Below are 63,947 nucleotides of genomic sequence, written 5' to 3'. Positions count from 1 at the left end.
GCCACCAAGGAGCAATCAGGAGTATGCGACATGCACTCACTCTGATTTTCTCCAATATTTGGGGAATCAGAATGGGTGGGGGATAGGCGTAGGCGTCCAGTTGGTCCCAATCGAACTAAAGCGCGTCTACTGCCCACGCTGCTGGGTCGTACACTGGACTCACATACAGTGGAAGCCTGTGATTGTGTCTGGTCGCAAATAGGTCGACCAGAGGATAATCGAAAACGAGAAAGATCTGATTGGTCACTTCTTGATGAAGTGTCCACTCTGATGGTAGTAACTGATGTTTGCGAGACAACCCATCCGCCAGGGCGTTGAGGCGACCTGGGATATATTTGGCCAGAAGCGATATTTTGAGTCTTGCACAGAACAAGTAATTCCTTGGTTTCCAGATACAGGGAGTGAGAATGTGTTCCCCCCTGTGCCTGGATGTAAGTCACAACTGACGTATTGTCCGTTGACACCATCACACAAGAGTCTCGAAGACGTGACTGGAAATGAGATACTGCTAGATAAACTGCTCGCATTTCCAGATTGTTGATGTGTAGTTGAGCCTCCTGATGAGACCACGACCCTGAAACTATCAGACTGAGTGGTTCCAGATGAGCACCCCACCCTTCCTTGCTCGCATCCGTAATTAGGAATAAAGAAGGTTGCGGAGGAACAAGGGGTACTCCTGCTAACAGATTGTCCTCGTCTAGCCACCACTGAAGATAAGGTACTAATTCTGGACAAATTGGAATCTTTGTAAACAGATTGTCCGGAGACCATTTCCAACAAGCTGAGAGGTAATGTTGAAGAGGACGCAGAAACAGACGTCCCAAGTGTACAAAGTCTGCTACTGAGCTCAGGATACCGTTGAGAGAGAGGAATTCTTGAGCTGTTATTTGAGATTGGGACAAAACCCATTTTACTTTCAGCAGAAGGTCTGATATACGTTGACGTGATACTCTGACCCGATTGACGCGAGTCAAAAAATTCATTCCCACGAATGTGAAATCTTGAGAAGGAATGAGATCTGACTTGTCCGCATTTAGAAGGAGTCCTAAGGATAGGAGTTCTTTCCAAGCGAATTGTAGGTGATGTAAAAGCAATTGACGATTGAGCTGGTGTAACAACCAATCGTCGAAATATTGAAGTAGAAGGATACCCTGCACTCGGAGGTGTGCTCCGACCGCAGCCATCAGCTTGGTAAAGACTAGTGGAGCCGTTGCCAATCCGAATGGCATCGCTCGGAACTGGTAGACCTGGCCTTGAAAGGCGAATCGCAAGTACTTCCGGAAATTGGGATGTATAGGAACATGGAAGTATGCATCTTCAAAGTCCAAGGACACCCCCCAATGCAGGGGTTTTATGGAGTTCCGTATGAAGGACGGAGTCTTCATTTTGAAAGTTGGTTTGAGTAGATACATGTTGAAGGCTTTTAAATCTATCACTGGTCTCCAGGAACCATTTTTCTTTTGAACAAGAAAAAGACGACTGTAAAATCCTGGAGAATATGGATCTTGTACCCTTTCTACCGCCTGTTTTGCCAGAAGAACACGAATGGACTCTGGAATATGAGGATGCGGAGATACCAGTTGTATGGGAACTCGTGACAGAGGAGGTCTGTCCTCGAATTGAAACGTCAGACCTTGTGTAACAAGATAATGAACCCATTTGTCCGATGTGATATGAAGCCAACGATTTGAAAAATGAAGAAGTCTGGCCCCAACTGGTATTTCCGGCATCGGCGGAGATGGTGGTAGAAAGGGTTGATTCCTAGGGCTGATAAGGAGGAGGCCCGCTCTTGCCAACAGGAGGTTTGGAATTCCTCTTATCAACCTGAGGTTTATTCTTTTTAGTAGATTTCCTAAAAGAAGACCTCTGAGATGAAGATGTTCGGTTATTTAGGTTTGATCTATTAGACCCTGACCGAGAATTCCAGGAAGGTTTCTGAGAGAAAAGATTTGTCATCTTATCTTTCTTAACTATTGGACCTGGCGGAGGTCTAGAAGCCGGTCGCTTAAAGGTCACTTGTTGTTGTCTAGAGTTATTCCTTGCAAGAGAAGCATGAAGTTGATCATCCTTATCAGCTGAAAGTGCTTCTTGTATCTTCCCACCAAAAAGAAAGCCTGATGAGAGAGGTGCTGTCCTGAGCGAATTCAGACCTGGTTCTAAAAGAAAATTTTTGGGTATAGACGAAAGGATAAGATCTCTACGAATCCTTAACATCTCCGACATTGAAGAAGCCGCATTATGTGAAAGATTCAATGTCGTTCGAGATAAATGTATCAACAAGTCTCGAAGTTCATCCGGAACTGAATCTGACCATTCACAAACAAGACGCAAAATAGTTGCTAGCATCAATTTGGTTAGATAGACCTAATACTCTTCTCTCTCTATTTTCCCATATTTCCAAGATGGAATAAGGAACCGAAACCGACTTAGAAGAACTGGGTATGTTAAGCAACAGTTTATTAACGTCAGGATCCTGAATAGGTATTTAAGAGAAATCTAAACCAGAATTCGGATCAGGTACTGGATGTCTATAGCTTCCAGTACGTTCCTGAGTTTTTGGTACGGTGAAATCTTTGGGTACTCTCCATATTTCGCCGTTTTTAGGAATCGTATTGAATGATTCCAGTGATTGAAACACAGATAGAACTGAAGCACCAATCGGCAGTCGTGTATCAACATGGGAACTCGCCTTGGTAACACTGTTAGGATCCAAAGTACGCACTAACTGCTCAGTGACCGACATGGTCGATTTAGCAGAAACCTGCACAGGCCGAGAACAATACTCTTCGCCAAGAGTATGGAACATGAGATCATATATTTGATGAATGGGAGCTAAATATTGATCAGTATCATTATCAGCATCCGAATCATGTTCACTGTCAATAACGTCCTTAGTGTGCAAAGAATCCTCAGCAATAGTGGTAGGAATATCAGCAACGTCTGTACTGTGATAATTCAAGCCGGAATTAGTAGGCGCATTATCAGAAGTGACGGGTATAGAATTAATAAAAGAATTTTGAACCCATGAGTCACGCATAGACGGTGAAGCAGACGGGGGTTTCTGACTATGAATAGTAGTAGATACCCTCGGCGCAGATAAAACAGCCGTTGTGGTGAGATGAACACCAGAATTGAAGGGTTGTGAAATTGGATTCTTCACTGTATCATGTATAAACATCGTTCTAGAAACTGGTGCATAGGGTCCGGTAATATTACAATTATATTTAGGATCATAATATATCCGGTCATCAAAGTCAGAACGACAATGCTTCTGTGAAGCTTGTCTACGACTTTCATTCATATGATGCCGTGATTTAGAATATCTACTACGCCGAGAGCTAGAACGGTTACGATAGCGAGAGGAAGAACGGCTACGACGGGAATAACGTCTCCTAGAGTATCCTTTCCTTGAACTATGATGATCATATCGATGACGTGAATGAGGACTGCTCGAAGAAAACGATCGTGAACGACGTCTACGTCTACTTCTATTATCCGAACTAGTCGACGATGAAGAAGTTGAATATTCAGATGATGAAGATCTTCTGTTTCTGCTTTTGTTTGATTTGACAGATGAACGATGATCACCGTTATTATGAACAGCATTATCACCGGATAATGAACGCATGGCAGATGCCATTTGGTCTGGTATTGGTCGAAGTTCGTGACCAATACCATCAGGCCAAGGATTGGATCGACCTTCCATAGGAACAGTCCGATCGCAATCATCAGGCAAAGACCGGTTGATGGTTGTCGCTACAAGGTCTGGATTGGATCGACCTTCCATAGGAACAGTCCGATCGCAATCGTGCCTCATACCTGGTGCTGGAGACTGATTGGATCGACCTTCCATAGGAACAGTCCGATCGCAATCATGCCTAATACCTGTTGCTGGAGACAGATTGGATCGACCTTCCATAGGAACAGTCCGATCGCAATCATGCCTAATACCTGTTGCTGGTGACTGAAGTGGTACTATATCATCTGAAGTCTGTAAAGTCACCGGGCAATATCCTGGTATCACCAAACGTTTCCTGCTCAGAAATTTACTGCGACGAATTGCTTGTTCCCAAACGTCGTTTTCCCATAAACTGCAAATAGAGCATTTATGTTCCTTTGTGCACATAGTGCACATTAAACAAGTATTGTGGGTGTCCCACGACGATTTTAAGTGACCGCAATCGCCCCGTAATTGAAAATTCATTCTAGTTCTTGAGTAGAAAATAGAATGAATTAAAGCCAGAAACAATATTTGATGATAATTATTATGAATAACCACAGTTAAACATAAAACAGAAAGGTACAAAATAAAGTCAAAACTGTCTGACCAGCTCACGAAAAGCTCGTGCACAAGTGCACTCGCCCGTAAACAACACCGGCAAATTATGATAAATAACAATATTAACATTGAAATTTAACGATAAAAGATTTCTGACAGTAGTAGAAATGATAATTTTATAAATATATCACTCAAAACCCCAAAACACCACACAGAAATGAATAAAAAACACCAATTTCCACAGCAGTAGAACAATGGCGGTCTGTATCGGTGTTCTCCAGAAAAGTACCTACTTTGCTTGTCAATAAAATCGTTTTTGCTTTCAAATAGTTAGTTATATAATGTTGTTGTTACTGATTTAGTTGAGGATTGTTTTCGTTATTGTTACATTGTGAAATTCAATGAAAACAATTCTCTTTTTCTTCCAATGGACCCATTATGCCCGTCAAACATCTCATACAAATTCAACAAATACAATTAACACTATATTTTGATTTTATTTAAAATGCAATATAATCGCATACAATGATAACATGAGCAATTAAACAAATGGCATTACATACATTATTGTAATAAAAACTGATACTCTAGAACACGATTAAATGACATTCAAAAACAGTATGTCTTCCTAAACCTTGATTTTTTTGTTTAAAAATAAATCATAATATACATAAAACATAATACTACAGCTTTGGGTTCCTAAAGTCGCAGAAGATCAATACATAAAGATACATACTTATAATTTGTATTCTAAGCTAACCATTATGGTAAAAATCAGATATAGATCATCAGGATCGGTCAATGCAAACTATAATAATGAAACTTTTTTGGCCATGTTTTAGTAACAGTGGCTATGTTTTAGTAACAGTGGCTATGTTTTAGTAACAGTGGCTATGTTTTAGTAACAGTTACCTTTGCCTGACTGGACCCAAATGCCATTTCAAGCTAGGTCTTCTTGTAAGCTACATGAACACAAAATTTCGAGTCAATTTCTCAAGTTATTGATCGCAAACTGTTTTATCTATTTTAGAAAACAGTGACCTTGACCCTAAATGGACCTTTAAGATGGTTCTTCATGCAAGCTTGCAATATCCTTAGTTTTATCAAGATTGGTCCATGCGAACTAATGATATTCTCCGGAATACATCTGTTTCCTTTGTTTTCTCTATTTAGAAACAGTGATCTTAACCTTGAGCCACTGGTCCCAAATGCCATCCCAGGCTAAGTCATCATTAAGTCATCATTAAAGCTACCTGCACACAAAATGCCAGTGCAATATCTCCATTTAACTCAAATTATTGAGAGCAAACTGTTTTCTATATTTATTTGATCAGTCTTGTCTGAAATACTATCAAGAACTAGTATTGTAAGGAAAGTTACACTGTTCAAACTTTCCCTAAATGGGTCAATGTAAACTTCAGTTATCGACCTAAAATCACCTGTTTGAGGACACTCTCCCGCCATACCCCTATCTAGTAATGAGGACTTTCAACTTTGTTGGAAACCTAGGCCGATATTTACAAATATTATTATGTAAATCTAAAGTTAAGTTGTTGAGAACATTCATATCAAGTTCCTCTAAGAAATCTGGTGTATTTCTGCTTACAAAAGGTTAAAATATTAATGAATGTAGCAATATTTACTTGTTTATAAACCTTATAAAATACATCAGCCAAAGATTTAAGGACTTAATGAATTTAACGAATTTCCTAAGGTTTTCCCAAGGATCTTTGTGAAAACTGGCCTTGGTTAAGAAAGCAATCCTATTCAAAGAAAACACTTCTGTGGTTACCAAATATGCCTGGTACTTATCTAGTTTACATCAATTATGCTGTTATAAATGTGGATGAATATCAACCAACATTGTCCGAGTTTTACCTATCATTTAAAACATGTATAGGATAGTCTTGAGTGAGTCTCATAATTTCTTTTTTAACAATCTAAAAATTATTTTCTTACATTTGAAAACCTCGAGAAATAAATACTTTTTTTCAAATGAAATAAACTGAAAAACGGTACCCAGTTCAAGACAACTGCATGACATTTATTAATATCAGGAGCGATATGACAATGATGCAACATGAGATATGGTTACACTTTAACATGATCAAAACATAGAATAATCAAGTTAAATAATTCAAAGTTAAACAACAACTTATTCTACAATTCAATATCACAAAAACTGACAAGACATAGCCGCTTAATCTGTAACAATACTAAACAGAAAAAAACACAATAAGCTCTTTTCCTAATTAGCACAAGACAAAGCGCTGACTATCATTTCCACAGAAGCTCTTGAAGTGAATGCAGATATTTATAACTTCAAATATCTTAACAATTCTGATACACATAACAGACTTTAAAAACAAATCATTTTTCATGAAACATTTAAAATACATATTTACACCTGAAAATATGTAATTATTTATAAACACATTGCACCTATGGATTAATTATAAACATGTTATACAGTTTAATAGATTTACAAAAATATACATAAGCAAACATTGCATTTGACATCAAACAAATACCCTTTGATATAATAATTTTACAGACATTTTACACCATTTAATTATCATTACTTAAATTTAACCCAAAATATATTAGGCTAGTTGACAACATGACCTCTAATATCCGTCAGTCGCTCTGTTTTACTGTGAAATGACGTCATTTTTTTAAACGAAATGACGTCATTATTCCAGCGAAACTCTCCAGTTATTAAACTCTTTTACAGTGTAAATAAACGGTGAAAACAAGATGTGTTTGTGAAACACAATGTCCCCCTATATGATGTTTGACCTTGAAGGATGACCTTGACCTTGTGAAGGATGACCTTGACCTTTCACCACTCAAAATGTGCAGCTCCATGAGATACACATGCATGCCAAATATCAAGTTGCTATCTTCAATATTGCAAAAGTATTCATAAAATAAGCGATTTGGACCACATATATTTGACCTCTGACCTTGAAAGATGACCTTGACCTTGACCTTTCACCACTCAAAATGTGCAGCTCCATGAGATGCACATGCATGCCAAATATCAAGTTGCTATCTTCAATATTGCAAAAGTATTTATAAAATAAGCGATTTGGGCCACATATATTTGACCTCTGACCTTGAAGGATGACCTTGACCTTGACCTTTCACCACTTAAAATGTGCAGCTCCATGAGATACACATGCATGCCTAATATCAAGTTGCTATCTTCAATATTGCAAAAGTATTCATAAAATGAGCGATTTTGGCCACATATATTTGACCTCTGACCTTGAAGGATGACCTTGACCTTGACCTTTCACCACTCAAAATGTGCAGCTTCATGAGATACACATGCATGCCAAATATGAAGTTGCTATCTTCAATATAGCAAAAGTTATTGCAAAATGTTAAAGTTGGCGCAAACAGACCAACGTACAGACCAACGTACAGACCAACAGACAGGGCAAAAACAATATGTCCCCCACTACTATAGTGGGGGACATAAAAAGCATAAAATAAAAAGAAATAAATGTGACATGATAAATAGAATAATAGGTTGGTGACGTGGATGGAGAATGGTTATCTGGCTCGTCAGAGGATCTTATCTGGTTCGCTTTCGGCCCAACGATAAATTCCTCCGACTTGCCAGATAACCATTCTCCATCCACGTCACCAACCTATTATTCTCTATTAAGTTGTATGGAGGTATTAAGATAAAGTTATTTGAACAATATTACAATATCTTACACAACAAGCACTTAGCAAAAATCATGGAAGATTTAGTTGTTTAATGCAAAATATATAATTGTTGTATACAGCAAAGCATTTTACGTTAGGCATAAGTAGTTGCCATCTTATTGTGTACACATATTTACATTTACCCAAACTTAGCAGACAGCGAACAAATACAGAGAACAGATTAAACATGACAGTATTTGAAAATACAACTGTACAAATAGACCTTTACACAGCAAGTTATTTTCTCTTAATACTAGTTTCCCAAACTTTTTAATATGCAAGAAAGAGAAATTCATGCAATGAAGCACCATTAACTTCAATCTGCCTCCGTTGACTTGGTTATTCTCTACTTCGCAATGTAAAGACTAAACAATAATATGACACAGTGGTTTTTGACATATCTTTGGGCTGTAAAGAGAGTAACTGATGATAAATCAGCAACAATCTCTGTCATACATCATGCACAAGCTATGTTCTGTGTAACATCACACAATGACACGCCTATTTGTCATAGAGCCTGTATTCATTATGCTTCTAAGAGACAACCTATGTCCAAGTCTAGAAATCATAAAAGTATGTTGTACATATTAGCTTTTTTGTACATAGTTGTCTTCAACCCAAATTATACTATAATATCTGGCAAATTTTCGACCATTTGTTAAAAGAAATAACAGCATTTCACGCAGAATGGTTAATCTGGAATATTATCTTAGAATTATTTAAGGTAGATTTTTCCTAAGGTAATTTTTGAAGCTCTGAACATGTGACATGTGTTATTATGGATATCTGTTAACAGCGGATGAAAGCCCTTGCTGACCCCAGGGGTTGACCCCTAGCCCTGTTGTAGGGTGTGATCATAACACCTCCTCCTCTGAGACGGCCATCAGGGGCTGTACATCTTCCTTGTCACTACGGAGACCTGAGAGATATCGTGAGAACAATTAATGACAAAGTAACAGTGTTATACTAAATATTCAATGGTAATAATAAATGTTAAATTTCTTAAATAAAATGGCCATGCTAAATTTCACTGTAACTCATAGTAATATTTATAGCACATAAGAGTTCATTAGACAAAATATGTAGGACGCAAATTCAAAATAGGAAGCACTAGTAACTAATCCAATCATTTTTTCCTCAAATATCAGTTCCAAATACTCCATATTAAAAATAACATATCTCATAATATAAGTACAAAAATCTTATAATTCTGAAACCTTTGACAATAAGACAGCGATTAAATTAAAAACAAGATGTGTTTGAGATACACTATGTTACCCTTCTATTTGAACTTTGACCTTGAAGGATGACCTTGACCTTTCACCACTCAAAATGTGCAGCTCCATGAGATACACATGCATGCCAAATATGAAGTTGCTATCTTAAATATTGCAAAAGTGATGGCAAATGTTAAAGTTTTATGCAAATAAACCAACAAACAGACAGGGCAAAAACAATATATAGACTGGGGGACATCAAAAGTGACCATGTCCCTACCCTTATGTTGCTGAAATTGTGTTGAGGCTGCATACCTTGTTCAATTGACTGGTGCAGCTGAAGGGCTGCCTTGGAGACTCCAGTCTTCTTGGGGTGGGGACTGTCCGGGATATTGATAGCAACCAACATCGCTATGATCACTAGCACCGTGCCGAACGCAAATGGTGGGCCAGGGATAATAGACTGAAGAAAAGTCGAGCGTTAAAATTCTTAAACTTTCTAAATAATGGGCATTGAAAACAATATATAAATAGGAAATTTGTTGTATTTGGTGGAATAGCAATTTGAATTCACGAGTGATCATAGAAATTTTTCACACAGCCACAAGCGACAAAAATAATTAATCTACGATCACGAGTGAATGAAAATCGATATTCCACCAAATCCAACAAATTTTCTTTTTATTTTATGATTACAAATGATTTTTTTAGTATTTTTGCTGAAATAATGACGTCGAAACATCATGAAAAACGACGTCATTTACAGTAAAACAGTTAAAATTATCTATAATTTTCACTGTTATTTTTCACTGTTTGCAACAGGGAATTATCAGTATTTATTCATTGATAATTCTCTATAAACCACCCCATAGCATAAAAAGAAGTGATTAAATATGATGAATACGCTAATCACAGACACATGGAGTTAAGAGCATGAAGCCATTGAAATGTGTATCTTCTGACTATTGACCACATATTTCTGGTCTTATCATTTCAATCGACACTTATCAGAATGACTACTATTATTTTTCTAAAATTTTAAATTTGAAGGTCACAATAGTGTATAGGATCTTTTTTCAACTTTGCACTCAGGATGTCTCAGGTTCAATTTCAACTCACTGCGTTTCCAAAAACATCAAGTACTGATTCTTCCCTGTTAACTGACACAAATGTGACTTAAGAAGCCAAAGGCTTGAAATTCAATCAAGGGAAAATAATAACAAGAGCACTGCTTCAACAGGTGCCAACGCTCGGCCGCGGGTGCAGTTTTGAATAAATGAAAGCTTGTCAGAATTTTTTTTTTTTAAGGGGTCATAGTGACCTTGACCTTTGACCTAGTGACCCAAAAATGGGTGTGGCAGTAGAACTCATCAAGGTGCATCTACATATGAAGTTTCAAAGTTGTAGGTGGAAGCACTTTGATTTTAGAGCCAATGTTAAGGTTTTAGCACGTCGGACGGCGGACGACGAGCTGGCTATGACAATATCTCGGGTTTTCTCCAAAAACAGCCAAGCTAAAATCTCAACAAATAATAAAGGTCATAAACAAGACTATACAATCTACTCACGTCCTTGTGTGTGTGGCTAGCAGATGCATTGAGTGTTTTCACTTTGGATGTGTCAACGTTTGTAGTCTCGTTAAGATCCACATGGAAGAGGTAGAAGATGAACCCAAACAGGGCTGGTCCCAGCCCGTTACAGAGCCCTCGGATACCTGTCACCACGCCCTGGGCGACACCTTGCAAATACAGCAAATAGCAAGTGTTTATATATACCTGGTCTATGTCTGGACAATACAACTCATAGGCTTACAAGCAAGTTATTAGCTTGAAAAAAGATACTGTACTTGATTATAAGGATGATTAACCCTTTGCATGCTGTGAAATTTGTCTTCTGCTAAAATGTCGTCTGCAGAATTTCTAAAATTAGCATTTTCTTCGATTTTTTTCAAAGAATACTATCAGAATAGCAAACAGTTTGGATCCTGATGAGACGCCACGTTCTGTGGCGTCTCATCTGGATCCAAACTGTTTGCAAAGGCCTTTAAAATTCGGCTCCAGCGCTTTAAGGGTTAACTGATTGAAGACAGGGTTCACAACTTAAGCGTCAATTTCTTTGTCTTTGGCATTGACCTCATTATTAGACAAGGTTAATATCCACAAAGAAAGCTTTTTTTTTCAGCAAAACCAAATATGCCTTCAAATTATTTAATCCAAGCATTCCACTGAACTTTGAAAATGTATCAGTCTAAATTATAAACAGTCTCAATTGTAGACAGACATTGCCTTGAACCAGTTTAAAATTATTCTGGACTTGACTTGTGTTAAGAGCTACAGACTAAACCCGATGGCTCGAACTCGTCGGGACCGGCAACAAAAGTTCGAGCCATCCGGAATTCGAGACATCCGATTTTTTTTAACTTTTATAAACTTTTGTTTACAAACAAGTCTGCAATACATTTCACCTCCAGTTGATGCGTACACATATTGCTTAAACTCCGTACTACTTCGTACTACTTTCTGATTTTGAATTAATAAGGACCAAATATATACTTTTATTTACCAATATTTTAAACTAGGGATGGCATCGAATACCAATATCGGTATTCGAATGTTCGCAAATTCATTCAATCGAATATTCGAATATTCGCATAAAACGGCTGGATTTATTTTACCTTGTTATGTGTTAATTAACATTGGTTTGTAATTTATATCCGTTTGCTAAATACGAGGCTGTTTATTAACGTTGCTATCGAATAATTGTATTGCTGTCGACTAATACTATGACCGATACTGTGGTCGGGCACAAATAGAATGAAAAACATCGTGTCATAGAATTCAATTTTTTAATGATTCCACAGATTTGTAGCAGACCGCGCATATGTACAACTAAGTTTACACACATTACACGTTGCGGTCTGCTTATCCACAGACCATGTAAAGTATTCCATACTGCAGAAGGGGCTGGTGGCATTTTCAGATTTCAATTATGATTCCTTGATGATTGTTTAATTTATATCATCTGTTACTTTTAAGTAATTCACATATTTAAATGTCTGTTCAAACTGTGATCACAAAAACTAAATTATTATTCGAAAGTAAATTGAAGCCCTTAATTGGTACCTTATTGACAAACAACAGTTCGGACCCTTACTTATAGTTAGTATATTGCATTGCGTGATTTGAGTAATTCACACATTTTAATGGCTGTACATACTGTGATCACAAAACTTAATTATTATTCGCCAGTCAATTGAAATCGTTAATTGGCACCCCATTGGCAAACAACAGTCGGTGCCTTTCTTAGAGCGTGTATATTGCATTGCGCAATCAACACTGATACGGGCCGCGTTATCAGTTTGACACGAATAACGGCACGTCAAACATGTTACTCCCAGGTGATTTTGGTTGCTTTTTAGTAAGCGGTTCGCAGGTCATTAAATATTGGTGAAATTACGTTTGGAAAAAATGCGAATATCATTTTTATTATTCGAATGCTGACCATTCAATCGAATATTCGAATAATTTTGCCATCCCTATTTTAAACAGTTACAAATAGAATCAAACATAAAGTAAATTACAGCCGGTTGAGATTGAACATGCTATGAGTGTTCGTACTCAACGAGATAATTTCTGATTACATTAATACAAAATGTTATCTTTTACTCAAAACAATTAAAGATTAAGTCGCTGACATGTTTGCAATCGATGTTAAATCAATAAATGCGTGTCTTTTATCAAGCGGTCCTAATGGATTAACAGTTTATAAAAATGCGACCCGAAGCGAGTTCGAGCCATCCAAACAAAAGAACGTGTGAAAATTGTGACCGGGACTGTGAAAACAGTTAAGCCATCCGATAATTCGAGCCTGGTAATTCGAGCCATCTGACACAATTTTATATGAATATATAGCAATAACAAGAGGGCCTGAAAGGCCCAAAGTCACTCACCTGAGATTCAATGGAACTGACCTGTTCTGTGCAGCCCAAAATGTCATTAGAACAAAATGTTCTTACCAACTTTCATGACTCGTCAACACCCTGGCATCCACGTTTTTCAACAGACCAGAACCATTTTCATACACATCTAAGATATCATTTAAACAAATATACTGACAAAGTTTCATGAAGATTCATAAGTCCATATAAGGAAAAATGCCCGACCCACTGGTTGCCATGTTTTTCAAGCAACTGGAACCATTTTCGAACTTGTTCAAAATATACTTGGGACAAATCTTCTGACAAAGTTTCATGATGATTGTTCAATAAATACGGCTTCTAGAGTGTTAACAAGGTTTAACTATAGCTATATAAGGAAAAAAGCCACGCCCCCTTGGCGGCCATGTTTTTCCACCAACCGGAACCATTGTCGAACTCATCCAAGATATGATTGGGACAAATCATCTGACCAAGTTTCATGATGATCGGCCAATAAATGTGGCCTCTAGAGTGTTAACAAGGTGTTACAAAAGCATGATATATAGCCATATTTGGAAAAATGCCCCGCCCCTGGTGGCCATGTTCTTTAAGCAACCGAAACCATTTTCGAACTCATCCAAGATATCATTAGGACAAATCTTCTGACCAAGTTTCATTACGATCGGAAAATAAATGTGGCCTCTAGAGTGTTAACAAGGTTTTACTATAGCCATATAAGGAAAAATGCCCCGCCCCCAAGCGGCCAGGTTTTTCAACCAACCGGCATCATTTTTTAACTTGTCCAAGATATTATTGGGATGAATCTTCTGACTAAGTTTCATGAAGATCAGACAATAAATGTGGCCTCTAGAGTGTTAACAAGATTTTACTATAGCCATATATAGCCATATTAGGAAAAATGCCCCACCCCCTGGCAGCCATGTTTTTAAAGCAAACGTAACCATTTTCGAACTCATCCAAGATATCATTGAGACCAATCTTCTGACCATATTTCATGAAGATTGGACAATAAATGTGGCCTCTATAGAGTGTTCACAAGGTTTTACAATAGCCATATATATAGCCATATAAGGAAAAATGCCCAGCCCCTAGGCAGCCATGTTTTTCAAGCAAACGTAACCATTTTGGAACTCATCCAAGATATCATACAGACCAATCTTCTGACCAAATTTCATGAAGATTAGACAATAAATGTGGCCTCTAGAGTGATAACAAGGTTTTACTATAGCCATATAAGGAAAACTGCCCCGCCCCCTGGCAGCCATGTTTTTTCACCGATCTCGACCATTTTCGATCTCATCCGAGATATCAATGAAACCAATGTTTTGACCAAGTTTCATGATGATTGGGCAAAAATTGTGACTTCTAGAGTGTTCACACGGTTTCTCTTAAGCCATATAACGAATACTGCCCCGTCCCTGGCGGCCATGTTTTTTAACGGACCGCAACCATTTTTTTAACTCAACCAACATATCATTAAGACAAACATTTTGACAGAGTTACATGAAGATTGGGCATCAAATGTGACTTCTACAGTGTTCACAAGGTTTTTCTTTTTTTTGACCAAGTGACCTAGTTTTTGACCCAGCATGACCCAGATTTAAACTCAGTAGAGGTATCAATGGGACAAATGTTCTGACCAAATTTCATGAAGATAAGATAATAAATGTGGCCTCTAGAGTGTTCACAAGGCAAAATGTTGATGACGCACGACAGACAAAAGGCGATCACAAAAGCTCACCATGAGCACGTTGTGCTCAGGTGAGCTAAAAAATCGGTGCTTTGATGAGAATTCAAGCAAATTGGAATTCATGCCAAGCAAGTTCGAGCCACTGTATTTTCTGCTGATCCCTGACCTTGCTGAAACCATTTACTCCTACACACATGAGATTTGGCATTTGAGATAACCATCCACCCTTTTTTATCATTACAGATGAAATAGTGTTGTATTTATAGGAAATTAGGTTAGCATTGGGTGTTTTAAAAATTTAGACCACTCCTGTTAACAGTACATTCACTGATAAACAGATGATGTAATTTGAAACAGGTATTATAACTATTATAAATACATATTAAATGATTTTTAACATCTTGCAAGACATGAATTGGTGTGTGTTTATTTATCACACTTGAACAATCGATCCTATAGATAGTAAAAGAGCAACTAGTTTTACCATCTTGGAAAGAAATTTCATTTTATTTTTTCAATCACTAAAATTTATTAACACCATCATGGCCAATAAATGTGTACAAATTGGCAACAGTTCTCAATCATTTTGGTTTGAGTAAAGGGAAATGACTCTTAGAGACATTTCTAACTATATTTAAATTGTCTCCATTTTGTCTGTAAGTTTTCAATGAACAAAAAGGCTGTTTTTTGCATATTATATCGCAAAATTCATATTTAAATTATATATTCGAATAGAAATATATAAAGGCAAACTTAACATAAATAAACAATTTATTAAAAATACTGCATATGCTGTCATGCTTAGCTGTCTTAATGAAAAATGTTGATATACATTTAAGAACTCTCTTATAAAAAGGTCCCCAACTTCTTAATGATATTGTTAAGTAAACTTTCCTGTCTCATACTCAAGAAAATACAGTATTAGGTTATAAACTTAATTTTAAAATGACGCAAAACAACAAAGAGTATCTTTTTTTGCTTAGGGATGGGCAGATTATTCTCTTGCAAGTATTGTAACTACAAGTTACCAAAGTTTTTACCCATAACCATATTCAACATCTAGATGAGGGCATAATATGCATAATATGGCCGTCACATTGCCATGGTTACCTTGCTGATCAGCCTCGGCATGGGCAGAGACAAATGCGCTGATTGCAGGGTAAGTAATACTGGACATGGCTGCCACGGCCCCCCCAGTCCACATGATCCTGTAACAGACATAGGACATGGCTGAAAACCTAAACTGTGAGGCTTAGGAAAACATAACCTTGGCAAATCAACTTTTGTTAAATCAACAATTACTAGGCATGGTATTTATCACAACCTTTGTTTTTCTTTATTTTGATTAAAAATGCAAGAAAAAAACTAAAACTATAATGATGCCATGAAAATGAACAAGATGATGTTATTAAAAACAACATATGTTGGTGTTATCTTTACCAAATAAACAGTTGTTTAGTCAACAATTACTGAGCATTATATCCTATAACATTTTATTTTTTACTTTGATTAAAATGCGAGAAACATACAAGAAAAATCAAATATGCTATTTAACAACATATGTTGATTTTACTGAATAAGATGTGAACAAACCTTGTTAACCCAGGGTGTGTTTGGCATGGCCCATGTGATAGTACAATAAAATTGCTATATTTACCAGTCCTGGGATCCAAAACCAAAGCATGCGAGCTGTACCGTCTCAAAGAGCAGCCCAAACACAATGGACTTCTTGTGACCCAGGTACTTCATGAGTAATGCCAATATGACAGTCTGGAATAGGAAGACTTCGGTAAGTATTAGGCATTGAAGATCCTTTGTAAACATGGCTGAACATGTGGGACTATGGTCATTTGGAAAGAGATAAGGTATTTTAAGTTTGGGTAAAATTTACATCAGGTCAAACTTGAACAACAGGGTCAGGATATCCCTGAATCGCTCACCTGACTTTGAGGTAAACCAATAATCAAACCAGGACATATAGTGTCTGACTTTGAGGTAAACCAATAATCAAACCAGGACATATAGTGTCTGACTTTGAGGTAAACCAATAATCAAACCAGGACATATAGTGTCTGACTTTGAGGTAAACCAATAATCAAACCAGAACATATAGTGTCTGACTTTGAGGTAATCCAATAATCAAACCAGGACATATAGTGTCTGACTTTGAGGTAAACCAATAATCAAACCAGGACATATATAGTGTCTGACTTTGATGTGAACCAATAATCAAACCAGGACATATAGTGTCTGACTTTGAGGTAAACCAATAATCAAACCAGGACATATAGTGTCTGACTTTGAGGTAAACCAATAATCAAACCAGGACATATAGTGTCTGACTTTGAGGTAAACCATAATCAAGCCAGGACATATAGTGTCTGACTTTATGGTAAACCAATAATCAAACCAGGACATATAATGTCTGACTTTGAGGTAAGCCAATAATCAAACCAGGACATATAGTGTCTGACTTTGAGGTAAACCAATAATCAAACCAGGACATATAGTGTCTAACTGAGGTAAACCAATAATCAAACCAGGACATATAGTGTCTGACTTTGAGGTTAACCAATAATCAAACCAGGACATATAGTGTCTGACTTTGAGGTAATCCAATAATCAAACCAGGACATATAGTGTCCAAGTTTTTTTTACACACATGGCTCTTCCGAAGTTTGTTAAAAAAATAACATACATCAAGGTTGTCTAAAAGGTTTTTACCTCACCTGGCCCTGTCTCAAACTCAGTCAAAGTATCATAAGAACAAATGTCTAAATCAATTTTCATGAAGATTGGGACATCTACAGTGTAACCAATGTTTCACTTTGGCCTAATAAGTGCCACGCTCTCTGGCAACCATATTTTTCAACTGACCTGGAACCATTTTTGAACTCAGCTGAGATATCAAAAGTACAATAGTTTGGTGTAATTATTGTGATTGGGCAAAAATGTGACTTCTTAAGTTTGTGCAGGCTTTTTCTCAAATTTGACATACAGAGTCCACTTGAACTTGTATCACACGTAACTGAAATTTCTCGACCAATGCTGACAAGGTGTGCTGTAGAAATTTCACAAGCATTTTCTTTAATTCGACTCACATGACTGAGGTTTTGTACCATGTGACACAATTTTTAACATTGACCAGATATCAATATTACAAATCTTATGGCCAAGTTTCATGACCTTGGGCTATACATGAGGCTTCTAATGTTCACAAGCCTTCTCTTTTATTTTACCTTGCATTGTAGTTTGAGACCCCACATGTCCAATCTCAAACTCCGCTTAGAAATAATTGGCACAAACAACCTGACCAAGATTCATAAAGTTTAAAAAATAAAAGTGGCTCACAAGCTTTTTCTATATTTGATATAGTGACCTAGTTTTACACCATACGAAGACATTTCAAACTGCCAAGATATTATTTAAATGTATGTTATGACAAAGTTTCATAAAGATTAGACATTCAAAGTGGCCTCTACAGCTTTCAAATGACAAATGATGATGACATTGTGCTCAGGCGAGCTAAAAAAGCTGGTTTACATCAGAAACAACTAATTTGAATCTTTGATTCAAGAAGATGTTCCTTGAATTATTTTGCCTATACGGACCCAGCCATTACTTCAGTGCCTCCTGCCTCACCTGTGCTATGACGGACAGAACACCAACCACAGCTATGAAGACAGCAACCTCCTCCTCAGTAAATAACATGATCTGAAATCAGACACATATATTAAGCCTATTTTAAACATCAAAACCAAAGTATTGCAGGGTTTTTCCTTCCAGAGCAGGGTAAGTATTATGCTGTTATTTTATGATGTTTTTTAAAGCCTGCAATTTTACCCTAAACAAATTTCAAAATGGCTAATTATACCTTCCACAGACTATTAAAGCTATTAAAATCAATAATTAAATTACAAAGCAGCTGACAGACCAAACTACTAAACCGAAGTCCCATATGCAACAATATGTCAATAATAGTTGTTCCCATTATATGTTTTTCAAATTATAAAAACAAAATTACAGGCCTGTTGGAAGAATTCAGACTAATGTCAATTTAATCATAACATTGAAATTATGTACACTAAAATACACAACTGCATACCAGTGGTCAATTACTCATAAAAGTGTGTCTTCTTCTTTAAACATTTTTGAGATGTGTAAAAAAAATCAAAGCAATACTTTTTAAAATACTCAGAAATAATTTTAAAATAGCTGGAAATAAATATATAAACATTAAGATAATCATAAAACATAGAAAAATAATGAAACAGAGGAATAAAGAAGTTTTCAACAAAAAAATGTCAAAATTCAACTAAATACCACAAGATATGTTGTGCTTTCAAATTGATATGTAAACAAGAGATGTTTGTAAAACATATTTGTCCCAAAGTTTCAGCAATGTAGTTCCTCTGACTGTGAACTTGATCTCTTGATTTAAAACTCAATAGGCATCAGCGTTTGTCAAGACTTTTCAGCATATCAATTAATATGATATAGTGCAGAAACCAATTAACTGTTACACGCCCAAGTGACCTTGATCTTTGACCTGGTGACATCAAAATCAATAGGCATCTTTTCTTTCTCAGAAGTATCCCCTATACCAATTTTTATAATCTAAATTTGTTAAAGTAACTATATGTTGTTGTTTTTTCACTCATTTTAAGTGACACACTGACAGACAAATGAAAAGCAACTAAATCCTACTTCTTGTAAGGAGGAGGGGGTAAAATAACCAAAACATGCAAAGTTATTATACTACTTAGAACAAATGAGTTACTTACTAAACGCAGATAAACAAAGAAGCACGAGTATTCACCCGCCTCAGGCAGGTACGACAAAAACACAGTGATACACAGCAACAAGATCAGGTAATCATGGCTCATCTTGCGTAAAGACTGAAATCAGAACATAGTCATACACAGCAACAAGATCAGGTAATCATGGCTCATCTTGGGTAAAGACTGAAATCAGAACATAGTGATACATAGCAACAAGATCAGGTAATCATGGCTCATCTTGCGTAAAGACTGAAATCAGAACATAGTGATACATAGAAACAGGATCAGGTTATCATGGCTCATCTTGCGTAAAGACTGAAATCAGAACATAGTGATACACAGCAACAAGATCAGGTAATCATGGCTCATCTTGCGTAAAGACTGAAATAAGAACATAGTGATACACAGCAACAAGATCAGGTAATCATGGCTCATCTTGCGTAAAGACTGAAATCAGAACATAGTGATACATAGCAACAAGATCAGGTAATCATGGCTCATCTTGCGTAAAGACTGAAATCAGAACATAGTGATACACAGCAACAAGATCAGGTAATCATGGCTCATCTTGGGTAAAGACTGAAATAAGAACACAGTGATACACAGCAACAAGATCAGGTAATCATGGCTCATCTTGGGTAAAGACTGAAATCAGAACATAGTGATACATAGCAACAAGATCAGGTAATCATGGCTCATCTTGCGTAAAGACTGAAATCAGAACATAGTGATACATAGAAACAGGATCAGGTTATCATGGCTCATCTTGCGTAAAGACTGAAATCAGAACATAGTGATACACAGCAACAAGATCAGGTAATCATGGCTCATCTTGCGTAAAGACTGAAATCAGAACACAATGATACACAGCAACAAGATCAGGTTATCATGGCTCATCTTGCGTAAAGACTGAAATCAGAACATAGTGATACACAGCAACAAGATCAGGTAATCATGGCTCATCTTGTGTAAAGACTGAAATTAGAATATAGTGATACACAGCAACAAGATCAGATAATCATGGCCAATCTTGGGTAAAGACTGAAATCAGAACATAGTCATACACAGCAACAAGATCAGGTAATCATGGCTCATCTTGCGTAAAGACTGAAATCAGAACATAGTGATACACAGCAACAAGATCAGATAATCATGGCTCATCTTGCGTAAAGACTGAAATCAGAACACAGTGATACATAGAAACAGGATCAGGTTATCATGGCCAATCTTGGGTAAAGACTGGAATCAGAACATAGTGATACATAGCAACAAGATCAGGTAATCATGGCTCATCTTGCGTAAAGACTGAAATCAGAACATAGTGATACACAGCAACAAGATCAGGTAATCATGGCTCATCTTGCGTAAAGACTGGAATCAGAACACAGTAATACACAGCAACAAGATCAGGTAATCATGGCTCATCTTGCGTAAAGACTGAAATCAGAACATAGTGATACATAGCAACAAGATCAGGTAATCATGGCTCATCTTGCGTAAAGACTGAAATCAGAACATAGTGATACATAGAAACAGGATCAGGTTATCATGGCTCATCTTGCGTAAAGACTGAAATCAGAACATAGTGATACATAGCAACAAGATCAGATAATCATGGCTCATCTTGCGTAAAGACTGAAATCAGAACACAATGATACACAGCAACAAGATCAGGTAATCATGGCTCATCTTGCGTAAAGACTGAAATCAGAACATAGTGATACATAGAAACAGGATCAGGTTATCATGGCTCATCTTGCGTAAAGACTGAAATCAGAACATAGTGATACATAGCAACAAGATCAGATAATCATGGCTCATCTTGCGTAAAGACTGAAATCAGAACATAGTGATACACAGCAACAAGATCAGGTAATCATGGCTCATCTTGTGTAAAGACTGAAATTAGAATATAGTGATACACAGCAACAAGATCAGATAATCATGGCCAATCTTGGGTAAAGACTGAAATCAGAACATAGTCATACACAGCAACAAGATCAGGTAATCATGGCTCATCTTGCGTAAAGACTGAAATCAGAACATAGTGATACACAGCAACAAGATCAGATAATCATGGCTCATCTTGCGTAAAGACTGAAATCAGAACACAGTGATACATAGAAACAGGATCAGGTTATCATGGCCAATCTTGGGTAAAGACTGGAATCAGAACATAGTGATACATAGCAACAAGATCAGGTAATCATGGCTCATCTTGCGTAAAGACTGAAATCAGAACATAGTGATACACAGCAACAAGATTAGGTAATCATGGCTCATCTTGCGTAAAGACTGAAATCAGAACATAGTGATACACAGCAACAAGATCATGTTATCATTGCCAATCTTGCATAAAGACTGAAATCAGAACATAGTGATACACAGCAACAAGATCAGGTAATCATGGCTCATCTTGCGTAAAGACTGAAATCAGAACACAGTAATACAAAGCAACAAGATCAGGTTATCATGGCCAAACTTGTGTAAAGACTGAAATCAGAACATAGTGATACACAGCAACAAGATCAGGTAATCATGGCCAATCTTGCTTAGACTGAAATCAGAACATAGTGATACACAGCAACAAGATCAGGTTATCATGGCCAATCTTGGGTAAAGACTGGAATCAGAACATAGTGATACATAGCAACAAGATCAGGTAATCATGGCTCATCTTGCGTAAAGACTGAAATCAGAACATAGTGATACACAGCAACAAGATCAGGTAATCATGGCTCATCTTGCGTAAAGACTGAAATCAGAACATAGTGATACACAGCAACAAGATCAGGTAATCATGGCTCATCTTGCGTAAAGACTGAAATCAGAACATAGTGATACACAGCAACAAGATCATGTTATCATTGCCAATCTTGCATAAAGACTGAAATCAGAACATAGTGATACACAGCAACAAGATCAGGTAATCATGGCTCATCTTGCGTAAAGACTGAAATCAGAACATAGTGATACACAGCAACAAGATCATGTTATCATTGCCAATCTTGCATAAAGACTGAAATCAGAACATAGTGATACACAGCAACAAGATCAGGTAATCATGGCTCATCTTGCGTAAAGACTGAAATCAGAACACAGTAATACAAAGCAACAAGATCAGGTTATCATGGCCAAACTTGTGTAAAGACTGAAATCAGAACATAGTGATACACAGCAACAAGATCAGGTAATCATGGCCAATCTTGCTTAGACTGAAATCAGAACATAGTGATACACAGCAACAAGATCAGGTTATCATGGCCAATCTTGGGTAAAGACTGGAATCAGAACATAGTGATACATAGCAACAAGATCAGGTAATCATGGCTCATCTTGCGTAAAGACTGAAATCAGAACATAGTGATACACAGCAACAAGATCAGGTAATCATGGCTCATCTTGCGTAAAGACTGAAATCAGAACATAGTGATACACAGCAACAAGATCATGTTATCATTGCCAATCTTGCATAAAGACTGAAATCAGAACATAGTGATACACAGCAACAAGATCAGGTAATCATGGCTCATCTTGCGTAAAGACTGAAATCAGAACACAGTAATACAAAGCAACAAGATCAGGTTATCATGGCCAAACTTGTGTAAAGACTGAAATCAGAACATAGTGATACACAGCAACAAGATCAGGTAATCATGGCCAATCTTGCTTAGACTGAAATCAGAACATAGTGATACACAGCAACAAGATCAGGTTATCATGGCCAATCTTGGGTAAAGACTGGAATCAGAACATAGTGATACATAGCAACAAGATCAGGTAATCATGGCTCATCTTGCGTAAAGACTGAAATCAGAACATAGTGATACACAGCAACAAGATCAGGTAATCATGGCTCATCTTGCGTAAAGACTGAAATCAGAACATAGTGATACACAGCAACAAGATCAGGTAATCATGGCTCATCTTGCGTAAAGACTGAAATCAGAACATAGTGATACACAGCAACAAGATCATGTTATCATTGCCAATCTTGCATAAAGACTGAAATCAGAACATAGTGATACACAGCAACAAGATCAGGTAATCATGGCTCATCTTGCGTAAAGACTGAAATCAGAACATAGTGATACACAGCAACAAGATCATGTTATCATTGCCAATCTTGCATAAAGACTGAAATCAGAACATAGTGATACACAGCAACAAGATCAGGTAATCATGGCTCATCTTGCGTAAAGACTGAAATCAGAACACAGTAATACAAAGCAACAAGATCAGGTTATCATGGCCAAACTTGTGTAAAGACTGAAATCAGAACATAGTGATACACAGCAACAAGATCAGGTAATCATGGCCAATCTTGCTTAGACTGAAATCAGAACATAGTGATACACAGCAACAAGATCAGGTTATCATGGCCAATCTTGGGTAAAGACTGGAATCAGAACATAGTGATACATAGCAACAAGATCAGGTAATCATGGCTCATCTTGCGTAAAGACTGAAATCAGAACATAGTGATACACAGCAACAAGATCAGGTAATCATGGCTCATCTTGCGTAAAGACTGAAATCAGAACATAGTGATACACAGCAACAAGATCAGGTAATCATGGCTCATCTTGCGTAAAGACTGAAATCAGAACACAGTGATACACAGCAACAAGATCAGGTAATCATGGCTCATCTTGCGTAAAGACTGAAATCAGAACACAATGATACACAGCAACAAGATCAGATAATCATGGCTCATCTTGCGTAAAGACTGAAATCAGAACACAATGATACACAGCAACAAGATCAGGTAATCATGGCTCATCTTGGGTAAAGACTGGAATAAGAACATAGTGATACACAGCAACAAGATCAGGTAATCATGGCTCATCTTGTGTAAAGACTGAAATTAGAATATAGTGATACACAGCAACAAGATCAGATAATCATGGCCAATCTTGGGTAAAGACTGAAATCAGAACATAGTCATACACAGCAACAAGATCAGGTAATCATGGCTCATCTTGCGTAAAGACTGAAATCAGAACACAATGATACACAGCAACAAGATCAGGTAATCATGGCTCATCTTGCGTAAAGACTGAAATCAGAACATAGTGATACACAGCAACAAGATCAGATAATCATGGCTCATCTTGCGTAAAGACTGAAATCAGAACACAGTGATACATAGAAACAGGATCAGGTTATCATGGCCAATCTTGGGTAAAGACTGGAATCAGAACATAGTGATACATAGCAACAAGATCAGGTAATCATGGCTCATCTTGCGTAAAGACTGAAATCAGAACATAGTGATACACAGCAACAAGATCAGGTAATCATGGCTCATCTTGCGTAAAGACTGAAATCAGAACATAGTGATACACAGCAACAAGATCATGTTATCATTGCCAATCTTGCATAAAGACTGAAATCAGAACATAGTGATACACAGCAACAAGATCAGGTAATCATGGCTCATCTTGCGTAAAGACTGAAATCAGAACACAGTAATACAAAGCAACAAGATCAGGTTATCATGGCCAAACTTGTGTAAAGACTGAAATCAGAACATAGTGATACACAGCAACAAGATCAGGTAATCATGGCCAATCTTGCTTAGACTGAAATCAGAACATAGTGATACACAGCAACAAGATCAGGTTATCATGGCCAATCTTGCGTAAAGACTGAAATTGGAACATAGTGATACACAGCAACAAGATCAGGTAATCATGGCTCATCTTGCGTAAAGACTGAAATCAGAACACAGTGATACACAGCAACAAGATCAGGTTATCATGGCTCATCTTGCGTAAAAACTAAAATCAGAAAACAGTGATACACAGCAACAAGATCAGGTTATCATGGCTCATCTTGCGTAAAAACTAAAATCAGAACACAGTGATACACAGCAACTAGATCAGGTTATCATGGCGCATCTTGCGTAAAGACTGAAATCAGAACACAGTAATACACAGCAACAAGATCAGATAATCATGGCTCATCTTGTGTAAAGACTGAAATCAGAACATAGTGATACATAGAAATATAATCAGTAAATCATGGCAAATCTTGGGTAAAGACTAAAATCAGAACACAGTGATACACAGCAACAATATCAGGTTATCATGGCGCATCTTGCGAAAAGACTGAAATCAGAACATAGTGATACACAGCAACAAGATCAGGTAATCATGGCTCATCTTGCTTAAAGACTGAAATCAGAGAATAGTGATACACAGCAACAAGATCAGGTAATCATGGCTTTTCTTGCGTAAAGACTGAAATCAGAACATAGTGATACACAGCAACAAGATCAGGTAATCATGGCTAATCTTGCGTAAAGACTGAAATCAGAAAATAGTTATACATAGAAATATAATCAGTAAATCATGGCAAATCTTGGGTAAAGACTGAAATCAGAACATAGTGATACATGTCACAACAAGATCAGGTAATCATGGCTCATCTTGCGTAAAGACTGAAATCAGAACACAGTGATACACAGCAACAAGATCAGGTTATCATGGCTCATCTTGCGTAAAGACTGAAATCAGAACATAGTGTTACACAGCAACAAGATCAGGTAATCATGGCTCATCTTGCGTAAAGACTGAAATTAGAACATAGTGATACACAGCAACAAGATCAGGTAATCATGGCTCATCTTGCGTAAAGAATGAAATCAGAACATAGTGATACACAGCAACAAGATCAGGTAATCATGGCTCATCTTGCGTAAAGACTGAAATTAGAACATAGTGATACACAGCAACAAGACCAGGTTATCATGGCTCATCTTGCGTAAAGAATGAAATCAGAACACGATGATACACAGCAACAAGATCAGGTTATCATGGCTCATCTTGCGTAAAGAATGAAATCAGAACACAGTGATACACAGCAACAAGATCAGGTAATCATGGCTCATCTTGCGTAAAGACTGAAATCAGAACATAGTGATACACAGCAACAAGATCAGGTAATCATGGTTCATCTTGCGTAAAGACTGAAATCAGAACATAGTGATACATAGCAACAAGATCAGGTAATCATGGTTCATCTTGCGTAAAGACTGAAATCAGAACATAGTGATACACAGCAACAAGATCAGATAATCATGGCTCATCTTGCGTAAAGACTGAAATCAGAACACAGTGATACACAGCAACAAGATCAGGTAATCATGGCTCATCTTGCGTAAAAACTTAAATCAGAACAAAGTGATACATAGAAACATGATCAGTTAATCATGGCCAATCTTGGGTAAAGACTGGAATAAGAACATAGTGATACACAGCAACAAGATCAGATAATCATGGCTCATCTTGCGTAAAGACTGAAATCAGAACATAGTGATACACAGCAACAAGATCAGGTAATCATGGCTCATCTTGCGTAAAGACTGAAATCAGAACATAGTGATACACAGCAACAAGATCAGATAATCATGGCCAATCTTGGGTTAAGACTGGAATCAAAATATAGTGATACATAGAAACATGATCAGATATGCATTGAAAATGAAATCAGACATATAGACAACCTAAAACAAGTAAACTTCCTAACAGCTAAACTTAATAGCTGTCATTGTCATTTTGCAGAATAAGCATTTCGATAAGTTATTCTTAATCACACAAAATAAATTATAACGATTACTTACTGAAAATGGATCTACTTTCTCCCATGAAATGGGTGACCCCCATGAAGAAGGTCGCACCTTCTCAGGCAACGACTCAGGTATAAATACTAGTATGAAGAGAATGTCAAGAACAGCTATAGCTGTGGCTAGCCAGACAACAAAGTTATCACTGTACATGTGGCCCAGATAGGCCCCTATGGCTGGGCTGGTGACCAGACTAGCTGCAAACGTAGCCGACACCTGAAAGAATTAAAGTCATAAGACAGGGCAATCATAACAGATGACAAAACACTCACAAGACATAACAATTACAAGAAATAACAATCACAAGACATAACAATCACAAGAAATAACAATTGCAAGACATAAAAAAAAAAACACAAGACATAACAAACACAAGACATAACACACAAGACATAACAATCACAAGACATAACAATCACAAGACATAACACACACAAGACATAACAATCACAAGACATAATAATCACAAGACATAACAGTCATACAACATTACAATCATAACATGCAGTAATCTCTTGTCAATCAAGAGACATGAATATTATTAGACATGGTAATTTAAATTATAAGATGTGTCAGGCATAAGAATTGGCACACATTAAAAATGGAAATCATAAGAATAGGCATACATAGGCATTTGGAATTGTCCGCAGTTTAAGAACCATGCCATTCCGAATGATTAGCTAGGTGGCACTCAGATCGACAGTGAATATAAAGAATAACAGGTTACTGCCTGATCTTTTTGTAATATATCAGGCAAGACTTAGAATATTATAATGGCGAGGCTTGCAGAGCAGTTATTTTATTCATGCCGAGCCTGATATATTACAAAAAGATCAGGCAGTAGTTTGTTTTTCTGGTTATCATACCTCTACATCCCCAATTTTAAAGAAATAATGAAAGAATCGCTAAAAAGCTGCAGTTTTAGAAGGAAAGAATCCAACTTTATTCATTTGACGTGTTAATAATGATGTCATGAACACGCGCGCTTAATATTTGTAAAATTGTTTTTTGCTGTTTGTGTTGCATTTTGTGTTTACAGTACATTACATCTTGGTATCAAATTGTTTGTTTTGTTGAATCTGATTCCATTTTACTAAAAATGATTACTTTATAGTTGATTCTGAGTAATATGACCATTCTTCACACATGACTGATATAAAAACTTCCAGTTGACCATGATATAAAACAAGAGGGCCATGATGGCCCTGAATCGCTCACCTGACTAACCAAATACAATCCCAACCCAGATTTCATCAAGATAAACATTCTGACCAAATTTCATGAAGATTGGATGAAAACTGTGACCTCTATTGTCTACACAAGGTTTTTCTAATATTTGACCTATTGACCTTGTTTTTGACCCCAGGTGACCCAAATACAATCCCAACCCAGATTTAACCAAGATAAACATTCTGATCAAATTTTATAAAGATTGGATGAAAACTGTGACCTCTATTGCCTACAATAGGTTTTTCTATTATTTGACCTAGTGATCAAGTTTTTGACCCCAGATGACCCAAATACAATCCTAACCCAGATTTCTTCAAGACAAACATTCTGACCAAATTTAATGAAGATTGGATGAAAACTGTGACCTCTATTGTCTACACAAGATTTTTCTATTATTTGACCTAGTGACCTAGTTTTTGACCCAAGATGACCCAAATACAATCCCAAACCAGATTTCATCAAGATAAACATTCTGACCAAATTTCATAAAGATTGGATGAAAACTGCGACCTCTATTGTCTATACAAGGTTTTTCTATTATTTGACCTAGTGATCTAGTTTTTGACCTAGTGACCTAGTTTTACCCCAGATGACCCAAATACAATACCAACCCAGTTTTAGTCAAGATAAACATTCTAACCAAATTTCATAAAGATTGGATGAAAACTGTGACCTCTACTGTCTAACAAACAAATTGTTGAAGGTTTTTCTATTATTTGACCTAGTGACCTAGTTTTTGACCTCAGATGACCCAAATACAATCCCAACCCAGATTTCATCAAGATAAACATTCTGACCAAATTTCATAAAGATTAAATGAAAACTGCGACCTCTATTGTCTACACAAGGTTTTTCTATTATTTGACCTAGTTTTTGACCTAGTGACCTAGTTTTTGACCCTAGATGACCCAAATACAATCCCAACCCAGATTTCATCAAGATAAACATTCTGACCAAATTATATAAAGATTGGATGAAAACTGCGACCTCTATTGTCTATACAAGGTTTTTCTATTATTTGATCTAGTTTTTGACCTAGTGACCTAGTTTTTGACCTCAGATGACCCAAATACAATCCCAACCCAGATTTTATCAAGATAAACATTCTGACCAAATTTGATAAAGATTGGATGAAAACTGTGACCTATATAGTCTACACAAGGTTTTTCAATTATTTGACCTAGTTTTTGACCCGAGATGACCCAAATACAATCCCAACCCAGATTTCATCAAGATAAACATTCTGACCAAATTTCATAAAGATTGGATGAAAACTGTGACCTCTACTGTCTACACAAGCAAATTGTTGACGGACGCACACACGCACGCACGCACATACGGATGCCGGACATTTCACGGTTTCATTAGCTCACCATGTCACTTCGTGACAGGTGAGCTAAAAAATATATCAGGCTATGTTATATCAGGCAGATATCAATGCGGTGGTATGATAAAAAGGCTTACAAATTAATAAGCAGTCAGTACTCCTGCGAATGCAGTTGGATCGCCTTCTCCAGCAAATCATTTAATGGGAATAAAGACGGCTGTGAAACTTTAATTAAATACATTTTCTGCTAAGATTAAGTAGAGGTTTTCCCTGGATTGCAGATTCTTTTAACGCCGCGGAAACTTTTAAGTCAATTTGAAGGGTACAAAGAGTCCGTTGTGTATGAATGTTACAGTGTCTTGGTGTCTGTAGAAAGACAAGAGTGTTTAACTGAGTTGGTAGACTCATTGAGGTGGGGGTAAGCGCAGGTCAGCTGCTTAGCAGCAAAGAGCAATTAGTCCACCTCAAACCCGAAATCCCCTTGGTGCCTAGCACGGTTAATATCTAGCGACTTAATTTTGTTTCCGCTCTAGTAATGAAAGACAATGACGCCTAAGGACAATTCCTGAATGTATAGTTATTTTGTAACCCTAAGCCTTCAGAGAGCTTTGAGAGGCACATCGTGATTGCGAGGCTGCAGCAATGTGCTCGGTGGCAGCCTCTGAAAGTTGGTCCCGCGCTACGTAAGTCGCATCAACAAATTCCAAATCACTATAGACAATATTCTCTATTGATCCATGGGTTCACAAATTGAGCAAGTAATGCTCACCCTGCAACTTACCAGTCCGTACGCCTGACTGCGGTCCTCCTCTGTCGTGATGTCAGCAACATAGGCAAACACAACACTGAATGTCACCGCAAATATGCCCGACAGTGAGATCATTGTAAAGTACCACCTGAAGAAGAACAGTGGAAAAGCTTGATAGTACTTGACAGTCATTGTTTACACACTTTTTTCTTAACAAAATACTCACAGTTGCCATAAAAAAGTATTTGAAATTTTTTACTCAATTCGAAGTATCTTAGTGATTTTCAAAACATGAGGGCCTGAAAGGCCTAAAGTCGCTCACCTGAGAGGAAAGGAACTGACCTGTTCTGTACAGCACAAGATGTCATTAGAACAAAATGTTCTTACCAACTTTCATGACTAGTGAACACCCTGGCAGCCACATTTTTCAACAGATCACAACATTTTCATACACATCCAAGATATCATTTAAACAAATATTCTGACAAAGTTTCATGAAGATTCATGAATTCATATAAGGAAAAATGCCCCCGCCCCCTGGTGGCCATGTTTTTTAAGCAACTGGAACCATTTTCGAACTTGTCCAAGATGTCATTGGGACAAATCTTCTGACAAAGTTTCATGATGATCGGACAATAAATATGGGTTCTAGTGTTAAAAAGGTTTTACTATAGCTATATAAGGAAGAATGCCACGCCCCCTTGGTGGCCATGTTTTTCCACCAACCGGAACCATTTTCAAACTCATCCAAGATATAATTGGAACAAATCTTGTGACCACGTTTCATGATGATCGGACAATAAATGTGGTCTCTATAGTGTTAATAAGGTTTTACTATAGCAAAATATAGCCATATTAGAAAAATGCCCGGCCCCCTGGTGGCCATGTTTTTAAAGCAACCGAAACCATTTTCAAACTCATCCAAGATATCATTGGGACAAATCTTCTGACCAAGTTTCATGAAGATCTGCAAATTGGCCTCTAAAGTGTTAACAATGTTTTACTATAGCCATATAGGGAAAAATGCCCCGCCCCCTGGCGGACATGTTTTTAAACCAACCTGCATCATTTTTTAACTCGTCCAAGATATTATTGGGATGAATCTTCTGACCAATTTTCATGAAGATCGGACAATAAATGTGGACTCTAGAGTGTTAACAAGATTTTACTTTAGCCATATAAGGAAAAATGCCCCGCCCCTTGGCAGCCATTTTTTTCAAGCAAACGTAACCATTTTCAAACTCATCTAAGATATCATTATCACCAATCTTCTGACCAAATTTCATGAAGATTGGACAATAAATGTGGCCTCTAGTGTGTTAACAAGGTTTTACTAAAGCCATATATAACCATATAAGGAAAAATGCCCCGCCCCCTGGTGGCCATGTTTTTAAAGCAACCGAAACCATTTTTGAACTCATCTAAGATATCATTGGGACAAATCCTCTGACCGAGTTTCATGAAGATCGGAAAATAAATGTGGTCTCTAGAGTGTTAACAAGGTTTTACTATAGCCATATAAGGAAAAATGCCCTGCCCCCTGGTGGCCATGTTTTTCAACCAACCGGCATCATTTTTGAACTCGTCCAAAATATTATTGGGATGAATCTTCTGACCAAGTTTCATGAAGACCGGACAATAAATGTGGTCTCTAGAGTGTTAACAAGATTTTAATATAGCCATATATAGCCATATAAGGAAAAATGCCCGGCCCCCTGGTGGCCATGTTTTAAAAGCAACCAAAACCATTTTGAACTCATCCAAGATATCATTGGGACCATTCTTCTGACTAAATTTCATGAAGATCGGAAAATAAATGTGGCCTCACAGTGTTAACAAGGTTTTACTATAGCCATATAAGGAAAAATGCCCCGCCCCCTGGCGGCCATGTATTTCAACCAACCGGCACCATTTTCGAACTCGTCCAATATATTATTGGGATGAATTTTCTGACCAAGTTTCATGAAGATTGGACAATAAATGTGGCCTCTAGATTGTTAACAAGATTTATCTGTAGCCATTTAAGGAAAAATGCCCCGCCCCTTGGCAGCCATGTTTTTCAAGCAATGGTTACCATTTTTAAACTCATCCAAGATATCATTGGGAAAAATCTTCTGAGCAAGTTTCATGAAGATTGGAAAATAAATGTGGCCTCCAGAGTGTTAACAATGTTTTACTATAGCCATGTAAGGAAAAAAGCCCCGCCACCTGGCGGCCATGTTTTTAAACCAACTGGCATCATTTTCTAACTCGTCCAAGATATTATTGGAATGAATCTTCTGACCAAGTTTCATAAATATCAGACAATAAATGTGGCCTCTAGAGTGTTAACAATATTTTACTTTAGCCATATATAGCCATATAAGGAAAAATGCGCCTCCCCTTGGCAGCCATGTTTTTCAAGCAAATGTGACCATTTTCGAACTCATCCAAGATATCATTATCACCAATCTTCTGACCAAATTTCATGAAGATTGGACAATAAATGTGGCCTCTAGAGTGTTAACAAGGCAATTGTTGACGCCAGACAACGCACGACGGACAAATGGCGATCACAAAAGCTCACCATGAGCACCTTGTGCTCAGGTGAGCTAAAAAAAGTTTCTATTGTATTTTCCTAACTCAAATGGACAAATAATAGTGGTAGGTGAAAGATGGAATTTTCTGTTAAAATTAAGTTCAACAAGTCATGTTTTCCAATTACAATCCTTGTACGAGGCACATCTCTGGAATACTTACATGGGGCTTAGCTTCATAAGGGGTATGGGGGCGCACGTGAAAGACACTGTGAGTAGGAGGAAGGGTTTGCGGCCCCACACGTCAGACAGGGCCCCGATCAGAGGGGCAGCGAGGAACGACAGCATACCCTGAAACAGATAGCAGGAACCACTGGCGACCGTAGAAGCATCTTGATGTCTGGATTGAAATCAAAGTGGTAGACACAATGGAATAATTAGCACACACTGTTCCCTGTACACAAGAAATTGTGAAGAACAAGTTCAGGCTTTCCTCTAGGTGTTGAGGCACATTTTTGACACTGTGCCTAACTTTCCAAATCCTTTTTTTGGCCAACATGAGTCAATCGCAGCACTCGTATTTCATTAAGCATAAAACAAAAACTGAATTTTGTTTTAAATGAGAAACACATTGAAACCAGACAAAAAACACTATTTGCTGTTCCATATTTTAACTACAAAAAGCAGACTTTCTTGACCTAACAGCTGACTTTACATTGCAAAGCACTGGTCCACTTTGATTAAGTTATAGCTTAAATGTTAACACCATTATAACCTGTATACAAGAGGGCCATGATGGCCCTGAATCGTTCACCTGACTAACCAAATACAATCCCAAACCAGATTTCATCAAGATAAACATTCTGACCAAATTTCATAAAGATTGGATGAAAACTGTGACCTCTATTGTCTATACAAGGTTTTTCTATTATTTGACATAGTGACCAAGTTTTTGACCTAGTGACCTAGTTTTTGATCTAGTGACCTAGTGTTTGACCCCAGATGACCCAAATACAATCCTAACCCAGATTTCATCAAGATAAACATTCTGACCAAATTTCATAAAGATTGGATGAAAACTGTGACCTCTACTGTCAACACAAACAAATTGTTGACAGTTTTTCTATTATTTGACCTAATGACATAGTTTTTGACCTCAGATGACCCAAATACAATCCCAACCCAGATTTCATCAAGATAAATATTCTTGCCAAATTTCATAAAGATTGGATGAAAACTGTGACCTCTACTGTCTACACAAAGTTTTTCTATTATTTTACCTAGTTTTTGACCTAGTGACCTAATTTTTGACCCCAGATGACCCAAATACAATTCCAACCAAGATTTCATCAAGATAAACGTTCTGACCAAATTTCATAAAGATTGAATGAAAACTGCAACCTCTATTGTCAACACAAGGTTTTTCTATTATTTGACCTAGTTTTTGACCTAGTGACCTAGTTTTTGACCCCAGATGACCCAAATACAATCCCAACCCAGATTTCATCAATACAAACATTCTAACCAAATTTCATAAAGATTGGATGAAAACTGTGACCTCTACTGTCTACACAAACAAATTGTTGACGGTCGCACGCACGCACATACGGACGTCGGACATCACACGGTCACATGAGCTCACCATGTCACTTCGTGACAGGTGAGCTAAAAATGTATACAATTAACAAGTAGTAATCAAGCTTAAAATCTTCTAAGCCATTAAGTATAGGAGTAAGTTTCAATTTGTTTCTGTTGTTACACAAAAACGTCAATGTTTTAATACTGGTTGTTCAGTGTATTGAACAGTTACAAATTACAGTGGATATTAATACACTTTTTGCTGTTTTACTGTTAAGTCTTTATGTTGACGTCATGACATTATTATTCTCACAAAACTAAACAGTTAAAGCCTCGCTATAAACAAATAGTGTGGAATAAGTATATACAAATAATTTTTAAAAACAAGAGCACCGCCTTGCGGGTGCAGACCGCTCATCTATTTTCTTTTTAAAGGTGAAGGGACTCTCATTTTCAATCACAAAGGAGGGAGGAGTGGAGTGAAGAGGGGTGTATAGTGTGGGGTTGTGGACATTTATTACATTATCTTCCAAAAAAGCGGAAAAAAAAAAAAAATAATAAATAAATCGGGGGGGGGGGGGGGGGGGGGGGGGGGGGGGGGGGGGATTCTTGGGTGCGATGGTTTGGACGGTATTTCAAACATAACCGTTTAAAAAAAAAATGGGGGGGGGGTATAGTGTGAGGGGTTGTGGTGATAATTTGTGAGATGATCTTAAAAAAAAAAAAAAAAAAAAAAATCAAAAAAAAAAAATTGGGGGGGGGTGGGGGTGGGGGGGGGGGGGGGGGGGGTGGGGGTATAGTGTGAGGGTTGTGGTGGTCATTTGTGAGATGATCTTAAAAAAAAAAAAAAAAAAAAAAAAAAAAATTAGGGGGGGGGGAGGGGGGAGGGGGGGAGGGGGGGGAGGGCACGGGGGATGGTTTGGGTGAAGTCTATTGTGGTATGTCAGGTAAGAGTAGTTTCATCAAAGTATCAATCAAATCTAATCATAAATAAAGAAGTTATGGCAATTTTAGCAAAATTTAATAATTTGACCTTGAGAGTCAAGGTCATTCAAAGGTCAAAGTAAAATTCAAGTTGCCAGGTACAGTAACCTCATGATAGCATGTAAGTATTTGAAGTTTGAAAGCAATAGCCTTGATACTTCGAGTGGATCGAAACACAAAATTTAACCGTATATTAAAAGTTACTAAGTCAAAAAAGGGCCATAATTCCGTAACAATGACAACCAGAGTTATGCAACTTGTCCTTTTACTGTACCCTTATGATAGTTTGTGAGTGTTCCAAGTATGAAAGCAATATCTATGATACTTTAGGGGTAAAGTGGACCAAAACATAAATCTTAACCAAATTTTCAATTTTCTAAGTATAAAGGGCCCATAATTCCGTCCAAATGCCAGTCAGAGTTACATAACTTTGCCTGCACCGTCCCCTTATGATAGTTCATAAATCTTGCAAGTATGAAAGCAATAGCTTTGATACTGTAGGAATAAAGTGGACCTAAACACAAAACTTAATCAAATTTTCAATTTTCTAAGTATAAAAAGGGCACATAATTCTGTCAAAATGCCAGTCAGAGTTACATTACTTTGCCTGCACAGTCCCCTTATGATAGTTAGTAAGTGTTGCAAGTATGAAAGCAATAGCTTTGATGCTTAAGGAATAAAATGGACCTAAACACAAAACTTAACCAAAATTGTCAATTTTCTAAGTATAAAAGGGCACATAATTCTGTCAAAATGCATGCCAGAGTTATCTAACTTTGCCTGCCCAGTCCCCTCATGATAGTAAGTAAGTGTACCAAGTTTGAATGCAATAGCATTGATACTTACTGAGAAAAGTGGAACTAAACGCAAAACTTAACCAAAATTTTCAATTTTTTAAGTATAAAAAGGGCACATAATTCTGTCAAAATGCACGCCAGAGTTATCTAACTTTGCCTGCCCAGTCCACTCATGATAGTAAGTAAGTGTACCAAGTTTGAATGCAATAGCATTGATACTTTCTGAGAAAAGTGGACCTAAACGCAAAACTTAACCGGACGCCGACGCCAACGCCGACGCCGACGTGATGACAATAGCTCATAATTTTTTTTCAAAAAATAGATGAGCTAAAAATGTGGCAGTTTAACTGTTTTTGCAGATTATGGATTTTTATAGAAAATAAGTATTTCCAAATCAATTTCTCTAATAACTTGTGAAATGAAATTTGCAATCTACCGAAACCATCTACATATGGGTCGTGCTCTGTGAAATGGGGGTTTAATGCATGTGCGTCAAATGTCGTCGATAATCAAGGATGACACTTTCCGCTTTTATGATATTTTTCGCTTCAAGAAAGTCTCTTTTCAGCAAAAATCAAGTTTTTGTGGAAAGTGTCGTCCCTGATTAGCCTGTGCATACTGCACAGGCTAATCTGGGACGACACTTTACGCACATTCATTAAACCCCTTTTTCACAGAGCACGGCTCATATGAATTCCAATGGAAATATCGATGAGCTTAGCAACTGACCTTGACCCCCTGTATCAGTCCATTCATTAGAAACGTGTGGTTCGGGAACGTCTCATTCAGAACCTGTCAAAAAAGAATATGGTGTTGCCATGGTGACATGTCTTAACTTTTAATGATAACACTTTTTTGTATTACCAAATGTATATCAAGCTTAAAGCTGGTTGCCATGGTGACAGGTCTTAACTTTTGATGATAACACGATTTGTATAACCAAATATATATCAACCTTAAAGCTTGTTGCCATGGTGACAGGTCTTACCTTTTGATGATAACACGATTTGTATAACCAAATATATATCAACCTTAAAGCTTGTTGCCATGGTGACAGGTCTTAACTTTTGATGATAACACGATTTCGTCGATTTGTATTACCAATTACCAAATATGTATCAAGCTTAAAACTTTGATTCATAGTGATGTTTTAACAATATTATGTACCATATTTAGTTGTAAGTGTAGTGATATATTAAGTTTTTATAAAACAAGATGTCCAAGATGGCCATTTAGCACTCACCTGATTTCAAGGAAACCAATGTTGAAAAAAATTATCTAGTTTTTTTATGTAAGTGACCAAGATAAAAAACATGGCCTTTATATTCTCAAGATAAACACTCTGACCAAATTCCATCACGACTGAGTCATTAATTTTGCCTTGAGAAGGATAGCACCTTTTTATTAAGATTTGACCAAATGACCTGGTTTTTGACGCACCTAACCCAGATTCAAACTTGGCTAAGATATTGTCAAGATAAACATTGTGGCCAAGTTTCATCACAACTGAGTCATAAATGTTGCCCCTAGAATTGTAGGACCTTTTTTAAGATTTGACATGGTGACCATGTTTCTAAATGCATATGACCCCGATCTGATCTTGGCCTAGATATTTTAAAGATGAACATTATTACTTAGTTTCATCAAGATTGAGTCAAACCTGTTTATGTGGCCTGGAGAGTGTTCATAAGGCTTTTCTAAGACTTGACATAGTGACCCAGTTGTTGCATCCAGTTTTAAATGTGTCATAGATATTGTGAAGATGAACATTCTAACCATGTTCCATTAAGATTGAGACATCAATGTGGCAACTATGTTTTTATAAGATATGACCTAGTGACCTAGTTTTTAGTCATACAAAACCCAGTTTCAAAATTCAGCATTTACAAGATCTACATTCTTACAAAGTTTCAACAAAAACGGGAATTGGCTTTTTTCTAAGATTTGACCTTGTCATATAGTTTTTGGCCTAGATATTGATGAACATTCTGACCAAGCTGCATAAATATGACAAATGTTGCTTCTATTGTGGCATTCCCCTATAAATTGATGACCCACACAACACACCACCTAGCCTCACACTGCACAACACCGGACATAGGCTAATCACAATAGCTCATCTTATGCACTAAGTGTGATAACACTTACATAGTTACTGAAAAGGGAAACAGTTTACTTGAACATATATTTGAAATAATCAGCCTTTCCAGTGATGAAATAACGTGTTATCAAACTCAAACCAACACATATTCTCTTCACTTAATAATAAATGTTATAATAAGGCCATAAGACTTAATAAGAAATAATGCAAAGTTAAATAGATTAGAATAAGTTTGTTTGTACTCACGTCGATCATGGGGGCTGTGAGAAGACCCCAGGCAAAGAATTCCAGGAAGATGACAACCAGGGCATGGTACACGCTGGGGTGCATTTTATTGCTGGACTGCAAGTAAAAAGGTTAAAGGTGCAGTTTATATTCTGCTTCGATGACGTATGCATCTTCAGCCGACTTCGACATTAACCCCCCATTCACTGGGATTTAAGTCGTCTGTTTACATATGGCGCATAAGGCAGCCACGGCACATTGACTTATTTCCCTCACAGGTACCCATTTATACACCTGGGTGGAAAGGAGCAAGCGTGGGATTAATTTTTTGCTCAGAAAAATCCAGTGCCCTGGGTGGGATTCAAACCAAGGACCTTCCGATCCCTAGACCAGCATCTTACCACTAGACCACTGTTCCCACGTGTATACAAGTATTCATAGACAGTACAATATCAGGAAGATGACCACCAGGGCATGGTACACACTGGGGTGACCTTTATTGCTGGACTGCTGACTGCAAGTATACATAGACAGTACAATCTCAGGTAGATGACCACCAGGGCATGGTACACACTGGGGTGACCTTTATTGCTGGACTGCTGACTGCAAGTATACATAGACAGTACAATATTTGCTGGAGCAAAATTAGATACAAACAAGACTATTGCCAAGCAATATATGTCCCCTACCGGCTCCACCATTGTCAGATATTCCACCATTGTCAGATTTTTTTTTCTTGTTTAATTTGTTGACATAGCAACCAGAATTTTTTATGTAAGAACAAAATTAAATGACGTGCATATCGTCCATATTGCCATCTATCCATGTTTCAAGATTCATGAAAAAATATCAAGAACTTTAAAAGTTATTGCAGGATCCAGAAAAAAACTACATTTTCAGCAGTATTTCTAGTCTATTTGTTGCCATAGCAACCAGAATTTTTGACATAGGAACAAAATTAAATGACGTGCATAATGTCCATATTGCCATCTATCCATGTTTCAAGTTTCATGAAAAAATATGAAGAACTTATAAAGTTATCTCAGGATCCAAAAAAAACACAATTTTCAGCAGTATTTCTAGTCTATTTGTTGCCATAGCAACCAGAATTTTTGACGTAGGAACAAAATTAAATGACGTGCATAATGTTCATAATGCCATCTATCCATGTTTGAAGTGTCATGAAAAAATACGAAGAACTTTTAAAGTTATAGCAGGATCCAGAAAATTGTAACAGATTGGCGGACTGACAGACACACAGAGCGAAAACCAAACCATAAGTCCCCTCCCGTGAAACAAGAACTGAGTTTGTGAAACACAATGCTTCCTACTGCACTTTGAAGCGGACAGTAGCTAAATCCAATTGAAAACATCATGATAAAGTAATGGTCCATTGCTATTTGACAATGTTTAGGGGCTTGAAGTCTGGGAAACTGTTATTTTACGGAAAATTCCAAGGTTCTTTAATACGTCAAATATTAGTCTGTAAGTCATATACAGGGTTTTTTGACCCAATTTTATAGCTGAAATACGGCTATATTCGCAATCGCAAAAAGTATACTTTTCCCCCAAAATTTGCTAAAAAATTCCCAATTGGAAAAAAAAGCTAATGACGTCCGCTTTTTCGATTATTAACAAAGCGTAGTCTGATCCAGTCTCGTACAGTTTTTAGACTAAACAGCGATTTGCATAACGCCGGCATTATTCGTGTGCCCGATATTCTCTGTGTTTTTCAGCCGCTTATTATACATGTATTTGTGATGAAATTTAAGTGTTTTGTGATTCGGCTGAATAGAAAACAAACATGTCACACAATTCGAAATATTACTTGAAAAAGATTCCTAAGCAAAAATGTGACCAAACAAAAACTGTTGATTTTTTTAAAGCAAGAATCATTAAATAAACAAACATCGTCAACAAGTACAAGTCTTCCCATTGAAACTCCTTCCATTGTCAATGATAGTAATTTAATAACAAGTGACTCTTTTGCATCGTCATCGTTGATTTCCGAAAGCAAAGTGCTGACTGATATACAACATTTTGAAACTAGAGAAATAAGTTTGTGACTGAAGACTTTGTGTGAGTTTGTTATGTGGAAAACTGTTGATCATGATGGTGTTTGTAGAGTTTGTGATTAAAGATGTTGAACTATTTCATGTAGTTTTAAATCCCAATTTATTTTCCCAATTTTTTGAAAATTTCTCGTGTGGTAATTTCAGATAAAATTCCCAATTTCAAAGCAACGGGCTATCTTCCCAAAATGCTGAGAAAAAAAACATGATGTATGTAAACTCACACACCAAAAATAAAATAAATATCTAAAAGCGTTTAGCAAAACACTTTGGAAAACTGTCATTCCTGAACAAATTTAAATCCAAGGCTTGTAACATACTGTAGCCAAAAATCGATGGACCAGAACTGTATTCATAACACTTACAGTGATAATATTTTTAACCTAAATAAGTTAAAAAATTTAAAACAAAACTACTGAGACAAATAAATGCAAAAAAGTTTCACAATTAAAACTTGCCAGACATTTTTAGACATGTTCGAAAATGCAGACACAAGAGTGCAAAATAAATATCCTACATGTACATATGTATATTATAATGCCTGTGATCAAACTGTCTGCTCTAGATTGCTAATTGACATTCTGCGTTTGTTACCATGGTGATAGGTTTCATTTACAAGCTTTGGGGAATGTATGGCATCATAAATATTGCAATCAATCATGCTCTATCCAAGATAATACATGTAGAACCTCGTCAGACTAATAGACTGCTTGTGAGATCAAAATAAATGCAAACATGCTTGATCGGCTGTAAGTATTGACAAAGTGTTAAGGCTATGAAGCAAATATGACAAACAAGCAAAGTTGGATGCACATCTAAAATGTGAATTTTGACTTTTTCTGTGATGTTTTCACACAATTTATTTTATAATATTTATAAATACATAGAGAATACTAGGTTAGCGTTGAATACAGAGAAGTTTATGTTGCGAGGCTTAGAACGCCAGAAGCGCGAGCCTTGGCGAACGCTTTCAGTGTTGGAGCCGAGCAACATAAACATCTCTGTATTCAACGCTAATCCTAGTATTCTATTTATCCCATTTGATTTTTTCAACGTGACATTTAACATTAATAGATCAAATGACCTTAACAAAAATTTTAATTCAGTCATAAAAGCGCTTAAAATCTAACAAATGTAACCATGCGTAGTGATATACATGTATTTGTTCTGGTACGCAAAATAGTCTTTAAAAAATTCACACACAAACTGTAAAACAAGTAAAAATATCACCATATCCCTACATTCAATTTTACGCAGTATGCGAATTTTAACACATTACGACCGCGAAAAGATTTTACTTTACTATAATTCATTTTATTTTCGAAAGAAAATGATCAAAATCCAATATGGCGGCGATTGCTCCTGACAAAATGCTGTCGATGTCAACATACATGTACACCATTGACGACCTAGTTCTGGCTACCATAACTTTAAATGTCGCTTTTTATGATTTTTGACTGGCGCGACTTTGTACAGGTCTGTCAATACTAAATAAACTGTACGCTGAAGTTTCTTTAGCTATCGAAGACCTTGACAATTTTGACGAGTAAACAGACAATTGCAGCGACTGACACTTTATTTGACAAAATATACAGGGCAATACGTTTTCCGACTTCGGACGACGAATTTAAGGACGCGCAGAACGTGTTGTTTATATAATGTTATGGGTATGCCGTGTGTGATCCGATGCACCAATGGCGTCCATGTTAAAATCATTTCCCCGAGAACAGGGAACGACAAAAGTACAAACAAAAATCAAAACACGTAAGAACTAGTATCTTACCTTTAATTATCCGTTAAAATCCATCTAATAATCCATTTAACTCAATAATTGACGATTTTGCATCTAGGGTCTTTAATAATTATTTTAGCATAGTTAAATAAAGACCCTTATGCCATTCTATCACTTTATTCAAATGAGTTTATGAACGCGATAAACTTTCTTCTTCGTCACACGCTACGTCATGTACTGTCATTACTGCTGTTCAAATGAACTGGAGCAGTTTATCTAATAATAGCCATTGGTAAACTCGGTTGCATTTGCAGATTTCTGCATACAAACATAATTATGTTTAAACTTGTACAATGTTTTATTTATCTATGGTAAATGCCCTTATTGTACGAGAAAATAATTTGTTATATAAATACACAAAGAATGGAAAACATTCCAGTACACAACAGATAAATTAGTAGAAAATACCCGTGTACAAAATGGGACGTTCCCAATTCCAGTGTGGTGCTATTTTTACCATCTTATACTATACACAGCTCTATGCCTAACGTGAATTAAATAGGAAAGCAAACATAGCAGATTATTCATGAACTGTGCGATATGTGTATGGCTTGTTGTACATTCTTAATATTTAAGTTAAATGTCAAAAGTATATGCTTTGGTTATAAACAATGCACATTACACGAAATAAGGAAAATGTGATCAATTGACAATTCAGATATGTCGACATACAGTACATGTAGAAAACACGTGAAATAAGTCGCGTTTATAATAAATCGTAAAAACAAGAGCACCGCCTTGCGGGTGCAGACCGCTCATCTATTTTCTTTTTAAAGGTGAAGGGACTCTCATTTTCAATCACAAAGGAGGGAGGGGTGGAGTGAAGAGCGGTGCATTGTGTGGGGGTGTGGGCATTTATTACATTTTCTTCCAAAAATGCGAAAAAAAGGAAAAAAAAAATCGGGGGTGGGGGGGGGGTGGGGGGTGGGGGGGGGATTCTTGGGTGCGATGGTTGGACGGTCATTTGTGAGATGATCTTAAAAAAAAAAAAAAAAAAAAAAAAATAGGGGGGGGGGGTTGGGGGGGGGGGGGCACGGGCGATGATTTGGGTGGAGTCTATTGTGGTATGTCAGGTAAGAGTAGTTTTGTCAAAGTATCAATCAAATCTAATCATAAATAAAGAAGTTATGGCAATTTTAGAGAAATTTAATAATTTGACCTTGAGAGTCAAGGTCATTCAAAGGTCAAGGTAAAATTCAACTTGCCAGGTACAGTAACCTCATGATAGCATGAAAGTATTTGAAGTTTGAAAGCAATAGCCTTGATACTTAAGAAGTAAAGTGGATCGAAACACAAAATTTAACCATATATTCAAAGTTACTAAGTCAAAAAAGGGCCATAATTCCGTAAAAATGACATCCAGAGTTATGCAACTTTTCCTTTTACTGTACCCTTATGATAGTTTGCGAGTGTTCCAAGTATGAAAGCAATATCTATGATACTTTAGGGGTAAAGTGGACCAAAACACAAAACTTAACCAAACTTTCAATTTTCTAAGTATATAGGGCCCATAATTCCGTCCAAATGCCAGTCAGAGTTACATAACTTTGCCTGCACAGTCCCCTTACGGTAGTTAGTAAGTGTTGCAAGTATGAAAGCAATAGCTTTGATACTTAAGGAATAAAATGGACCTTAACACAAAACTTAACCAAAATTTTCAATTTTCTAAGTAAAAAAAGGGCACATAATTCTGTCAAAATGCACGCCAGAGTTATCTAACTTTGCCTGCACAGTCCCCTCATGATAGTAAGTAAGTGTACCAAGTTTGAATGCAATAGCATTGATACTTTCTGAAAAAAGTGGACCTAAACGCAAAACTTAACCAAAATTTTCAATTTTCTAAGTATAAAAAGGGCACATAATTCAGTCAAAATGCACGCCAGAATTATCTAACTTTGCCTGCCCAGTCCCCTCATGATAGTAAGTAAGTGTACCAAGTTTGAATGCAATAGCATTGATACTTTCTGAAAAAAGTGGACCTAAACGCAAAACTTAACCAAAATTTCCAATTTTCTAAGTATAAAAAGGGCACATAATTCAGTCAAAATGCACGCCAGAGTTATCTAACTTTGCCTGCCCAGTCCCCTCATGATAGTAAGTAAGTGTACCAAGTTTGAATGCAACAGCATTGATACTTTCTGAGAAAAGTGGACCTAAACGCAAAACTTAACCGGACGCCGACGCCAACGCCAAGGTGATGACAATAGCTCATAATTTTTTTTCAAAAAATAGATGAGCTAAAAAATGGGGAAAATGAAGCAATAAGTATGTCATTTTATGACGCCATCAATCAGCTGATTCATTATACGGATGGCGAAAAAATATGTCATATGACTAGATTTAAAGGTTGAAGGTCGTATAATTTTGAAGTTTAAGTTTTGTCGACTTTGTTTCTTATGAAAAATCATTCAGTGGTAAAGTAAATATAAATAAAAATATAACAAAACACAAATCGTGTAATTTTATATTTTATTTCAACATTTCTTTTGGTGAATATGTCATATATATTTTTCTGCAAAATATGCACATTTTCTTCTAATGGGTGACCTTATAATTCGATCAATGAACCAAACAATATCGACCTAATTTTAGCGCATATCGCATGGCGTCATTTAAAAAGTAGTCCGTGCACGCGACAGGTATATTCCACAGTGTTGAATACAAGCAAGTATACTCCACAACGTGTTATACCGTCAATGTCGCGGTGAAAATGGGATAAATAAAATTTCAGCAGCATTAGAAAGCTGTTTTACTCTTTTCCCAAATATATAATAATATTATTACATTTTCCTTACAAATGTGAAGAACAACAGTTATGAGATAAGAGGTATGAAATAAAATGAAATGAAAATTTTAATTTGTTGTTCGATTGTTTACACTACAGTTTCCACTGATACAACATAATTTATTTCAAACAAACACAACAATTATACCATAATAAGATCTTTTATCATGTAACAAATCTATCAAATAATTGATAGATAATTCACACCAAACTGTCATGAAATATGCCGCTTATGTCATGTTTCACCAATATTTTAGTATTAGTATTTTGTATTTGATAACAATTACAACAAGAGCTGTCAGAGGACAGCGCACTCGACTATTCGAGTGCTTGACAGTATATCATAAGCCATCATGGGGAAATTGTTCATATTCAATAATTTATTAGACGATCTTTCAAAAATTAAAAAAAAAGGAACAAATATTTATAAAAAAAAAAAAAAATCTTTTGGGGGAGGGGGGAGGGTTGAGAGGGGGGTATAATGTGGGGTGTGATCATTTATTAGATGATCTTTAAACAAGAGTTCCGCGGTCGGAGATGACCGCATTGAAGCCGGATTTTTGATTTAAATGACAGGAAAGTACCTTTCGTGTTTTTGTCAATGCAATACTTAAATTACTGAAATATTGTTCAAAGGTCAAAATGAAATGTAAGTACTTTTCAAGGCATGAGCAAACCTTGTGTTATGTTTTGAATGCATGCATATACATGAACAACAATAACATTTAAGGTCACAAATATGAACTTGAATTGACAATTAGGAAAGTTTGATCTCAATTTTTATATTAGCAAATTAGTAAGATATTGTTTGAAGATTCCATCAATTTCATTATCAAATGTAAGAAAATAAACTACTAGTGCTGGCCAACCTTCATGTCCAGTTTGAAGACTGTAAGTCCAAGCATAAGAAAGTTATACAATGAAATAAGAATTTTAACATTTTTACATTCAAGGTCACGGTGACCTTGACCTTAAAATGACCAGTGGTCATCTACTAGTTCTGGCCAACCTTCATATCAAGTTTGAAGACTCTAGGTCTAAGCATACCAAAGTATTAACAACTTTAACATATTTACATCCAAGGTCACAGTGACCTCGACCTTCAAATGAATGACCTTGAAATGACCAGTGGTCATCTAAGTGTGCTTGCAAACCTTTACGTCAAGTTTGAGATTCTAGGTCCAAGCATACCAAAGTTACAACAATTTTAACATTTTAACATTTAAGTTCACAGTGACCTTGACCTTCAAATGAATGACATTGAAATGAATGACCTTGAAATGACCAGTGGTCATCTAAGTGTGCTTGCAAACCTTTACGTCAAGTTTGAGATTCTAGGTCCAAGCATACCAAAGTTATAACAATTTTAACATTTTAACATTGAAGGTCACAGTGACCTTGACCTTCAAATGAATGACATTGAAATGAGCAGTGGTGATCTTCTAGTACTGGCCAACCTTTATGTCAAGTTTGAAGACTCTAGGTACAAGCATACCAAAGTTATAACATGGAATAAGAACTTTAACATTTTTACCTACCAAAGTTATAAGAACTTTAACATTTTTACATTCAAGGTCACAGTGACCTTGACCTTAGAATGAATGACCTTGAAATGACCAGTGGTCATCTAAGTGTGCTTGCAAACCTTCATGTCAAGTTTGAAGACTCTATGTCCAAGCATACCAAAGTTATAACAATTTTAACATTTTAACATTTAAGGTCACAGTGACCTTGACCTTCAAATGAATGACATTGAAATGACCAGTGGTCATCTTCTAGTACTGGCCAATCTTTATTTCAAGTTTGAAGACTCTAGGTACAAGCATACCAAAGTTATAACATGAAATAAGAACTTTAACATTTTTACATTCAAGGTCACAGTGACCTTGACCTTCAAATGAATGACCTTGAAATGTCCAGTGGTTACTTACTAGTTCTGGCCAACCTTCATGTCAAGTTTCAAGACTCTAGGTCCAAGCATACCAAAGTTATAACAACTTTAACATTTTTACATTCAAGGTCACAGTGACCTTGACCTTCAAATGAATGACCTTGAAATGTCCAGTGGTTACTTACTAGTTCTGGCCAACCTTCATGTCAAGTTTCAAGACTCTAGGTCCAAGCATACCAAAGTTATAACAACTTTAACATTTTTATATTGAAGGTCACAGTGACCTTCACCTTCAAATGAATGACCTTGAAATGACCAGTGGTCATCTGTTAATCCTGGCCAACCTTCATGTCAAGTTTGAAGACTCTAGGTCCAAGCATACCAAAGTTATACCATGAAATAAGAACTTTAACATTTTTACATTCAAGGTCACAGTGACCTTGACCTTCAAATGAATGACCTTGAAATGACCAGTGGTTACTAACTAGTTATGGCCAACCTTCATGTCAAGTTTCAAGACTCTAGGTCCAAGCATACCAAAGTTATAAGAACTTTAACATTTTTTATATTGAAGGTCACAGTGACCTTGACCTTCAAATGAATGACCTTGAAATGACCAGTGGTCATCTGTTAATCCTGGCCAACCTTCATGTCAAGTTTGAAGACTCTAGGTCCAAGCATACCAAAGTTATACCATGAAATAAGAACTTTAACATTTTCGAGCACGCCGCCACCCCGCCCCGCCCGACAACATCAATCTATAAGCCGAGATTTTTTCGAAAAAAATCCGGCTAAAAATAAAAAAATGAAAAAAAATTGTGGGGGGGGGGGGGGTAGGGGGGTGAGAGGGGGGTATAATGTGGGGTGTGGTAATTTATTAGATGATGTTTATAAAAAAAATTGGGGGGGGTTGGGGGGGATTCTGGGTAGGGGCGTGGGGTATTGTTTGGGTGGAATCCATTGTGGTATTCAGGTAAGTGTTGTTTTGTCAAAGTAATAATAAAATGTGATCATAAATAAAGAAGTTATGGCAATTTAAGCAAAATGTTCAATTATCCAAGTGTAAAAGGGGCCACAATTATGTTAAAATGCTTGATACAGTGGTCTGCTCTTGTTTATAGGTTGGGGTCATGTTGATAAACAAGTATGCAACATATAAACGCAATATGTCAAATGATATAGGAAATATTTGGGGAAGTACGCAAACTTTAACATAGATTTATCAATAATATGCATATTCTAAGTATCAAAGGGACAATAATTATGACAAAATGCTTGATAGAGTTGTCTGCTCTTGTTTATAGGTTGGGGTGATGTTGGTAAACAAGTATGCAAAATATGAAAGCAATATGTCAAGGGACAATGAAAATAAATGGGGTAGTACGAAAACTTTAACATTTGCTGCATATTCTAAGTGGAAAAGGGACCATAATTATGTTGGTAAACAATTATGCAAAATATGAAAGCAATATGTAAAGGGACAATAAAAATAATTAGGGTAGTACGAAAACTTTAACATTTCTACACTAACGCAGACGCTAACGCCGGGGTGAGTAGGATAGCTCCACTATATATATTTCATATATAATAGTCGAGCTAAAAATTGGTACAAGTAACTAAAAAAGAAAAGGATGTATTGTAAAAATAAAACATTGATTATTTAAATATTTTATTAGTGTTATGCTTTATTCAGATATTGACATGATTGGTTTATAGAAATGATTGTTTTTATTTATTCATGTAGAAATTAGAAACAAGTAACTACAAATACAGCACAAAAACAATGGTCTCTCACCAGGTCAATAAAAAAAAAATTAAAAAAAGAAAAATCCGACCCACCTACCCTATTTTTTTGGGCATGTCACAGGAACCAGACATATTTTTTAGTAAGTAGAAAATGTGCCACAATTTTGTTTGTATCAATCAATATAAATATAAACAAGATGTATTTGTGAAACACGATGTCCCCATATATTTGACCTTTGACCTTGAAGGATGACCTTGACCTTTTACCACTCAAAATGTGCAGCTCCATGAGATACACATGCATGACAAATATCAAGTTGCTATCATCAATATTGCAAAAGTTTACATAAAATGGGCGATTTTGACCCATATATTTGACCTTGAAGTTTAAGTTTTCAGACGGACGGAGGACAGACAGATAGAGGGACAGACAAATGGACTGACAGTTCAACTGCTATATGCCACCCTACCAGGGGGCATAATGATACAAATCAGGGACTGCTAGTATTCAAATCCCTAGAGTCATGACTCTAGCGCTCAAAAAATAAAGAGTCAAATTTATTTATTCAAAAGTCATACTATATAAAATGGAAGTTATAAGTAATTTCTTTTTTTCTTTTTTTTGCGCTTAAGTTTTCATTTTCTCTTCTTAGAAAAAAAACAACTTATTTGATATGAATTATTTTTCAGCAACAGTATTACCTTCATTTTTTTAGTCTGAAAAAAACACACTCTTTTTCATTTCTCAACAATTAGAAAACAGCAAACAAATTACAAAACTTAAATAATTGACAGAATTATTGAATCTTCTTATTCTAACCACTAGACTCAATGAATAAATGCAGAGATTTGTTTTCCTTCTTTATAAAGTATGCGTAAAGGGTACTTTCCCAATTGAGGTAAAAACTACAAAATTCCAAATGGACGTCTGAAAAATTCCCAAAAGGTAGAAATATTTGGTCAATTATATTCTAAAAGTGCATTATCTGCAAGTGAACAAATTAAATAAACACTAAAACTGAATATTTCAAGCAAAAATGACTATAAATGAATATTTGAAAATACCCTTAATTTCCAATTTGAAGATTTCATGACGCAAATTTTTTTAAATTTCAGGTTTTTTTGTCTTTTTTTCCAAATTGGTTTGGTACTGGTACTTTCCCAAAAATATGCAAAAAAGAGGGCCAACATGGCCCTAGTTCGCTCACCTTTTTGAACTCAACCATCATATCATTAAAACAAACATTTTGACAAAGTTACATGAAGATTGGGCATGAAATGTGACTTGTACAGTGTTTTCAAGGTTTTTCTTTTTTTTTGCTGTTTGCCAAGGCCTTTTTTCTAGATGCTACGCATAAATGGGTTAAACTTTAAATACATAAGTTAACCTGATCCAGTGTAGAAAATATAACACATTGCATAATTAAATAATCTGTTGCCTTGAATTTGTTTTAAAAACAGCAAAATATGTTAAATTGATTATTTAGGACTTTCCTGATTTTTCCCAAAATCTGGCGTTTCGCGTGATTTTCCCCCAAAATTTGGCATTTCGCGCGATTTCCCCCCCTCAAAAAAGGCCATGCCCTTTTCCCAAAATCAGATAAAAAAAAACTGAAATGTGACTTCTACAGTGTTTACAACGTTTTTCTTCTTTTTGACCTTGTGACCTAGCTTTTGACCCAGTATGACCCAGTTTCGAACTCGATCGAGGTACCGGTATCATGGGGACAAATCTTCTGACCAAGTTTCATGAAGATCAGACAAGAAATGTTGCCTCTAGAGTGTTTACAAGGTTTCTCTATAGCAAAATAAGGAAAATTGCCCGCCCACTGGCGGCCATGTTTTTCAATGGACGGGAACCACTTTTGAACTCAACCAACATATCATTTAGACAAACATTTTGATAAAGTAACATGAAGATTGAGCATGAAATGTGACTTCTACAGTGTTTACAAGGTTTTTATTTTTTTTGACCTAGTTTTTTACCCAGCATGATCCAGTTTCGAACTTGCTAGAGATATCATTGGGACAAATCTTCTGACCAAGTTTCATGAAGATCAGACAAGAAATGTGACCTCTAGAGTGTTTACAAACCAAATGTGGACCACCGACGGAGGGACATACTACGGACAAAGACCGATCACAAAAGCTCAGGTGAGCTAAAAATATTTAAAAATCGGTAATAATTACGGAGCGTCACCTTATACAGTTTGTCAACCGGTTCCGGATAATCAGCAGTTCCGATTAATTTGTATTTAATTTACCATAACGCCCCAATAAAACCAAAATGATAAGTGTCTACGGTAAACATTAGGTACAGTACAGGCACGGTGTACTTAAACAAAAACGCCTGTCCGTTATGTTCACTTTTCCTAATGGGTGACATTCGCGGGGGACAGACACGCTACTGACTGCGGGGTGTTCGGCGAACACCCGAAATCGCTGCCAAAGCCCATTGCACACTGTTGTTAACGGGAACACCCGTGATCACCGTGATGCTGTGCAGCCACCGTAAACACCTGTCTGCGAGGGTCATTCACGCGTTTAAAATGTACAAAAGAAAATCATATACTACACATAGATATTACATGTATGCATACTTAAATTCGGACATTACGTAAAGTTGGAAATGTAAATAAAGCGTTTAGATGATCAATATTATTAACTCTGAATGCAATTGCCCTTTTTAACAACAAATATCGAGTTTCAAATAAATCAAGTGAGTATTAAATCATTTATTTATGTGTGTCCGACTTAAAGTACTGTCTGAATTTACGTACTGCATCAGTATGTAACGACACTTGTGTGCAGTCAGTATACAATACAATAATTTTTTTCAAAAATGAAGGAACTGAAACAGCTTAACATTTACGATACAGCAGGTTTAAATTATATTGTATTAAGAGGAAATGTCAATTCCAAATAATAAGCGAGATACCCCGGTAGTTTAGTTGAAATTCACAACAAAACTTTTAATGGAAATTAAATAAATGATCTCAATGTTGTACCAGCTACAAAAAATTTATTTACAAATAAATACACCCATGCCAATTTTCACGCCCTTTTTATCAGGACAAAGAAATTCATATATTTCATCAGTGCTCCAGCTGGGCCTAAATCGAAGGGCGCCGCTCCCTGCCCTCCCGAACCTCCGCCCTGCCACCCCCCGAACCTCCGCCCTGCCTCCCCCCCTCAAAAAAAAATATATATTTTTTTTTTACATATGATAATTCATAAATCTCTTAATACATTGTAATTAGTTTAATCCTCATTGTAGACATTATATTTGAATGATTTAATAATAATGGGAATAATACAATTATTTATAACATATAGATTAACATGCAATAGGAAGCATTCCAGAAACACCCGCGCGCTGGAACGTGCCCTTTTCACAAAATACTGCGCGTCGAAAGTGCCCTTTTGACAAAATACTGCGCGTCGAAAGTGCCCTTTTGACAAAAAAGCCCCCCTGCCCTTTTCAAATCCTAGCTGGAGCACTGTTTCATGTAGAAGTTGAAACCAAAAATAGCTTTACACAACGCGTGCAAACCGTGTCAGGTGATTTACGCATGTTGGAATACAACTGTCCTGTTTGGGCGCTTATTTCATCAAATCTTAGAACAGAATTTTATGCCGAAATTCATTTGATACTTTCGAAAATTGAAAACGTTTGTGTTATTGACATTCTTGTCAATATTATCGTCTATATAACACACCCTTAATTTGCTTTAAGAAATGGAAATCGGGCATATTTGGGATTATCGAAAAATGGATTAAGATGGGAGAAGTTGCAGGTATGCTATTGAGACAGTTGACACAATGTATCGGGGAATCAAGAGACTCGGGATAATACGATTACTACAATCAGTTATGAGTACTCCATGGCTTCAAACTGTTAATTGCATAATCAAACACGCAATTATCACTCCTCCAGGTGCGGTATCATACAGCTAGGTGCGAACATGGTTTTCTTTTATACGCGGCGTTTAAAAAGACAGAAAACACTGTCATGGGCATGGGTGTGAAATACATTATTCATTATCACTTTTAAATTAAAGAGATCAATACAATACGTTTATGTTCAATTATTTTTGGCGGACACGATGAACACCGTGGTAGATATTATGGGTCCCCTGTGATTCGCGGTGTTCGCCATATAGCAAACCGCCCACGCGACATTTGATCTGAACACCCATCATATAGGTAAGCAAACACAGTGAGATGAACACCGCGGCGAGTGGCGTAAGTTAAAATACACTGTGTCTGTACTGTAAACTTTAAAGGAATAAATTAACAAAATTTTAGCAAGAAAGCTTTTGTATTATGCTTGCAGGGGGATAAATGAAGCAAAAAGTTAACCGGAACTGCTTGAATGAGTTATGTTTTGAAATGTACATATGGATATAGAATTTATTATTTTCTAATAAACTTTTTGCTGATTTAAAAAAAATAATTACATGACAATGTTTTGAAATACTTATTCTGTAAGTTGAATGATTTTTAATAATTTTCGGAAGGGTTAACTTTAATTGGATATTTTTGACAAAAACTGCATATTCTGTCTGGCCTAACCTGTTATCATACAAAATAAATTTTACCCTTTATTTTTTACATCTTCTTACTTTGACACTAAATCCCGAAAGAAATAATTGTGGTCAAAAGAATAAACGTTTTTTGCCAGGTTATTCTAAACTGTTTGACTGACAGTAGTGGCCTTTAATTTGATGTGACTAGTTCATTTAAAAACTATTACTAGAGAAGTCCAGTTGCCATTAAATGACGAAGACGTGGGATACAACGGGTCCTGATCCTTAATTACGAGCATAGCAACGGTTACACGGTATTCTACAGTAATGATAAGTTATGAAATGTCACTTTAAATTTCTCATTATGTTCTAAAAATCTAACTTTTATTATTAGCACCGTGTTAGTTCTTACCGCGCCATTCTCTTTTAGGTGACTTTTTCTGGGGCCCCACGATATTTTACCTACAATTCTTTTCTTCGTTCTACCAGACATATTAAGAAAGCACCAACAGATTAAAAGAATTAAATATTGTCATGTTTTGTCAACATTTCATTCAATCATACCATAAACTATCACGAAGTGAATAATTAACTTCCGGTGTGATATCGAAGGTAACAATCCACTAACAAATATCAACAAAAAGGCTAACTAGCATTATTCTCCTAGCAGAGTTGTTGTTCATGCCGCAGTCTAAGAGAGTGAACAAGTATATGAAGTCATTTCGTAACCTCAACAAATTGATTTCTTTTCAATTCTAAAAGCCCGAAAAAAGCAAGACAATATGGAATAAGGCAAAGCCTCAAAGCGAGCTCGGTTAATGTTTAATAGAAGAAACTAACAAAAAACTTTAATAATATTTGAATTAAATATTTAAGACACTTCCTATCTGAAGAACGTGGAGTTCGTAACGACTGGCATTAAAAATAAGGAAATGAACTTTTTATTATTATGTTAATCAGCAATTAAACAACAAACGGGCCATATTAAAGCGTTTCATGTGATCTGATGAACTGATCTGTTCGCACAAAAGCCCGGCCAAAACAGATTGTTACACTATCAGTTGCCAGCCTTGCAACCACAAGTTTACCTACGAAGGTCTGATCGGGATTCGAAACGAAACCACCCATGAGCCATCTAATGATACCGGCCTGGGTTGCTCTTCCAATTAAGCTATCTGACCTTTTGAAAAATATATAGGTAGACTGCAATGCTGTATAATAGCATGATTACATTGCTTAAGAAAATTTTACAAAGAATTACATTTAATTAAAATTGTGTTATGATTTAGAACAGTATATTGTCAGTTCGAAAGCTCACATGAGGTAATGTTTGAAAAGCCCACAAAAGCTTCTGTTTGTAAAAAGGTGCTCATTTGCCGACTGTGTAGCTCAGATAAAATCACATTTTTTCGCACAAATCTGGTAGAAATATATATGTTTTGAATACCAACTGCGGTAAGAGCAACAGAACAGCCCTTGTAACTTAATTACTTCAATATTTTTCTATAAGTAATTATCTAAACCATAAAGTGGCCTATGCTTCAATAATTATGTATACCTGAAGAGAAGATAAATATGTGAAAGTTGCTGTAATGCATGAAACTATAAACAAATTGTGCAGAAAACAAAGATTGGTATATAGCAAGGACATAGATAATAATCTAGTATGCATGTCATTGGAATTACCTCCTAAAAACACTAAACAGTCGACTAGAACATACAATGTAAAAATTTAGAACAGCCAACTGTTGCTACCTTGTCACTTATAATTTTCAGGTGCACATCATCGTCACTGGCATCAGCAATGATTTTTTTCATGTTGCATACTGTACTAAGATTTCACAAGGGCCAGGCAGCATATTTGTTTTATTTTCCTATTTGAGCATTTAGAGTCAAATTTATTTCAAATACCATTATTAAGGAATTAATGCACGGTAGGTCAGCGACAATTATGTCACCAACCAAAACATGTTATTTAATACCATTGATATACCACTTTTTTGTAATAGTAAAATTTTGATGATTTACATCTTGTACCAAATTGAGAACATTGTCTATTCTCTCAAATTTAGTAAGTGACATTTTCTGTCAAATGAAATGTTGTGTTTTGTTACTGTTTAAATATAAAAAAAATCCAACGATCGGATTTGTTTATTAAATGAAACGCAGATTGTATCAGTTAAAGACAGTTTAAGCTTCAATTGCAATGCAAAATTGTTGTTATCAAATACAATTGATCTTATTTCTTTTACCTGTGTCCGCCTAGCGACCCGGATATCATGGGTTCGATCCCCACTGTAGGAGCGTTCTTAAGATTTTCCCCAAAGACAACAAGTATAGTGGTTTGGTAACAATATAAAGAAGTGAAACTCCAGCTACTGGAGTAGTATTGAATTATTATTATAAACAATTAGTAGGTCCTTTATTAAAGGCAAGTGACCGATTGCCCAAACATCGGAACGACGAACCGTTGGCTATTAGCGAAGGTTACGTAAAAGGCGGCGCTGATGCTGTGCAAGAGATAAGTGTGAAAGTTACCGCAATAACCAACGCTTACACGTCGATTATTTCGATTATAACACGATTTCATTAATAAGTTCTCCGCGATTTGAAGGTTATAAATGAGAATTATTTTAACCGAACATTTTCCATTTTTCCGCGAAAACGTGACGTCACCACAACAATGAACATGAATTTGGTATGTATGCTTGCATGGCTTCCTCTTGCGACATATTCTTATCACCTCACATTTGCTTGGGTTAAATGACATCATCCACTTCTCCTACTCATGTAGTGAGTCAAGATCTTCTCGTAGTAGAAGAGAAGCCGTCTATGAGCAGATCTTGCGGTAGAACAGGGAGTCATCAGCAAATAGTCGGCTGGCGGAAGACACTTTCATGGGGGATGTCATTGATATATAGGAGAAACAACAAAGGGCCAAGGACGGATCACTGGGGAACTCTTGATGTGACTGGAGAAGAGGTGGAGGACTGACCCTCGACTACAACATGCTGTGAGCGTTTAGTAAGAAAACTTTGGATCCAGTGCAGTGTGGCTCTTCGGAATTCGTAGAAGTTGGCCTTGGCAAGTAGACGTTGATGAGGAAAGACGTCGAATGCCTTGCTAAAGTCGAAACGAATTGCATCGACTTGTTCGCTTTGGTCAAGAGCCAAGGTCTGAACGGATGCGATGGGGGTCCAGGTGTTTCATGATTTGGCTGTGTAGCACATGTTCGAGGTCTTGCAGCATACAGAAGTCTAAGAATTAGGCCTGTAGTTTGCCGGATTACTACGATCTCCTTTTTTGAACACAGGCGAAACGTTAGCCTTCTTCCAGTCTGATGGAACTTCCCCCTGTTCCAATGAGACATTAAAGACAATTGTGGGATAATGTCGGTTGCATACTCCTTGCGGAAACGGACATTGTTTGGGCCGGAGGCCTTTTGTGGGTTCAGGTTTTCTTGTAATTTGTTGGTCCCTTCGGCTCCAGCAACAAATAATGGCATTTCTGGTTAGTTGCTTTCTCCCAGAGAATGGATGTCGGATAGCTCTTCAGTCGTGTAGACACATGTGAACTGGTTGTTCAGGAGTGAGGCCTTTTTATCAGGATCATTATGGGTCACGCCTTCAGCCTTCAATGAGTAGATCCCGCTTCAATCCATCCGCTTGCCTTTAACATATAAGTACAGCTTCTTAGCTTTTTTTTCTAACCATGTCCCATGTCCACGTAGCTATGACAAGCTTTGCGGCATTCATAATGCTGTTATTTCTGTAGGCGCTTTTATTCATCCATCTCAGAGGAAACTCTGGTATGGCGGGCTCTGTTCTATGCTCTCTGCTTGCGTTCGGACAGGTCTTTCACTCTCTTGTTAACCCATGGCTAACTTAGTCTTGTTATAGAAATCTTGGATGGGACAAGTGTATCTATTATCTTTGACGTTCCAACGACAAACGCAGATCAAATTGTATCAATGTTGGAATGAGTGTCAAATTTTTTTAGGCAATGATCTGTGAAATCCCCGACAGCTGTGCGAATGTCAGCAGGAGAAGCCATCACTCAAAGGAGAATTTTTCTGCTTGGTAGCTTGTTTCTCTTAGACTTTGTATCAGGAGCATGTCATGGTCGTTCACTCCAGGCAACGGCTTGCACTTCTCGATCAGGGATGGCCTGTTGGTGATAAAGAGGTCCAGGGTATAGAGTCTCTGGTGGGAAAATCAATTATTTGTTTAGATGACGTATCATAAATGGAATCGAGTAACTATACACTAAGGTTTCTTTGAGAGATAGATCCCACCACGGTGTTATGGTTCCAGTCTTTATCTGGAAGGTTAAACTCACCACTTCTCCAAATAGTGGAGTTATTGTGTGAAGCATATAGAGCTCTCATATACTTGAGCAGAGATCATCCATGTATGTGTGGTCACTACTTGGTGGGCGATACGCAGACCCAACAATTAGAGGGCTACTACCCGGACACTGGAAGGAAGCTGCGATGCATTCAGAGTTGGTATTGATGCATAGCTGGGTGCCGCAAATGGTGTCTTTGGCTGCAATCACAACCCCTCCATATCGTTTTTGTACGCGGTCCTTTCTTGCAGAAAAGTAGTAACCATTAGGTAGAACTTCTTTTTCAAAGATACCGGGGTACAACCACGACTCACAACCTTTGACAATATCTGGGTCACTTTCTTCCAAGATTAGCCAAAAATATGCCCTCTTTGCCCTCAGACTCTGGAAATGTATTACCAGAATACGAACGACAGGTCTGGTAAATGGACGTGGTGGTCGGTCTTGAATCCTGTTGGGTGTGAATGCAGACTGTGGTTGGCCGGGTGAGCTACCAGATGGGAAGCTACTGGTACTAGATTGATTGGGTGTAATCGGATCGTCCGAGAGTATGCTGTAGGTATTATTCGTAGCAATAGAACTATTGATAGAATCTGAGATGGTGTGTCAAAAAGTGTTGTTGAAAAGTTGCAAGTACCGCCATTATGGATTTAAATGTAAGTTTTTACAAGATCAAAACGTTGTTTAACTTTGGACATTTCTGTTAACGTCCTTTGACATCCCTGTTCATGACCATTAGCCATTTTTGTAACGCTAAAAACACCAATTTACCGGGTCCTACTGAACAGATGATTAGGTATACATGTATACACAACAAAATTACAATAAAATGAAGTCAAGAAAACCACTTAAATGTGTTCTTACAAAACAAATAATAGAAGATTAAAAGAATTCTTACGAAAAAATATTATTCCATTTTTTTTGTTTGAGTAATTATATTTAAGAACTGTTAATGTACATATGAATATACATGTACATGCATCAAGACTTAAGTCGCTGCTCGACGCACAACTTGTTATAGCTTTTTCGAGACATTGAACAATATGGAAAAAAACACATTGCTTTGCCGTTAATCAATATATTTCTGAATTGCTTCAATAAATAAAGCAATTAGGGAAATGTGCATAAGGAAATTGAAAATAACGGAATATCAACAGAGGTATTTGGCTTGACATGAAGACACTCTCATCACGGCGACAACGTTGTTTGTGATTTTCCGTATTTGTTATTTCTTGGCATCAAACTTCAAGACGTCAATGTTCTCTCGGAGACCTGAAAGATTTTGAGTAAAAATAATAATTGAAAAACAAATCAATTTTATTGGAATGTGTTAATGTTAACGATTATATTTATGTTCATTGTATTTAATGCACTTTTGTTTGGCAACATATGTGTTGTAATTTTATCAATGTGTGGCTTAGCATCTTAAACAAGTTGATGGGTATAATGTCTAACTCTTTTCGTATCAGTTCCCATATCTGCAATACTAATTAAAAGCACTGTGTGCGCATTTTACAGACACATAAATTCAAGTCTATCAGTGTTCTATGACGTCATTACGAGTGGACTTGTACTGAACACGCCTTTCAAAAATGATCTGAAAAGTAAACGTAAATAAAAAAAATACGTGAAGATCTATAACTGACCAGCACCAAAAGAAAAAAACACCTAGTGCCCTAAAGCCACCATTATGGAGGATATGGTGGGTGATGGAGGGGGAGTGGAGGGGGCACACATATGCCTTTCGTGCATCTTTGTTTTGCATGATTTTTTGCTTTATGTGTTTTTTGTGTTCGTATGTTTTTTTCCAACATAAAACATATTTTCACGTAAACTTTACAGTTTTTTGTGTTATATAATATGCATACATATAATAATTAATACAACAGGATTATACAATGAAGTATGTGTCATAAGTTATCACATCTGTTTAACAGGATGAACTTATATACAATCTATATTCATGCTTATTTGGTACTATGATTTATTTCATATGGTAATACATATGTATTGTTGGAACAAAATATATTATAATGAAACTATTATCTTATTCTTGTAATAATCTAATCATATATCAAAATATGAGATAATTGAATCTAATCTAATAATCTAATCTTATATCAAAATATCTTATTATCAAATAAATACATTAGTATCATGTATTCGTTCAATGACTTGTCTGTTGTCATAACATAACCTGGTATCATTGTCGCGTTTCCCTTCCAAAAAGCATTCATTACATTCGTCACTGGTAACGGGAATTTAATATATTGTGTGTAATACTCGTACAATATAGTTTTAAAAACAAGAGCATTGGTAGCTGTGTTCGTGTTGAAATGTTTATAAAACTCTTGGTGCAAATGTTTATCATCGAACATAAAAATAAATAATTATAATAATTATAATATTATGAAACTGTATTAATCAGACAAAAAAGGTGTTTCTGCAATTCACGCAAACGCACTCACGTGGTTGCTCCTAATTCGATTTGTTTAAGTAAATAATATCAGATATATTATGAAGTTAATTATATTTATTCAACTTTAATTAAATTACAAAATAACTTGAACATTAAATATTATAAAAAATATACAAAGAGGTTTTGCAAGTTAGTCTTTGATCTTCTGAATGCAACATAATCGGATTCTTTTAAAAAATCGCCAACCTCTGCCGAACGTCTTTTTCTTTGTGAAGCCACTTATGGCGTCTTCCTTAAATGGCTCCAGGTACTTGTCATCAGCCAGGATCATGCCATCCTCAAGACCGTTGACATTAGTGTAGCTCATACAATGACTCGCTTTGTCATCAGTGCAGCCATTGTCATTAGTGAGGCCATTGTCATGAGTAAGGTCTTTTTCATAAGTAAGGCCTTTGTCAATAGTGCAGCCCGTGTCATCAGTGCGGTCTTTGTCATCAGAGCACTCCTTGTCATCACTGAAGCCCATTTCATCATTATTGCAGCCTTTGTCATCTGTGCGACCGTTGTCATCATCCGTGAAACCTTTTCCATCATAGCAGTCCTTGTAATCAGTGAGACTCTTGTCATGATCATTGTAGCAAAAGTCACCAGTGAGGCCCTTGTCATTATCATTGTGGCCCTTGTCATCATTCAGGCCCTTGTCATCATTATTGTAGCAATTGTCATCAGTAAGGCCCTGTTGAGTAGCGAGGCAGCTCTTGTCATCATTATTGCAGCAATAGTCATCAGTTAGGCCCTTGTCATCTTGACAGCCCTTGTCATGAGGTAGGCACTTGTCATCATCATCGCAACCCATGTCATCCGTGCATCCCTTGTCATTATTGCACCCAGTGTTGTCAGGGAGGCCATTGGCATCATCATTGCAGCCCTTGTCATCTGTGCAGCACTTGTCATCATCATTGCAGCCTTTTTCATCACTGTAGCCAATGTCATCTGTGAAGCCCTTTGCATCATCATTGCAGCCTTTGTCATCAGCGAGGCCATTGTCATTTGTGCCGCTCTTGTCATCGTCATCGCAGACCTTGTCATTATTGAGGCCCTTGTCATCATCGTTAAAACCCTTGTCATCAGTGCGGCATTGACATCATCGTTGCAGCAGTAGTCATCAGTGAGGCCATTTTCATCGTTACTGCAGCCATTGTCATCAGTAAGACCATTGTTATCAGTGAGTCGGCTCTTGTAATCATCATTGCAACCCTTGTCATCTTCGCAGCCCCTGTCATCATTGCTGCCCTTTCCATTAGTGCAGCCCTTGCTATCATTGCAGCCCTTGTCATCATTGCAGCCCTTGTCATCAGTACAGACCTTGCCATCAGTGCAGCCCTTGTTATTAGTGCTGCCCTTGTCATCACCTGTGCTGCCCTTGTCATAATTGGACTTAAAGTCGTCAGTGAGGCCCTTGGCATCATCATTGCTGCCCTTGTAATCAGTGCAGCCCTGGTCATCACTGCAGCCCGTGACATCAGTGCAGCCCTTGTCATCTTCGCAGCCTTTGCCATGATTGCAATCCTGTTCATCAGAGCAGCCTTTGTCAAAATTGCAACCAGTGTCGTCATTGAGGCCCTCGTCATCGTCACAGCAGCCCCTGTCATCAGTGAAGCCCTTGTCATCATAGCAGCCGTTGCCATCAGTGAAGCCCTTGTCATCATAGCAGCCGTTGCCATCAGTGAAGCCCTTGTCATCATAGCAGCCGTTGCCATCAGTACAGTTCTTGTCATCAGTGCAGCCCTTGTCATCATAGCAGCCGTTGCCATCAGTACAGTTCGTGTCATCAATGCAGCAATTGTCATCAATGAAGCCCTTGTAATCATAGCAGCCCTCGTCATCAGTTAGACCTTTGTCAGCATGGAGGCTCTTGTTATCATGGAGGCTTTTGTCATAATTGCAGCCCTTGGCATCTGAACATCCCTTGCCATCTATGCATCCTTTGTCATCTGTGAATCCCTTGTCATCTGTGCATCCCTTGTCATCTGTACGGCCATTGTCATCTGAGCAGCCTTTGTAATCTGGTAAGGCATTGTCATCAGTGCAGCCTTTTCCATCAGAGCAGCCCTTGTCATCAGTGCAGCCTTTATTTACAGTGTTCTGTTTCTGTAAAATCAAGAGGTAAGCTTTTATTTGTAACAGTGCTTATGAAAATAGGCTTGTAACTGGACGATTAGAACGTCGATTATTTATCATTTGAAAAATAATCATAATCACAGACGTGACGAATACCACACATGCCGCATTGACACATAATATTTTGAATGTTGTCTTCACACAAAAAAAACAGCGGACACCATGCTCAATGTTTAAAAGCACTAAGTGACCCCGTGACCTATTTTTTGACCTGGCATGACCTATATTCAAACTTGACATAGACATCATCAAGATACAATATCTGACCAAGTTTGGTGAAGATCGGATGAAAACTACTTGAATTAGAGAGCGGACACCATGCTCAATGTTTAAAACGCACTAAGTGACCCCGTGACTTAGTCTTTTACCTGCCATGACCCAAGTTCGATCTTGGCATAGACATTATCTAGATACAACTTCTGACCATGTTTTGGCGAAGTTCTGATGAAAAGTACTTTGATAAGAAAGCGGACACCATGCTCAATGTTTAAAACGCACTAAGTGGCCCCGTGACCTAGTTTTTGACCCGGCATGACCTATATTTGAACTTGAACTAGACGGCATCTAGATACAACATCTGACCACGTTTGGTGAAGATCGGATGAAAACAACTTGAATTAGAGAGCGGACACTTAATACGGACCGACCGACAGACCGACCGACAGACAGACAGACAAGCTCACTCCTATATACCCCCTAAACTTCGTTTGTGGGGGTATAATAACGATCCATTGTTCGCTGTCGACTACTTAAAAATATCCCCGCTACTCTTAGAACTACTACAATATACTCCGTGACGGAAAATACGCTTAAAGGAACCCGTCCATACTCAGTGGAACCTTTTAGCATAACTTCCGTTCAATGGTTTATACTAATGAGTACCCGAGATAGTTTTAAAATGTACCTGAGCCGACAATCACAAATGGAGACATAATAACTCGAGATTGGACCGGACTGTTTTTGAAATAGCAATAATAAGAAATAGCCGAGTTCGACTTGAAAATTAAATAAAGAAGGAAAAATGGAAACACAATACATCGAGATAACGGTGATTTGGGATTAACGATAATCAAATTAACGACGATCAACTAATAAATTATAATTTAAAAAAAAAACGGAGAATAAGCCGTAAGTTATCATTCTGAACATTATTTGGTTAGAAGGAAAGTTAACAAAGTTACATCAGTTGAATACAATATTAAGTATTAATAACAAAAGGGTGATTTAAGGCGCCAAATCGATGAATGAAATTCGGATATTTATTTTTAAAATTCAAATATATTTCTTTAAAAAAAAACTTATTATGATTCCAAACGAAAATCAATTAAAACGATAGTTTTGCATTGCAAAAAGCGTAAACGCTGAATTATATAACATGGAATCAACGATTTACGATAAAACGTACTTCCTTTTCTGCGACGCGGC

General features: G+C 36.9%; 2 protein-coding genes across 2 annotated transcripts; both read right to left on the bottom strand.

The window, feature by feature from the left end:
* Positions 1–4,756: 4,756 nt before the first annotated feature.
* LOC127851705 (hippocampus abundant transcript 1 protein-like) lies at positions 4,757–54,168 on the bottom strand. The gene is made up of 13 exons (XM_052385557.1): positions 53,988–54,168; positions 38,782–38,877; positions 37,164–37,226; positions 33,299–33,426; positions 30,593–30,707; positions 27,252–27,470; positions 19,628–19,741; positions 18,486–18,557; positions 16,501–16,613; positions 15,954–16,051; positions 10,785–10,954; positions 9,532–9,679; positions 4,757–8,918 (listed from the first exon to the last, which is right to left on the bottom strand). The coding sequence occupies exons 1-13, from the start codon at positions 54,066–54,068 to the stop codon at positions 8,854–8,856; spliced, it is 1,482 nt and encodes a 493-aa protein (XP_052241517.1). The 5' UTR covers positions 54,069–54,168; the 3' UTR covers positions 4,757–8,853.
* Positions 54,169–59,066: 4,898 nt separating this feature from the next.
* LOC127851708 (prostatic spermine-binding protein-like) lies at positions 59,067–61,213 on the bottom strand. Its single transcript, XM_052385563.1, has 2 exons — positions 60,588–61,213; positions 59,067–59,194 (listed from the first exon to the last, which is right to left on the bottom strand). Exons 1-2 carry the CDS (start codon positions 61,195–61,197, stop codon positions 59,148–59,150), a joined length of 657 nt encoding a protein of 218 aa, XP_052241523.1. The 5' UTR covers positions 61,198–61,213; the 3' UTR covers positions 59,067–59,147.
* Between the last annotated feature and the right edge of the window lie 2,734 nt (positions 61,214–63,947).

This window comes from Dreissena polymorpha, chromosome 11, assembly GCF_020536995.1.
Source record: "Dreissena polymorpha isolate Duluth1 chromosome 11, UMN_Dpol_1.0, whole genome shotgun sequence".
Taxonomy (NCBI): domain Eukaryota; kingdom Metazoa; phylum Mollusca; class Bivalvia; order Myida; family Dreissenidae; genus Dreissena; species Dreissena polymorpha.
The sequence above is the reverse complement of the archived record's forward strand: the minus strand, read 5'-3'. Positions and strand labels throughout refer to the sequence as shown.

Bases quoted from the DNA above. Each gene is read 5' to 3' on its own strand.
- LOC127851705 (XM_052385557.1), bottom strand. From the start codon at position 54,068: ATGTCTGGTAGAACGAAGAAAAGAATTGTAGGTAAAATATCGTGGGGC. The intron at 38,878-53,987 runs GTAAGAACTAAC...TTTTACTTGCAG, and splicing joins ACCTAAAAGAGAATGGCGCG to TCCAGCAATAAAATGCACCC. The intron at 19,742-27,251 runs GTAAGTAATCGT...TTCTGATTTCAG, and splicing joins AGAAAGTAGATCCATTTTCA to TCTTTACGCAAGATGAGCCA.
- LOC127851708 (XM_052385563.1), bottom strand. From the start codon at position 61,197: ATGGGTTGCGATGATGATGACAAGTGCCTACCTCATGACAAGGGCTGT. The intron at 59,195-60,587 runs GTTGGCGATTTT...AAAATCTTTCAG, and splicing joins GAAAAAGACGTTCGGCAGAG to GTCTCCGAGAGAACATTGAC.